Source organism: Pristis pectinata, chromosome 5, assembly GCF_009764475.1.
Source record: "Pristis pectinata isolate sPriPec2 chromosome 5, sPriPec2.1.pri, whole genome shotgun sequence".
Taxonomy (NCBI): Eukaryota; Metazoa; Chordata; class Chondrichthyes; order Rhinopristiformes; family Pristidae; genus Pristis; species Pristis pectinata.
In genome coordinates this window covers 113,058,331-113,130,419 of record NC_067409.1, presented here as the reverse complement: position 1 = coordinate 113,130,419, position 72,089 = coordinate 113,058,331, and the positions used below count along the sequence as shown (strand labels likewise).

At 41.9% G+C, this 72,089-nt stretch overlaps 1 protein-coding gene across 1 annotated transcript; it reads left to right on the top strand.

Annotated features, from left to right (window-relative positions):
- Positions 1-23,186: 23,186 nt before the first annotated feature.
- LOC127571009 (ubiquitin-conjugating enzyme E2 E1-like) lies at positions 23,187-48,441 on the top strand. The gene is made up of 5 exons (XM_052016979.1): positions 23,187-23,244; positions 24,275-24,470; positions 33,362-33,494; positions 39,618-39,765; positions 44,329-48,441. The coding sequence occupies exons 1-5, from the start codon at positions 23,187-23,189 to the stop codon at positions 44,424-44,426; spliced, it is 633 nt and encodes a 210-aa protein (XP_051872939.1). The 3' UTR covers positions 44,427-48,441.
- Positions 48,442-72,089: the final 23,648 nt, after the last annotated feature.

The following is a 72,089-nucleotide window of genomic DNA, read 5'->3' as shown; positions in this document are numbered from 1 at the left end:
GGACTAAGCACGCATCCTTGAGGTGCATCTGTGCTGATTGTCAGGAGGAGATGTTACTTCCAATCCGTACTGACTGCAGTCTCCCAATAAGGAAGATGAGGATCCAGTTGCAGAGGGAGGTACAGAGGCCCAGGTTTTGAAGCTTGGTTATTAGTAATGCTGCTTATCTGATGCTATGTGCCTGTGATGCTGCTGCAAGTAAGTTTTTCATTGCACCTGTGCACACACGTGCTTGTGCAGATGGCAATGAACTCAACTTTGACTTTGATCCTAGTCTCATAGCAGAGAGTCAAAAAATGAGCCCTACCTGAGCCCGGCTAAGACCCATTCAGAAAGGCTGCTGCTACATTATTCTAGCTGTAGAATGAACTGTGCCGTAAAAAATCTGTTTGGTTTGTTACACATATTGACACACGTGAATTAGGAGCAGGAGTTGGGCTCTTGAGTCACCTTCACCATTTAAGATTAGAGTTGCTCTGATTGCAACTTCAACCTTGCGTTTCCATTTACCGCAGTTATCCTTCAGCCCCCTCCCTTCTCGAGTATCTTTCCATCTCTGCCTTGAAAAATGTTCAGTGATTCTGTTTTGGGAAAAAAAATATTCAGTGATTCTCTTCCAAAAAGGTGGGCATTTTATTTGTACCACGTGTGGAACTACACCATCCTACAGCAACACCAGTGAACAAATTTTAGTGTGTTGAGTAAGCTGCAGTGCCACTAGAATTACTGCAATTGTCTTCATACCCTTAAGCTGGGGAGGGGAAACCTATTGCAAGGTTTTTAACTCCTGAGTGCTGACTAATGACTAAGATCAGGATTATGTCTGCACGCTTTTTTTTAAAACAAAACAACTTCTTCTGAAACCATTTTGTTCACAATGTGTTTGGATGACCTATTGTCAATAATGCATAAATATCACGAAGAATTGGTTGTTAGGAAGGTTAAACTGGTTATCCCCTCTAATCCTAAAACACCCAAAGTTACCCGATAATGGTGATTAAAGCTGAGCTCTTGTGGAGATTTCAAGCTGCAGAACTGAAGGTATTATTGCACACCAGAGATTGGTTCTGAAACCTTAGGGCAAAATTGTACTTTTGCTAAATGTATGCAATTATCAACCTAGCATGTAGTTATTTAACAGCTGAGGAACTTGTAACCAATCGTAGTATTGAGCTACAATAAACAATACTTGCTATCAATGCAGAAGCTGGAATCATTTTAAATTTGTGATAAACAGTTCACAAATGGTATGTGCTGTTTCTGATTTTCGGGCCCTATTTGGACTGATTGGCTCTACGCTTTGTTCACAAGCAAATAGACCATTGGAACAAAATGATCAGAATCAGATTTATTATCACTGACTTGTGTGACATGAAATTTGTTGTTTTGTGGCAGCAGTACAGTGCAAAGACATAAAATTACTATAAATTACAAAATTAAATAAATAGTGCAAGAAAAAAGGAATAATGAGCTAGTGTTCATGGACCGTTCAGGAATCTGATGGCGGAGGGGAAGAAGCAGTTCCTGAATTGCTGAGTGTGGGTCTTCAGGCTCCTGTACCTCCTCCCTGATGGTAGTAATGAGAAGAGGGCATGTCCCGGGTGGTGAGGGTCCTTAGTGATGGATGCTGCCTTCTTGAGGCACCGCCTCTTGAAGATGAATATAATTTGGACTTTTATGCTGACAGTTCTGGTACCGCACTTAGGATGTGTTCCTGGGAACAAGAGCGCCAATTGAATCATCTCTAAAATGGGTCATTACATATTGTACTGTCTTTGGCTGAGCACATTATGTGCACTCAGTGGTCAAGCAAATGTGAACGATGTGTTATGTGCAACATAGAACAGTACAGTACAAGAGCAGGCCCTTTGGCCCACTCTGTCTGTGCTGACCATGATGCCAATCTCATCTGTCAGCATGTGGTCTATATCCCTCCAACTCCTGTCTGTTCATGTGTCTTTCTAAATGCATGGTAAATGTTGCTGTCATATCTGCTTCTACCGTCTCAGTGCGTTAGGGTCTGCTCTGTTCTTTTCTTAAAATAAAACTTGCCTCGCAAACCTCCTTAAAACTTTCCCCTCTTGCCTTAAACCTATGCCCTCCAGTGTTTGACCTTTCCACCCTGGGAAGAAGACTCTTTACTATCTACCCCATCCATGCTACTCATAATTTTATATAGTTCTATCAAGTCACCCCCTCAGCCTCTGATACCCCAGTAGAAACTATCGAAGTTTGTCCAAACTCTCCTTCATGCTTATACTTTCTAATCCGGGCAGCATCCTGGTGAACCTCTTCTGCACCCCCTCCACAGTCTCCACATCCTTCCTGTAATGTGGTGACCAGAACTGCACACAGTACTCCAAATGTGGCCTGACCAAAGTTTCATACAGCTGCACCGTGACTTCCCGGCTTTTATACTCAATGCCCCAACCGACAAAGGCAGGCATGCTGTACGCCGCTGTCCGGGAGCTCTGGAGTTGCACCCCAGATCCCTCTGTGCTCCAGTACTTCCAAGGGTCCAGCCATGCGACCTTCCAAAAGACCTCACACTTGTCTGCATTACTCCATCTGCCATATTTTCCGCCCAAATTTCCAACTCCTCCGACGTGTGAGATTGAGACTGTGTTTAAAAGAGCAGTGCAAGGTAAAGTTGAGTGATTTACAGCAAGCTGTCTGAACGCATTTCGCAAACTGGTAAGTTTTGATGATGATATTCTTCTGATGTTATTTAGTAGAAATGTTTTTCCCCGAGCCCAGAGTGCTGTAACACCAGGTTACCAGGGAATTTGCATCATATTATATGTTTCCTTCATAAGTGGCTGTAAAGTCAATTCCGTTGTGAAACAGTACCACTTGTGAGACGTCATGGGTGTCGTGCTTATCTTTTGAATTATGAAGGGATAAGATAAAGTGATAGGAAGCAGGAAGGTGAATTGGAATAAAATACATAGACCTAGGAGAAAACGTGAGCCGTTTAAGAAAGGGACGTGGGAAGATGGTGAACGAACAAGCAAAAATAGGGTCACACAGTTTTATCTGTGAATTTGCTGCATTGGACGTTGAAGAGTTAATGGAGGAATGTTTTGCCCCCTCCTGGAATAAGACTGCCCCACTTCATTTGTACCTTTTTGTGGGCCTCAAAGGTGCATGGAGTATTTGGCCAGAACCATAAATCACAGGATCCTTACATCTGGGTCACTACACTGCAGCAGTGATGGAGCTGCTTCCTTGCAGGTAACCCCGTTTGCTATCTCGGGTGGATTGAAACAAAGCATTCCAATGCTGGGAGTTAACTTTGGTGCCGTTGCCAATATTTATTCCTCCAATAACATCGCATCTGTTTATTAATACATTGCTTTTGTGAGGCTGATTGTGTGCAAGTCGGCTGCCAGCCATCCAACATTGCAACACTTGCTGCAGACTGAGTCACCAGCTGTAAAGCAGTTTGGAATGCCAATAGGCTATGAAGGGACCTGGGTAATTGCTTTGTTTAAATCATAAATAGTTTTGAAAATAATTAGAGATAATGATACAAATCCAGCAATTTCACATTGCTATTAAATTCCGTGGAAAGCCACACAGTCAGAAATTTCACCAGTTTTGGTGAGGTTAATGACAGAAATCACCTGGGAAATTATATCTCCACAAATTGTGGGATTTTTTGCAAGTTACTAATAGTGATTACTATCTGTGTTAATGGCTTAATTTTTCAGCAATTTCTTGTTTGGAAACTCTGGATCATGATTTGGTTGTCATTTTGTTCTGACTCTTTGAATAATTTAGTTTTCCCATAATGCAGAACAAAACAGTGTCTTCAGTTGAGTTCTGCTGTTTTGTTTTTACCCTAGTAGTGTAATTTTAACTAGTTTAAGATTTAAAGCAATTACATAAGTTCCTTAATCGCCTATTGGTACTTCAACGTTATTATAAAATGTTGTCTTCTTTTGCCCTGGAAAACAAACAAAAGAGACTTCCAGGGATGTTGCCTGGACTGAGGAATTTTTGCAATGAGGAATGTTGGGATAGACTGATGCTGTTTTCTTTGAGGCAGAGAAGGCTGAGGGGAGGCTTGCTTGAGGAATCTGAAATTGCAAGGTGTCCAAATGAATCGGAAGGACCTATTTTCCTTTGCTTAGGTGTCATAAATTGGGGGAAGGAGGGGGTGCGTGAATTTAAGCTAATAGAAGGAGTAGAGCAGAATTGAGGGATCACTTTTAGACCCAAAAGGTGAGAAGGATCTGGAACGGATTTAAAAAAATGCCTAAGTGTGTACTTGAAGAACGATGACCTGCAGAGCCAGGGATCAAGTGCTGGAAAGTGGGATGAGATCAAAGAGCTCTTTTTGGTCTGACACAATGGGTTGAATGGCCTCCCTCTTTCTCACTGAATTTCTGTGACCGTAGAGGAAGCCTGCTTCTGTTGAATCGGTGTGCTGGTGTCAGGTGAAGGTGGGGCTTGTGTTGGGTTTATTGCTTTGTTGGTAAAGTAACAAACTGTTGAAAGTTCTCATGAAGAAAAGTGAGAAGGAGAGAGAACATTGTATTTCAATATAAACAACAGTGTATTTCCTTTGTTTTTGTTATTGGTACTTTCGTCATCAATGTCTAGAAGCACAAGACTAGGGACAGATTATTTAGTCCCTTGATTCTGTTTTTCCATCATAGTCTTTTTATTTTATTCAACTATATTTGCTTTTTCTCCATATTAGCTTATTGCAATAATCTGTCTATCTCAGAGTTAAAATTGGCAATTAATGTTGAATCAATTATTATTTGCAGAAGGGTTTCAGATTCCTACTGTTCTGCTTATGTACTCCATATGTCCTCAAGTCTCCACAGGCATTTCCCGGCTTTACTTGAGAAAGGCCTGGTTTTAATTCCTTATATTCAGCCCCCTTGTCTTAGACTCCCTAACCAGTAGAAATTGTTTCTGCCTGCCTATCAGTTCTCCATGATCATCGTTGTCTTTAAGTTATCAGCTTCATACGTTAACACTGCTTCTCTCTTGACAGATGTTATCTGACCTGCTGAAAATTTCCAGCATTTCCTGTTTTTATTTCAGATTTCAAGCATCTGTTGTTTTATTGCTTTTCATTGCATGTCTGGTGTTGGGCTTGTGAAAAATGTGCCCTGTTCATTGGAGCTGACTGTAATTTCGAGGCTTAATATTGGGGATACTGGTTTGGGAGAAAATGCTGCGATTGTTTTACCTTCCCTGCCAATGGATTTGGACGACTTTGTGGAGACACCAGTGGTAGTTCCCCTGCTATTCACGATCTATGTCAGTGATATCGATGGGGGGGATCAAATGTGATAAATCAAGTTTGCTAATGACACAAAGATAACTAGCATTGTGGCTGTGAAGTAGTTACAGAGAGGATTTTGGGGGAATCTAAACAGGCTGTGTAATTGGGCAAGGATGCGGAAGATGGAAATTACTGTAGAAAGTGATATAGAAAAAAATATATATGCAGAGAATGTTTATAAATGGTGAGAGTTTGAAATCTTTGGTTTTCAGAGGGATCTTGATATCCTACGTGAACCACAAAGTTACTATGCAGATTTAGCAAGCAGATAAGAAGGCAAATGGTGTGCTTCCTTTACGCAAGAAGAAAGTAGAGACATCTTGTTCCAATACATAGGGTCCTGGTGAGACCACATCTGGAATATTGTGTACAGGTCTGGTCTCCTGACTTGAGAAGGAAACACGAGTGATGGAGGGAGCATGGCAAGGGTTTGCCAAGTGTGACTCCAGGGGTGGAAGTTTTGTCTCATGAGAGATTAAGCAGATTCAGCCTTTTGCTCTAGAGTACAGAAAAATTGGTATTGGTTTATTATTGTCACTTGTACTGAGGTACAGTGAAAAACTTGTCTTGCATACCGTTCGTACAGGTCAATTCATTACACAGTGCAGTTACATTGAGTTAAATTTAAAAGTGTAGAACGATTATAGTAAGGGTAATGAGTAGGTCTGTAGAGAGCAGCTTGCAATGTGTCGCCACACTCCGGCTTAACTGGGTGGATCTGGACCTGATGATCCCTTTGGTTCAAGTGTCAAGAACCAAGGGTCATAGCCCCAAAATAATGGGTCAGCCATTCAGGACAGACAAAAGAAAATACTTCACCCAGAGGGTTGTGGACTTTGGGATTCTCTACCAAGGTGGCCTGTGAATGCTCAAGTGCTCAGTATATTCAAGACAGACATTGGTCACTTTTTTGATATTAAAGGAATTGAAGAATATGGAGCTAGTGCAGGAAAGTGGTGCTGAGGGAAGAGGTCAGTTGTGGCCTTATTAGCCGGAGGTCAGGCATGAGGGGCCATATTCCCTGCCTCTGCATTTAGTCCTCATGTCCCTGTGTTCCCTCTAGTGTTTTGAAGTGCCTGCTGTCTCAGGAGGATATGAATTAGTGCTGCCCACTGGATCTTTGTGCTGGGTTTGACATCTTGATCTTTTGTATAGCCTTTTGCTTTGAAGGGCAAAGGTGGCGTCTGTGCGCTGGAGGTGGTGATAAGTTACATCATTGACGTTTGCCTTCTCTAAGTCATTGGACTCGTAATGTGAAAAGTGATTCATGTTGTTCAGTGTCTTAACGTGGATCTTTATTGTCAAGGGTGGTGCTGTGCAACAGGGAAATTGTTGGGGGGGGTGGTAGTGGTGAAGAGGCAGGGGAGATTGGTTTTGCAGATATTCAATGTCAGGCTCTTCTGCTTCAAGTTAATGATGGCTTGGAAGTCTTCCTCTGAGTGTGCACATCTGCATTGCATGCTGCAGCTGGATGAGTGAATTTGGAGTGACCTAAGTTCTGGAGATGGCGGTTAAACAATTTTTCATATATCCTGTGGTGGTTTAACTCTGCTGGGAAGCTGGTTGGCAATGTGGTGCAATATGGCAGCAAGGAAATTTTAGAAGAGGTTTAGTGTTGACACTGTAGGCCGACGGGCCTGTTCCTGTGCTGTACTGTTCTATGTTCTGTCTTCAATGACTTGACCTCTGTCTGCGCTGGTGTGGCGTCCTTGGTAGATCCATTGGTTAAAATCATGGCTTCCATGTCGTCACGTCGCGTATTTAGAATGGAGACACATCTCTGAGGGAGCCAGATTTGTGAAGAATTTACCACAGTTTCTCTTGACTGACAGAGTCCAAGGCTTTTTATAAGGATAAAAAAGGCCGTGCGTATTAATCGGTGCTGCTCCCTGCAATTTGCTCAGAGTTTTGGATGATGAGGACCAAGTCCATTGCATCTTCTGATAGACGGAATCCACACTTTCACTCGGGGAATAGATTTTCGGCCACTGAGAGAGGGCAGTTGAGATGTTGTTCCCTGTGGCAAACAACGGGGAGACCTTTCTTGGTTACTGTGAACACATTTGTCGCCTTCCTGAATATGGTGATGATCACGGCATTTTTCTGGTCGCCTGGCATGGCCTCCTCATTCCAGATAAGGAAGCTGAGACTGTATTCATGTCGATGTTCTTGTTTACCAGGTTTTATCAGGGATGCCAGCTGTTCCAGAGGCATTGTTTTTCGGTTGGTATATGGTCTATTATAAACTGTTGTCGATCTGTGGTAGCAATGAGACTGGACCAGATAATGTGCTATGTAAGTCAGGAATGCTTCCATCAGCAATGAAGTCTTGATTGAGGAGTTCTTCAAAGTCAAAGTTGAGTTTATTGTCACATGCCCTCATGGCCTGCTCATCTATTCCCCACCTACTTCCCTTTATTCCATGATTAACTCCCCTCTCTGACCAGATTTCTCCTCCTTCATCCCTTTGCCTCTTGTACCTGTCACCTCTCAGTGTCTTACATCTCCCCCGCCCACCTACTCTCCCCCTCTCACCTGGACTCGCCTCTCACCTGCCTGTGTGCGCTCCTCCCCCTCCCCCTCCTCCTTATTCTGGCTTCTGCCCTCTTCCTTTCCAGGCCTGATGAAGGGTCTCAACCCAAAACATCAACTGTTTATTTCCCTCCATAGATGCTGCCTGACCTGCTGAGTTCCTCCAGCATTTTGTGTGTGTTGCAATGAAAAACTTGCAGCAACATCACAGGCACATAGCATCATATAAGCAGCATTCACAAGAAAAACATAAACATAAATTATACACAATTTAAGGGAAGTAGCTGTTCCTGAACCTGCTGGTGTGGGACTTAAGGCTTCTGCTCTTCTAATAAGCAGTGACTGTCTTGTTCTTGATGATCACTGCTCCATTGTTGGGTCTTAGCAGGGTAATATTTTGTATGTTTTAATAAAATCACCTCTTAAATTACAGGGAATAAATCTGTAGTTTGTAAACTATCCCTATAATTTAACTCTGAAAGTCTCGGTTTCAATATGATTTATTGAAATAGTGTGTCAAATCTCAGTTTATGATTAGAACAATGAAAATTCTATAAATGAAAACTGAGACTCATGAATAAGCAAGGTAGTTATGACATATAATAAACCAGGCTTCTGTTTGGGGTCATGTTTAAAAGGTTGAATTACCCATGCTTCTGTTCCACGATAATTCTACTACTTGTGGTTATGTATTAAACATTTAAACATTTGCAATGATGTATTGGTGTTTGGTTCCGAAAACAATGTCAATAGTTATCCTGGCCTGAAGATTGTCCACAACTGGTGCTGGGCAGTCTCCTGATAGCTCCCATTCCCATCAGGGGTTGGCCTTCGAACAAGGTGTCTGAACCAGGATTTTGACTTTCTTCTAAAAATAACATTAATGCAGTTCGCTCTTGGAAAGATTTTATCTTGTAGTGAATATAATTTACTCTGTTTATTTTGTAGAGAGTGTATTCAAGCAACTTTGAGTTTTGTTGGAAAAGATCAAGGTAAATCAAATAGGGTATATAAAATGTTAATTTAACATATTTCAAGATGCCCACAGTTATTGATGGTGGGGGAAGGCAGAGAAGTCCTGTTGAATAACTTGGAAGTGTGTAAAGAACAGTTCCCATGAGTTTGTCCAAATTTGGAAGCATTGTTAGTTATTAAAACCATGAACTTTCCATGATCTATATGGCAATGTATAGCGCATAGAGCAGAGAATGCTGGCAGTACTCAGCAGGTCAGGCAACATCTGTGGGAAGGGAAACTGCTAACGGTTCAGATCCAGGACCACCTTCAGACCTGGAACGTTAACTGTTTCTATTTCCACAGATGCTGCCTTTTTCCACCATTTTCTGTTTTAATTTCAGATTTCCAGCATCTGCATTTTTTAAAAAATCTTCATTTAATGTACGGAACATCATCTGAAGACCTCAAATCATGCTGTTAAGTTTGTAGACCTAATTGCAAAGACCCTCTCTGTTACAAATGTAAATAGAATTTTGTTCCATCTCAATATTCCATGAAGTAAGGATATATTTAAAAACTTCATTGCAATATGTTATCACATAACAGTTACAGCACAGAAAGGAACCATTTGGTCTGTTGTGTCCATACTAGCGCTCTTCCAGAGCAGTGTCTTGCTCCCCCAGGAATTCCTCAATTTCCTTGCAAATTTTTCCCCATCATATATTTATCCAGTTTTTTTCTGGAAGGCTGCAATAGAACCTCTCTCCACCATATCTGTAGACATTGCATTCCAGATTCAAACCATGAAGCATGTTTTAAAAAAGTTTTTCCTCTTGTCACTTCTTTCTCTTTAACTTTTATTCCTGTGATCTCTAGTCCTTGATCCATCCACCAAAGGAAACAACCTCTCGCTCTTGACTCTGTCCAGAACCCTCATCTTTTTATATACTTCCATCAAATCTCCCCTCAGCCTCAAAAGGGAACAGACCCAGCCTCTGAGTTCCATTCTCGTAACTGTCCTTACTCATCCCAGGAACCATCCTTGTAAGTCTTTTCTGGACCCTCTGTAATACCTTACAATGATGGAGTGTCCGGAATTGAACATGTCTGAAACAGAATGAGAAAATATGTGTGTCGGCTATTATCAGTTTAACCTGCAGGTCCATATGAAATGTGCATCAAGTCGCTGAGATTCCCTCTAAATCTAATGCCATATTTCACTAGTATGATGAGAAGTTTAGATTTAAACCAATTGGACTTGGTTTATTATTGTCACATGTACTGAGGTACAGTGCAAAAAATTGTCTTGCATACCGTTCGTACAGGTCAATTCATTGTAACAGTGCATTGAGGCAGTACAGGCTAAAACAATAACAGAATGCAGAATGAAGTGTTACAGTTACAGAGAAAGTGCAGTGCAGGTAGACGGTTAGGTGCAAGGTCATAACGAGGTAGATTGTGAGGTCAAGAGTCCATCTTATTGTACTAGGGGATTGTTCAATAGTCTTATAACAGTGGGATAGAAGCTGTCCTTGAGTCTGGTGGTACATGCTTTCAGGCTTTGGGAGAAGAGAGAATGTCTGGGGTGGGTGGGGTCTTTGATTATGTTGGCTGCTTTACCGAGGCAGCGAGAAGTGTAGACAAAGTCCATGAATGGGAGGCTGGTTTCTGTGATGTGCTGAGCTGTGTCCCCAACTCTCTGCAGTTTCTTCTTGTCACGTTTCAAGTTCATTGCTTATTTGTACATAACTAACCTTGCAATGATTAAAGTAAGCTCATATGACTAAGATGGCACGTAAACTTCAATGAATCCTGAGTTTTTTTTTAATTTGGTGATTAGATTATAATTACAATTGAATTAAGGGTCTTTAATTTGTGTCTTCTGTTTAAATATTACAATAGCTATAACTTCACACAACTGATTTTATATCTCTTCTTTCTCTCGAGTGTCTGTTCCAGAGAGCCAAGGGTTATGAAACCATTTCCTGATTGTTTTGGCTTGTCTTAAGGATCAGACCTTGAAGTTGGATTGTAGAGAGAAAAAATGATCTATCCCCTGGGACTGTACTGGATAAATTGAATATCCTGCAGGCACCTTTGCAGTAGTATGTTTCCAATTTACTTTGAATACCTCTAACATAAAATCACATTTTTTTTCAAGGTATTGCATCTTTTTGGAAAAAGTAGTTTTTGGTTTGACTTATTCAGAAGGCAGTAGTCCATCTCTGTCCTGATGAGCACAATTAATGAGTAACATTTGCCTTATAAATATTATTTTCACTGAAGTAGATAGGATCAGCTAATAATTTGATAAATACAGGTGAAAATGATAATCCATTTGTACTTAAATTTGTAAAACAAATGCCTTTCCACAAATCTTTACAGAAACCAGATCAGTAGCAATATATTTCTCAAAAGATTAATATGTTATTATGTTTGTCAAGCAATCAAGCAGATGTTCGTGTAACTGCAATTGGTAATTAGATTTTACATAGTTGTATTGTGAGCATGCACTTCTTGAAGAAAGTTTCAGTTCAATATTATTTACGAGTAATGACAGTGGCTTTATGGTGTGGTGCATTGAACTTGTGCTGGCGAGATTGCAGAAAGCTGACCTTGGCTGATCTTTGTCAAAGGAGGAACAACATGGGAGATTGGTTGCTTGCAAGTTCTTAAAGGGGATGCAGATATTTCATTGTGATGTGTTTAGAGTTGCAGGCTGTTTCCAAATTATTGAGTGGCTGACAAACATTAGTGAGACGTACTGTTGTACATACTGTTGTGGGAAAACCGGAGGGTCTGTATGAGCCATCCTAAAAAAAAACCCCACCCGAGCGTCTCATTGAACAGAAAACTGGTTCAAGCACAAGCTTATGAGTTGCTCCTCTCGCGCATCACCACGTGCATTGATACCCGAACTTCAATAAATGGGAATTTAGAAGTAATGGTAGAAGAGAGAAAAGAGAAGGAAAATATTTTTCAGCCAGGAGAAGAATTTTTCAAATCATTGATGCTTTAAGATGGTTGGGTTAAAATATCCCAGATTTGGCTTCTGGCACTGAGGAGGAAAGTTGCCAGAGTTCCAGTTTCTCTCACTGTTCAACAACTCCTGCTGGAAAGTGTTGGAACCGGGGTCGAGAACAGAATGTGCCTTATTGTCTGCTTTTGATTGAATTAATTGCCATTGCTCATCCTTAGCCATCCTCTTTACTCCTTGACCTTACACTTGTCTCAGGTTGAACCAGCTTGTTCATGATCTTGGCATCATATTTGACCCCAGGTTTCGGTTCGGGCCAGTCAGCAAGCCATCAGCTGAACTGTTGAAACCCTGGTCAGAGATTTCGTTATACTCGGCAAACCTGAGGTCTTCCAAAAATCTGCTTTTGCTGCCTAACTCTCACCAAATCATTTTCACCCCTCTTGCCCATGCACGTTGATCTGTGCTGGGTCTTGCTTAAGTCGTGCATCAACTTTAAAATCCACGTTTGTGTTTTCAAATTGCGTTGTGATCTTGCTCCCTTGCATATTCCTCTGAAAGATGTTAAGTCTTCCAAATTCTTGCCCCTTGAGTATCCCAAGTTTTTGAATTTACTCACTCCACCAATGGTGGTCTTGCCTTTAGTTGCCTAGGTTCTAAACCAATGAATTCCTTCCCTAAACCTTCTCCACCCCCCCCCCCCCCCCATGTCTCACTTGGTTCCTTTCAAGTCACTTTGTAAAATCCACCCGCCAGGCTTTTCCTGATGACGATTTTCTGTTTGATGGCACCTCTGGGAAACATCTCTGGATGTTATTACTGTGTTGAGGATGGTACATAAACAGAAATTATAGCTGTTTTAATTTTGCTACTTTCTCTCCCACTTCTGCTCGTGCTGATCTAATGATAAAGAGGTTGTTATATTGAGGTTTTCACAATGATGTGTTTCCAACCTTGTTGATTTTATTTTTGTTTATTTGTAGAAGTGAAACAAACTCAACAGCAAGCAAACAGACATTAGTTTTAACTGCTGAAGATGTGCTTTACAGCTCAGAATCTGCAAGGTTACTTGCACCTAACATGTGATCTTTAAATGTGAGGGGAGGCTAGACAAAGGAATGTTTAGCATTCCCTTTGTGATCTATCTTGGGTTTCTGTACTTGAAAATATGGTTGAAGTTATGTAAAATTGTGTTCTAGAAAAATAGAAGATGTGACTGTTTTGCTACAAAGTATTATGATTTCAAGCCACTGCAATAACAAAACATCACACAAGTTGTTCATATCCTGTGTTGTGGTTACTTCATCGGTGTATATATTGACATAAATATAGCATGACATTCAGTGTAACTGTTCTGTTACATGCTCCAGACATGTTCTTGAGCCTGAGAGATGCACTATGCTTGCTTTTCTCTTCAAGGTGTCTAAGCAACCAGTTTATTGTGAATTGCTTTAACTTGGCCCATATTTTGACGATCCACTTTTCATTTGCATTTATTTGATTTGGTGGTGGATCAGGATGAACATCTGGGTAGAGCAATGGGGTAACACCCTGGAAATGAGGGCGGTGCTGAGGTTCTTCAGTTGACGCCTTTATCTTGCACCACAATTGTTCGACTGGACCCTTGTTGAACGTCACAATAAAAGGCCCTCTGGCAATGCACCATTTCCTCAAGAGGACGTTGAAGGTCAGCTTAATATAAAGGTCCTTGAGTGAAGCTTCTGGAATGCTAGTGTGTTTGTTCTTGCAGTTTCTGTGGTTTGAATGGTGTGCAGCCAGGACTTGTAACCATTGGTGGTTTATAATAATCAGCCAGAATAGCACATCCTCTAATTTTTTTTTTGTCTCCCCTGTTAGAAAATATTTCACACCAACCCAGTGGATCCTGTTTCTGCTTCCCTCCAAACTGGAAAAATTCTAAACCTTAGCAAATAATTCTTCATTGCACATTCCAAGTGAGCAGGAATATTTAATGTGTTTCACATAAATTAGTCCACCGCACTAGCTGAAAGCCTTTCTCTTCAATGCCATTGATGTCGATACATTGGTAATTAGAGATCTCAGTGTCTACAAATGGCTAACTTGTTAAAAACAGTATCTGACCTTAATCCAGTTAAGAATCAGAGTCAGGTTTATTATCACTGACGTATGTTGTGAAATTTGTTGTTTTGCGGCAGCAGTACAGTGCAAGGCATAAAGACATAAAAGTTACAAAAGTGGATAGTGCAACTTGTAGTAATTTGAGGTTTGATAATCATTTGAGGATGGAAACTGCAATTCCAGTGTCTTTAAAACAAAAAATGAATGTCTTCATTAAATGATAATCGCCAGTTTGCAAATGCAGATGGTAAATTATATTGGTTTATTATTGTCACATGTACCGAGGCACAGTGAAAAACTTGTCTTGCATACCGTTCATACAGATCAATTCATTACAACAGTGCATTGAGGTAGTACAAGGTAAAACAGAACAGAATGCAGAATAAAGTGTTACAGTTACAGAGAAAGTGCAGTGCAGGGTCATAACGAGGTAGATTGTGAGGTCAAGAGTCCATCTTATCATACTGGGGAACCGTTCAATAGTCTTATAATAGCAGGATAGAAGCTGTCCTTGAGCCTGGTGGTACGTGCTTTCAGGCTTTTGTATCTTCTGCCTGAAGGGAGAGGGGGAGAAGAGAGAATGTCCAGGGTGGGTGGGGTCTTTGATTATGTCAGTTGCTTTACAGAGGCAGCAAGAAATGCAGACAGCAAGAAATGCAAGAATCTAATTTTTGTTAAAAAATATTTTTATTTTGTAAACAAATACAGTATGTGTTCTGTAAGTGTAAATTTAACAAGTAGAAAGACAAACTCATTTAGCAAAATGGAGGGGAGGTTGGTTTCCATGATGCGCTGGTCTGTGTCCACAACCCTCTGCAGTTTCTTGCGGTCCTGGGCAGAGCAGTTGGCGTACCAAGTCGTGAAGCATCCAGATAGGATGCTTTCTGTGGTGCATCAATGAAAATTGGTGAGGGTCAGAGGGGACATGCCAAATTTCTTTAGCCTTCTGAGGAAGTAGAGGCCCTGGTGAGCTTTCTTGGCTGTGAAGTCTACATGGTTGGACCAGGACAGGCTATTGGTGATGTTCATTCCAAGGAACTAGATGGCCTGTGCCAATGAACTTTCAGTGGGTTAGGGTGTTGTTTGATGGGAGAACGAGACAAGCTGCAAAGGAGAGGACTAACTTTTTTTAATTTATGTTGAGAAGGCCAGCATACGTGGTGTGATGGGTCATTGCTTTAAATCAGTCCTATCTGGTGATGGAATACACACGATGCTGTTCAGTGGAAATCACATGATTTAGACCCTGTAAACAGAGAGGACCGGCAATGTTTTCATGTCAGAACAGTGGGTGACTTCAGGAACTGCAGGTGGTGTTCCCATGTACCTGATGTCCTTGTCATTTTTGCTATTGGTATGGCAAATGAAAGTTGATGTAGCCTAAATGGGTAACTTCACTTTGTCGATGGTGCCTATGGTGTGCAGTTGAGTAGAGCAAGTGAGTGCTTAAGGTACTGGATGGAATTCCAATTCCGTGGGCTATTTTGTCCTGGATGGCGTTGAGCTCCCTGAGTTTGTTGGAACTGCATGCATGTGGTTGAGCAGAGTATTTCACCACACTGCTGACTTGTGCCTTGTAGCTTGTGGAAAGGCTCTGGGGGTGAGTCACTTACCACAGGATACCCGGTCTCTCATCTGCTCTTGTATCTACCATATTTACTTGGCTGGTCATTGGCAACCCCGAGGATGTGTTGATGGCGGGGAACTCAGCAATAGCAATGCAGTTGAACATCAGGGATAGTTCTCTGTTACAATTGGTCATTGCCTGGCATTTCTGTGCTGCAAATGTCACTTGCCTAAATGTTGTCTTGGTTTGGCTGCATACAGGCGTGGACTGCTTCGTCCGCTAAGCAACTGCAAATGGAATTAAACATTAAAAGGCTATTTGCTAGCAATCGCTAGCAAGCATCCCCACTTCTGACCTTGGGATGGAGGCAGGTCATTGATGAGGCAGTTGAAAATGTTTGGACCTCAGACACTGTCTCGGTCTCCTACAGGGATGTCCTGGGACTATGTGCATTACCTCCAACAACTGCAACCATCCTGCTTTGTGGAAGGTGCAGCCTCGGCCACTGGAGTGCTTTGCTTCCTCTCGATGAACTCTGCTGTTGTACCTGGATTCCTTGATGTTACACTTGGTCAAATGCCAACTCCATGTCAAGGGCAGTCACTTATCTTATCTCTGGAATTTGGCTCTTTGGCCACGTTTGGGCCAAGTTTACAGTGAGATCTGCAATCTGTTTGATCCTGGCTACACACGTGTAATCTATCTTTAACTTTGTGCTGGATTGTGCTTCTATTCTTGAAAGACTTTACTTTTTTATTACTTATTCTGTAATCTAATTATTTAAGCCATAAACATAATTTTAGTGATTATTTAGAAATTTTATTTCTAACGTGGCATTTAAAAGGCACTTACACCGACACATGAACAGGCGGGGAACAGAGGGAAGTGGATCGTGTGCAGGCGGACGGGATTAGTTTCATTTGGCATCATTGTTGGCACAGACATCGTGGGCCGAAGGGCCTTTTCCTGTTTACACTCTTCTATGTTCTATAAATAAACTTTCACAGGTTAAATATTATAATATTTATGTATGTATGTACCTTGCTTGCCTCTATATTTACACAGTGCTTGAGCATGAATATTAGAGGTTGAAAATGATGAATGCAAGTAAAATCCTCGGCATTAACTGGAATTCCGTGTTCAGGAATACGTACAACCTGGCTGAACCACTATCTTTGCTGGAAGTCCGCTTCATAGCATGATACCAGTGACACTTGCTGGCTCTTCGATTAGCGGCACGGTAGTGTAGCGGTTAGCGTAACACTATTACAGCGCCAGCGACCTGGGTTCAATTCCTGCTGCTGTCTGTAAGGAGTTTGTACGTCCTCCCCGTGTCTGTGTGGGTTTCCTCCGGGTGCTCCGGTTTCCTCCCACATTCCAAAGTCGTACGGGTTAGGAAGCTGTGGGCACGCTATGTTGGCGCTGGAAGCGTGGCGACACTTGTGGGCTGGCCCCCAGAACATTCTCAGTAACACAAAAGAAAGTATTTCACTGTGTATTTTGATGTACATGTGACTAATAAATAAATATCTTAAAGTCAACAGGGGAGTACAAGCAAGTGGTGATAACTGCTGCTTTCATCTCTTCCCTAGGTACCTTGCCTGCTTTTCATAGGCTAGCATTATTATTTAATATTTGGAGAAGAACTTGCAGATTAATGAATTAATAGATGCAGGATGATATATACATTCTAGTGCACCATTTCCACCAAAACAAAACTTATTAAAATGATATGTACATTTTCATTTTGTCCTTTGCAGAACCAGGTCAAAACAGCCAGAAGAGCTTTCTGTAATCCATAATTAAAAAGTGTGCTGACAGAAACATTTTAGGTGGTGATACCTGCACAAAGTATTCAGATGAATTGTAATCAAAGCTAATTAAACTGTGCTGTGACCTCACAGGGACTGCTAATCAATTGGCTTAATAATGTAGTTATCTTGTTAATTGTCATACAAACAATGTTAGACATATTTCACTTCCAGCTACCATTGTTAATATGTTTCCTGTATCAACATAATGCACATTTACATGCAGAAAATATATAGATTAATTTAGTTTTGGCAGTTACTATTTATAAAGTGATTTGTTCGGTGGTAATAGCAATCTGCCATTTGTAGTCCTGCTGACGTTTGTCTGTAGTCAGTGTGGTTTATTTGCACTAAACATTTAATATGTTTATTAATATCTCTCAGATATTAAATGTTCTCCCTGTATTGAACTAATGTATTTGTCTTTAAATCGGCTGTCAATTCCATCAGATCAGTTGAGCCTGAAACGCTGTCTTTATATACAGGTTGTCAGAAACATTTTTGTGTTACGGCAGGCATAGCTGACCTGAGCTGATGAGAGCTTCTGAGCTTGTTCCATGCAATGCTGGGCCAGACCAGAGGGTTTCAGGATTGTAGGGTTGTACCAGTTGGGTTAGCACTGAATCAAAATGAAACTGGTCCTTTTCTGTAGCACTAGCACAGAATTTTCATAATCTTATCTGACAACAATGGATTATGATTTTGAAGGCACAATTTGACCAATTTGCTGTAAGAAGAAAGATCTGTTAAGCAAAAATCCAAACCTTTCATCCTAGACTATTATACACACATATAGTAATAACTTAGCTCTCAGACCAAACAGAGGTATGTTTTGAACAACGTCTTCATGGAAGAGAGGAGATGGAAGTTCCAGATTTTGGGGTGTTAGTACAGAAGCCACAGCGATTAAATCCGTAGCCAGAATCGGAGTGGAACAATATGAGGTTTGTAAGGATGGAGAGAATTGAACAGCAAGGGGGCAGAATTTGACTGAGTTGTAGAGGTGGAAGTTAAACGATCTTAGTGTTGGTTAGTGATCCAAAGATCATCTTGGTTCAGTTATGGCTCCAACGTTGCAAAATGTTTGGTTTGGTGTTGTACTGAGTGGCTAGGGAAGCAGACTTTCTAATGGAGACCAAAAATGGTGGTGTTAGCTTTCCTCTGTCTAGTTTTCTGTTCATCCAGTGTGGATGTTGGTCAGCAGTGCAGTGGACAATGGAGGGTTTGAGTGAGCTGGTGTGACGGAGCTGGATATCTTCGCCGTACACGTGAAAATTGATGTACGTTTGTTACAAAAATTATAAAGCCAAAGAATAGGAGGGGTCAAGGGTAGATCGTTATTGGGAGCATGAGAAGAGAAGCTATTACTGGTAATCTCCTGGAAAGAATGGTTTGAATGTGGAGAGCAACAAGCTTTTAAAACTGTGCAAATGTTTGTGGGTTCCAGATCTTTAGCTAATGTGATGCTAAGAAGACTAGTTGCTTGGTCACTATTTAGTGGGAACAGCATTGAGAGTGGGCAGGAGATGGGACTCATGGGCAGGATTAGTAGGAATAGCCTTGAGAGAGGGCTAGACGTGCGTCTCGTGCACAAGCTGGGCTTGGGGAAGAGAGAAACTCCTTTGAAGAGAGAAGTCAGTCATAGAGAACCACAGCACAGAAGAAGGCCCTTCAGCCCAGTGAGTCTGCGTCAGCCATCAAGCACACTTTTATACTCATCCTACCCTAAACCATGTTCCTATTAGCTCACCGATCTGCATGTTGTTGGGATGTGAGGGGAAGCTGGAATACCTAGGGGAAACCCACGCAGTCACAGGGAGAAGATAAGATAAGATTTCTTTATTAGTCACATGTACATCGAATCACAGTGAAATGCATCTTTTGCGTAGAGTGTTCTGGGGGCAGCCCGCAAGTGTCGCCACACTTCCGGCGCCATCATAGCATGCCCACAACTTCCTAACCCGTACGTCTTTGGAATGTGGGAGGAAACCGGAACACCCGGAGGAAACCCACGTAGACATAGGGAGAACGTACAAACTTCTCACTGACAGCGGCGGGAATTGAACCCGGGTCGCTGGCGCTGTAATAGTGTTGTGCTAACCACTACACTACCGTGCCTCCACACAGACAGCACTGGACATCAGGACTGAACCTGGATTGGAGCAGTGAGGCAGCATTTCCACTAACCTTGCCACCCTAAATCCATGATCTCAGGCAGAGATGAGGCCACTTCTAATTGTGTCCTGTTTTGGTCTCCATTCAGTCAGCCTTCCTCCAACTCCATCACTGTGTGTGTTCATTCCCCAGGTAAAATACACTTCTCAGTTGACGTGTTTTCAGAATCCTGAGCATCTGCCTTCCTGAGCCTTCAGACACCACAACATCCCTGAACACCTGATTTGTATAACCACACCATCGCTTTCACTTCTGTGCCCGAGTCCCCTTTAATACCAAATTCCTCTGTGGTATGTTGCTGGCAATCATTAGAATGGGCTCTGAAACTTAGAACATCAAGCAGTGTCATTTGAAATGCAAAATGCATTAAAATCTGCAGCTAAGAAGATATGATTTTTTTTACACAATGGAGCTAAAAATGCACACCGTCCTGAAATTACACAAAAACTGGTGGGGGTGGGGGGGGAAGTAACCAAACTACTGGAAGAACTCAGTGGGTCAGGCAGCATCTGTGGAGGTAAAGCAATGTCTTGGGTCAAGACCCTGCATCAAGACTGAGAGAGTAGAGGGGAGGTGGCCAGTACACTGAAGTGAGAGGGAGGGGCGAGACAGGGGTTGGAGGTGATGGATGGAACCAGGAGAAGGGGGTGGAGATGGGGATGATAGGCAGATGGAGCCTGGTTTGGAGGGGCGGGGGGGTAAGAGATGGAGAAGGGAATTGGAGGGAGGAAGTCTAGTGGGAGTGGGAAAGGAACATGGGTGAAGGTTACCTCAAAGACTTGTACTTTTATAACACTGCATTGACATTTGAGCCGTGCACTATTATAGCTCTGACTGAAGTTTCAAAAATTGGTAAATTGGTTTATTATTGTCATTTGTACCGAGGTACAATGAAACACTTGTCTTGCGTACCGTCCGTACAGATCAATTCATTACAATAGTGCATTGAGGTAGTACAGGGTAAAACAATAACAGAATGCAGAATAAATTATCACAGTTACGGAGAGAGTGCAGTGCAGGCAGACAACGAGGTGCAAGGTCATAAGGTAGATTGTGAGGTCAAGAGTCCATCTTATCGTACTAGGGGACCATTCAATGGTCTTATAACAGCGTAATAGAACCTGTCCTTGAGCCTGGTGGTACATGCTTTCAGGCATTTTTATCTTCTGCCTGATGGGAGGGGGGGGAGAAGAGAGAATGTCCAGGGTGGGTGGGGTCTTTGATTATGTTGGCTGCTTTATCAAAGCAGTGAGAAGTGTTGACGGAGTAGTCTCTCAAACTTTTAACACTACCAATCTGCACGTACTAGTTTGTGGTCATTTTAAAAATTCTTCACTGTACTTGAAATTGAATGAATTTCTCATTTACTTCACAAAACAACTAATTTTTACTCAAACAAAATGCTGGAGGAACTCAGCGGGTCAGGCAGCAACTGTGGAGGGAGATGGACAGTCGACATTTTGCGTCGAGACCCTTCAAATCGTCAAGACCCAAAACATCGACTGCCCATTTCTCTCCACAGCAGCTGACTGACCTGCTGAGTTCCTCTAGCATTTTGTATGTTGCTCCAGATTCCAGCATCGGCCATCTCTGGTGTCTCCAACTAAGTTTTACTTCACTGCCTGGGCTGTAATCTGATAGAACAGATCACTCCTGGGAGAATCTGCCTCTATTTTCTCAGTACAATCTCAATCATGTTAGGTCTGCACAGAGAAGGGGTGTAGAAGGTTCAGTGATGTAGGCCATCAGCACCTAAGGTAGCAATGTTGAAAATTATCTTGAGTTTCTTTCCCAGCCATGTGTGCCAATAAACATAGAACATGGAACAGTACAGCACAATACAGGCCCTTCGGCCCATAATGTTGTGCCGACCTTTAAACCTCGCCTAAGACTATCTAACCCCTTCCTCCCACATATCCCTCCATTTTAAATTCCTCCATATGCTTATCTAGTAATCTCTTGAATTTGACCAATGTACCTGCCTCCACCACCACACCAGGCAGCGCATTCCATGCCCCAACCACTCTCTGGGTAAAAAAACCTCCCTCTGATATCTCCCTTGAACTTCCCACCCATTACTTTAAAGCCATGCCCTCTGGTATTGAGCATTGGTGCCCTGGGAAAGAGGCGCTGGCTTCCTCTTAATATTTTGTATACCTCTATCGTGTCTCCTCTCATCCTCCTCTCCAAAGAGTAAAGCCCTAGCTCCCTTAGTCTCTCCTCATAATGCATACTCTCTAAACCAGGCAGCATCCTGGTAAATCTCCTCTGCACCCTTTCCAATGCTGCCACATCCTTCCTATAATGAGGCGACCAGAACTGGACACAGTACTCGGTGCCCTAAACAGTGTAGGGTGTCCTAACCATAAAGGTTGCATATTCATTGTAACTTTTTTTTTGCGACTTGAAATTGAAAATCTTCAAGTAAAGAACTGAGTTGATCTGGAAAAACAAGTTTGCTTAGCACCATAGCAATTATTAGACTCTTAGCTCCTACCTGTTGAAGGACCTGTAAATATTAATTCATAACTGTTCATAATGCTTCATTAAAGAAAATGGAAACTTGAATGTTGCTTCATTGCAATGGAAGCTGATTCACTTTTATTTCACTTTAGCATAGAGAAAGCTGCAGTGAAAGCTCTGAACGTGATGCTTAGACAAAATTCTCAACTTTTTTTTAAATGAAAGATCTTAAACAGTTGGAGGCCATTTTAGGCTCCTTCTCTCAGGCACGGTAGTGTAGCGGTTAGCATAACACTTTACAGCACCAGCGACCTGGGTTCATTTCCCGGCGCTGTCTGTAAGGAGTTTGTATGTTCTCCCTGTGTCTGCGTGGGTTTCCTCCGGGTGCTCTGGTTTCTTCCCACCTTCCAAGGACATGCAGATTAGGAAGTTGTGGTCATGCTGTGTTGGCGCTGGAAGTGTGGCGACACTTGCAGACTGCCCCCCAGAACACTCTACGCAAAAGATGCATTTCACTGTGTGTTTCAATGTACATGTGACTAATAAAGGTATCTAATCTTATCACTTGTTGGTGCTGGGAAGCTGGTTTGGAGAGCCAGAGCACGCAGCAAGAATTGGCTGAAGATAAGATTTCTTTATTAGTCACATTTACGTCGAAACACACAGTGAAATGCATCTTTTGCGTAGAGTGTTCTGGGGGCAGCCTGCAAGTGTTGCCACGCTTCCGGCGCCAACATACCATGCCCACAACTTCCTAACCCGTACGTCTTTGGAATGTGGCAGGAAACCGGAGCACCCAGAGTAAACCCACGCGGACACGGAGAACGTACAAACTCCTTACAGACAGCGGCTGGAATTGAACCCGGGTCGCTGGCACTGTAAAGAGTTATGCTAACCGCTACACTACCGTGAGTAACAGACATTGGGAACGTAAGAGCGCTGCTCCCTCCTGAACTAGGCCATCAGGTGTGAGATGTTCTCATTGTTGCTGCATGAGGTGTAGGTGTTGCACGCCACCTGCTCCTGCACCACAGCAGAGAGCCACACCATCTACCATTTCATCTGGAGATCCAAGTCTGCTGGGATGTGATGTACAAGTCCCCAACCAAAGGGGTATAAACATACCCAACGTAGCTCTCGTTGTAACGGCCACCTTCTGTGTGTCGGCAGCATCAGTGTGGGTATACAAACATCAAACGTCACAATATGCTGACGTGGCCTCGTTGCTGTGGAATAGTCTGTTCCTTTCAGACTATTCCAGGGCATCTGTCCCTCACAGGAATGTTACTGCAGTAAAAGATGTTTGACCGCAAGCCAATCAGGCAGGGGAACACGGAATGTTCTGGAGTCCTTGCAGGTAAGGAAGACCGTGGATTGCACTGGTGGTGGCAGACGGTCAAAATCATTTGGCAGAGTGCCCATTACCAAAACTCTCAAATGAGCACCAAGAGCTTAGCTGGTGATGAGATGGGCCCTTCTCATCAGACCCTTCGAGGAGATGGCCATCCACATCCTTGTGGGCTGTGTGATTGCCACGGGAGTCTGGAAATAGATGCCTTGATCTTTGTCAAAGTTCATCCAGGGAGCTGTGTTGATGCTGGACTGTGTAGTACACAGACTGCTAGAATGCAATGTGAGATGAATGTTGATCACTGCTGGAAGGTCATCAGCTCGGGCAAAGGCACACTTTGGTCTGCCCAAAACTTGATTGCCATCTAGTTAGTGCAAGGAGATGTCTGCAATCAAATGCTGCCAATGAGCCCATTCTAAGGTGCTGAGGGAAGCACTGAAGTTTGGTGCAGCCACGGCAGAGGCTCTGTGGGGAGATACCGCTGCCTAGGGTCCTGCACCACTGGACACTGAGGAGCAGAGTGCTGTGTAATAACCTCAGACATTTCACTGATGGGAAGTTTGCAAATGCAACATTAGTGACCTGTTGATGTTCACTTCCACTTTTTGACAAGATGTCGGCACGTGCTTGGTATAGTGAGGATAACGTCACATCCTGTTAGTATAACACTATATTTTATAAATTATATTTCTGGAAAACTTGCAGTGAAGAGGCTAATGCACTGAATGTGGTCATCAGGTATCAGGTGCAAGGTGCTCTCGCTGTTGTGGTACCTGGCACAGGTGTGGCTCACACTCGACGACTGTGCTGTAACAATCACCCAACACCTTTTCCACTTAGTCTGGAGCTCAAAAATATCCAGAGAACTCGACGTATAAGCCTCAAAATTAGGGGGAGACTGCTTATCGGCTGCATCGAGTTGTGTGTAGACTCTTGTATATAAACATCAAGTGTCACTGTGTAGAGAATTTATTTGTCCCTGGTGCTGTGAAGGAGAATTTCAGTTGGACTGCTCTACAATATCTGTCCCTTGTAGCACACACCACCCAAAAGAACATCTTCGATCACAAACCAATCAGACAGACGTTTAACCAAATGTCTTCTGAGCCCTGCAGAAAAATAACAGTGGATCAGGTGGAGCGGTTCCCCCGAGCACACTCTCAGAATGATTTGACAGAATCACCAACCTTTTCACTCAACACCAACGTCTTCGAACCGGCACCAAGACCTGAGTTGGTGGTGCGAAGGACCAAGCCCCACTGGATCCTTCACATCTGACCGGCAGGTGAGCCACACGCATGCTGCCATTTGTAACAGCTGTATTGGAAGTAAGGCAGTTATCCATCTCCTTAAAGAACACGCCTTCACCAGGAAGGTCTGGGAAGAGATTCAGAGGTACTTGTCAAGGTTCGTGCCAGACACAAGACTCTGTGCTGTGCAGGCTGTTCCTGGGGGAACACAGAAACAAATATCAATTCTGCTGGGAAACCATCAGTGGAGTGAATGACTCCCTCTGGTACTCATAAGAAAGTAGGAGCAAGAGTAAGTGATGGTATTAACGTGTTATGAAAATGTCGACTTGAATGTTCTGTATTGTATCATTTAGAATGTTTAATAAATATTGTATATTTTCAAATAAAAATCCATTGAAGTTTTGACATTTAAATCCACAGACTGTATGTGGGAAGATGCTTGTTAATTTCAAACTCCAGGTCGATTTAATTGTTTTTCTTAAAATCCTGTTTATGTGTGTGACCCTGCAATAGACCCACACTCATTTCGGATTCATGTGGATGATATGGACCTGCAGTACGTGCAGCTAAGCTCTGTCTGTCCGCCTCCCACCGCCTTTAAAATTCAGAGTGTGTGTGTGTAGTTACACCTATAGAAAATGTAAACACTGCTGTTAGATACTCCAGCCCCCCTCAGCTCCTGTATCCTGAGAATACTTTTTTTATCTCTATCATGTTAAGTATTACAGGTAACCAATTTGTAACTAGCAGTAGGAGAAATTTAATTAGTCTTACTGGCATAATATTAAATCTATTGACTTTTAGTATAGTTTGTTAACCCTGTAGAGTAATTAAAAAGCCTTGGTTCCTAACACTGTGTCCCTGGTGTATTGCACAGTGAGGGCTTGTTGGGGAACATTACTCTATAGAACATTATTTTCGATGTATTTATCAGAATCAGGTTTATTATCACTGACTTGTATGACATGAAATTTGTTGTTTTGCAGCAACAGTGCAGTGCAAAGACATAAAATCACTATAGATTACAAAATAAATAAATAGTGCAAAAAAAAAAGGAAGTGTTCAAGGACTGTTCAGAAATCTGATGGCGGAGGGGAAGAAGCTGTTCCTAAATCATTGAGTGTGGGTCTTCAGGCTCCTGTACCTCCTCCCCAATGGTAGTAACGAGAAGAGGGCATGTCCTGGATGGTGAGGGTCCTGAGTGATGGATACCACCGCCTTGAGGCACTGCCTCTTGAAGATGTCGTCGATGGCGGGGAGGGTTGTGCCTGTGATGGGGCTGGAAACTTGAATCTCAAGGTACTTTTAAACTCTGAGGAGGCTATTGGAAATACAAAGTATGCTTGTGACAAATAGTACTAAAGTATTACTCGCCTTGTATTGCAATGATATATTTGTACTTTTCACTCTGAATTCCATGAGAATTGCCTGTTAGTAACACTGCCCTTTTATTTTGTTTGCTCTTCTGGGATATCGGTAACTTGTTGAGGCCGAATCTTCAGAATCCGCATCCGAACCCATTTCACCATTATTTTCCCCTCTGCTTTTTTTTTAGAAATCTGCTTATTCAGCTTGTATGTTTGTCATTTTTTCCTTGCATTAAAGTCTCAATATAAATATTGCTGCTGAATATTTGAAAATGGTCAGAACTTGTCATGAATAGTGTATGCTGGCTTTTTCCCAATTTTTTAAATTTGTGGCCGGCCCATCCTCTATTGGCCATCCATAAGTGCTCCTGAACTGAATGGCTGACAGGGTCACTTCAGAGGGCAGTTAAGGGTTAGCTGCGTTTTTGAGGGTATGGAGTCCAGATTGCCAGAAATGGCACATTTCCTTAAAAGTCGTTGGTGAAACAAAAGGGTTTTCTGCACCGATTTATTTCAGTGCTGCTTGTGGAAGACTTGCTGTGTGTGGTTTTGCTGTCAATCACTTTGGGATCCTGAGGCTGTAAAAGATGTTGTGTAAGCACATGTTTTTGTATATTTCTCTGGCCTTATTAATGAATGTCAGCAGAGTGTTTGCCTTGTAGTAGGCAGGCAGTCTAGTCTATATCTAACACTTACATATCCAGCAGGGGTCACTGGATAACGCTGAACAGTTAAAACTCTGGAGAGCTTTTATTTTTTTCCCCTCTTTTACTCTGGGCTGTTGTGGCCAATGTTATTACCCAGCAAATAACTGCAAAAAGTTCCTGAGGTGCAAGTTTTATTTGAAAGCAGAGAATGTTAAAGTCCTTTTTTTTATTTCTTTTCAGTTGCCTTGCGGTTCCTGCTTTGCAGCATTTAACTATTCCAGTAGAGGGACAATTCTAACCAAAGGCAGCTAGCTGCACAGCAAATCCATTGCACTATGTTTGTCGACTTTCTAAGTGTTTGGGCGTTGATTAATAGTTAGAAAATGTGTTGAGCTTGGTGTGTCAATCCTCTTGTCTTATTGAGGCTTTAATGTAATTAAGATTTTTCTAAAAGCTATTTACATATCAGGGTATTAAATACAATTTCTACCAAAACACTGAGAACAAACACTCATCAAAATTGGAGGTCAAATATTAACAAAGGAGTTTGGGATCTAATTCCCCATAAATGGATTAAATCATTTTATAGCTGATGTAGGATTTCCTTTGCCCACCTTCATCATCAAACTTGTGATGACAGTCGTGGTTGAACAATGACGCTATTTGAAACCAATATATTAATGGTGTAGCATGTGTGCATGTGCTTTTCTTTAGTATGTATGACTCTTTTGGTCACTTCATATCTCAAGATATGGTTCTCATCATATCAGACTTGAACGGTTCTCTTCTATGATGAGATGGACTCTGACTTCACGATCTACCTTGTTGTGACCTTGCACTTTATTGCACTGCACTTTCTCTGTAGCTGTGACACTTTACTCTGTACTGTTATTGTTTTTACTTGTACTACCTCAATGCACTCTGTACTGACTCAATGTAACTGCACTGTGTAATGAATTGACCTGTACAATCGGTACGCAAGACAAGTTTTTCACTGTACCTCGGTACAAGTGACAATAATAAACCAATAAACCAAGGTTATTATTTGGGACATTCTATTTTTAACTGCCTGAAATCTTTCATAATTCTACTCGATCATTCACTTTCAAACAATTGATGTGTCTGTGAAGTTGATTTGAGAAGATGCCTTTATACTTGAATATTGCAGAAAGACTTTGTCCTTTCAAAGCTCTGAGCTGTTCTTACTCCCTGATTCGTTCCGGCATGCCAGTTGACAGCCTAAGCATTTCCCATGGCAAAATTTGGCTTTTCATGTTGCATTTGGAAACTTGCTTGAGCTGTTATACTTAAATATCACAAATGGGCATTTTTTCGTAACAACATGTATAACCAAAGCAGTTTGTACCCTAAAGCCAGAAGTTGAATTAATAGAAGAAAAAGCACAAGTGGGATATAAAAAAAGTAAAAGAGTCTTGTTTGCTTTTATTCTGTGTTTCAGTGGTTAGTGTCACACAGTAATTTATCACAGAAATTTTGGCGTTCTGTTTGACACTCTTAGTACTTGCCTGAGTTGAGGAGCATGTGGAATGAGTTGCTGTCATGGTGTCATCCTAGTAATGGATTGCATTACCCAGCGTGCTTCTCCTACCATAGAAACCCTAGCATTTTGATTGCCTTCTCATCTTCCTTCTTGCACCACTTGGTTAATATTCCAATTGTTATTTGTTGTATGAAGTGTGTTTTACCATTATGTTGCCGATTGAAGTTGGCTTGAAATTGGTGTTAGGAGGCACAGAATCATCATGGAAAGATGCTTTGCTGATTGGAAGTCTTTGAACAGTGGTGTTCCACAGGGATCGCTGCTGGGACCTTTGTTGTTTGTGATGTATGTCAGTGACTTGGATGTGAATGTGGGGGGTGTGATGAGTGTGTTTGCAGGTGAGACAAAAGTTGGTGGATAGTGAGGAAGGTTGTCTAGGCGACAGCAGGATATAGATCAAATGGAAAGTTAGGCAGAGTGTTGGCAGATGGAATTTAGTCAAGACAAGTGCAAGGTGATGCATTTCAGAAAGTCACCTAGTGGTAGAACATATACAGTTAAATGATAGGGCACAAAAGAATGTTGATGAACAGAGGGACCTTCGGGTTCAAGTCCATGCTTCCCTGAAGAGGCAGCACAGGTAGATAGAGTGGAGAAGGCACGTGACATGCTTGTCTGAATAGGCCGGGGACATAGAATAAACAAGTTAGGATGTTATGTTGCACCTTTACAAAACACTGGTTAGACCACACTTGGAGTATTGTGTGCATTTGTGTTGCTACACCGGGGGAAGGATGTGGTTGTACTGCAGAGAGTGCAGAGGATGTTGCCTGGATTGTGGGACTTTAGTTGTTTTCCCTGGAGCGAAGGAGGCTGAGAGGTGCCCTGATGTCCTGATAGAGGTATATAACCACGAGCGCCAGCGATCGGGGTTCAATTCCTGTCGCTGTGTGTAAGGAGTTTGTACGTTCTCCCGTGTCTGCGTGGGTTTCCTCTGGGTGCTCCGGTTTCCTCCCACATTTCAAAGTCGTACGGGTAGGTCAAGTTCGTGGTTTAAAATGGGCGATGCGGACTCGTTGGGCCGGAAGGGCCTGTTACCAGGCTGTAAATAACGTTTTTAAAAATACATAAAATAATAAAATGCATAGGTAGTCAGAATCTTTTTCCCATGGCAGGGGTGTCAAAAACAAGGGCACAGATTTAAGATGAGAGGTAGGGGGTTTAAGGGGGATCCGTGGAGTACCTTTTTATTACAGTGGTTGATATCTGGAACTTGCTGTGGTGGAATCAGATACAATCACTATAGTTATGAGACTTGTTGATAGGTAGTTAACTAGGCAAGGCACAGAGGGATACAGACCTAGTGCAGGCAAATGGGGTTAGTGAGATGGGAAGGTTTGCAGAAGGCCTCATTCTGTGCCTTACGACTCTATTTGACTCTGGAGGTTTTGAACCATTCACGGTTGTCAGTGTCAGTGGTATTGTTGGGTGAAATCCCAGGAAGATATGCATTTATTTATTAGTCACACGTACATCGAACCACACAGTGAAGTGAGTCTTTTTGCATAACTGAGAATGTGCTGGGGGCAGTCCGCAAGTGTTGCCACTCTTCCGGCGCCGACATAGCATGCCCACAGTGTACGTCTTTGGAATGCGGGAGGAAACCGGAGCACCCGGAGGAAACCCACGCAAACACACAGAGAGAACATACAAACTCCTTACAGACAGCGGCGGGAATCGAACCTGGGTAGCTGGCGCTGTAATAGTGTTACGCTAACCACTACACTGCCGTGCCTCCCTCTACACTACCGAACCTGAACCGCTATTGGCCCTCTCAAACGCTCCCTTTCCTCAAGTGTACATTAACTACCATCACTCTTCATGATCAGCTGACACTTAGGTAAATATTCTGCTTTTTACAATTACTGGACAAAAATCATAGGCTGTGACTGCATGATTTCCTCTTGGTGCTTGGCGGGAGTCCACACTGAATGAGGTTAACGGTTTCTGCAGCCTTTTGATCATGATGAATTTCCACAGCAACAAATGATGCCAAAGCAGGCCATAAATGTATTGTTTCTACAATTTCCAAGTTTTTATCTCAATTTTAAGAAAGTTAAACCAAGTTTTTAAAAAAAATTTTGTACACAATCAAAAGCATTGATAATCAATCTATTTCCTTTCCAAACATGAATTAAAACCCCACAAAACAGCTGATGTTATTCTAACATGTTTTTGTTGGAGGACTTTTTATTCTCGTAGTGCTTTTCTGTTACATTCACACATTTTCTTGTGTGAAATGAAACCTCCATTTTGTTTCACACTCCTGTGACAAAGGTGATTTAAACTCACACCTTCAGGACTTAAGTGAACGTGTGCTGCTTTGTCCCAAAAGCTGTGAGCAAGGAGATTGAAAGCTGGGCCATACTGAGCTGCAAATGTTTAGAATTTTGTGATGTGATGAAAAGCTTGAAGTCCAGAACTTTTGTGGCTATTCAAAACATTAAAAGGCATGCATTGCAATTCGTTGAGTAAATTCACTGGGTTGTGATAGCATTGATGTTTTTAAAATTTGACTTCAAGAATTTGGAAAATAAATATAGTGAGAGCAGAGTGATAGATTGGGGAAGGGGTGGGGTGGGGTTGTGAAATTGGTAGAAGATGAATCGTAACAAAACCCAGCACCCAAAAGCTTGTCAGGTTGTGCTACAGTCCTGTTAAATGTGTGCAGTGGGTGAGTCAAAGTGGAGTTTATTGTCATATGCACAGGTCCATGTGTGCACAGGTGCAGTGAAAAACTTACTTGCAGCAGCATCACAGGCACATCACATCAGATAAGCAGCATTCACAAGTCCATTTTTTGCAAGCGTGTATATTTTATCACAGCCCAGCACATTACGGAAACAAGCCTCTCCTCCACGGACTCTGTCTACACCTCTCACTGTCTCTGTAAAACAGCCAGCATAATCAAAGACCCCACCCACCCCGGGTGTTCTCTCTTCTCCCCTCTCCCATCAGGCAGAAGATACAAAAGCCTGAAAGCATGTACCACCAGGCTCAAGGACAGCTTCTATCCCACTATTATAAGACTGTTGAACAGTCCCCTAGTACGATAAGATGGATTCTTGACCTCACAATCTACCTCATTAAGACCTTGCACCTTATTCTCTGCCTGCACTGCACTTTCTCTGTAACTGTAACACTTTATTCTGCATTCTGTTATTGTTTTACCTTGTACTACCTCAATGCACTGTTGTAATGAATTGATCTGTATGAAAGGTATGCAAGACACATTTTTCACTGTACCTCCGTACACGTGACAATTATAAACTAATTTTAGTGCAATGGTGGAAAGGTTAATCACCAGTAACAGGTTTTGGAATGTGGTGGTGTGCCTGTGATTTCTTCTGCAGTGCTGATTTTTTTTTTCAGCCTGACACATCAGGAAGTGCATGAGTGAAGTCAACTACTAATTAACTATAATTTATTCCATGATCACTGCAGCTAATTTGCTTAAGTGCTTTATCAAGAAATATGATCTTGGGTATGGCTATAATTGTGCACACCCTCAGGGATACACTGAATTAAGGTTGTTGGAAACATTAACGTTGGATGTGTGATGCAGTATGAGAAAAGATGTGAGACAGCAAGGGAGGATGATAAGAACATTTGATTTTTGTTTTGAAGGATCTTTCAATTGAACACGTATCTCACATGATTCAAAGTCCCCGAGCATGTTGAATTATAATCTTATTTTAATTTGCTTCTATTAGTAATTCTTGCTCTGTGTCCAGAACATTTGATTTCCTTGTTCACAATTGATTCAAGTGATTGAGGAAATAATTGGCCTTGTAAAACAAAATGTAATAATGGATTCAGTCCAAACTGAGTGACAAGTTCACGAGCAGGTTTACAGGACGAAAGGAAATTGTGTGTCCATTAAATAGCTGTAATGTACCATGTATTTTATAAATTTGAGGTCTGAAAGGATCTATCAAGTTGCCATGGATCAACTCAGACCATGCATACTGCATTGTTAAATCTGTAACATATTACAAGTAGTCAGTGTTCTTGAATATATGAAGGGATTGCATCAGGGAGTGACAGTGGAAGCCTAACTGGTAAATTACAGCTGGTTTGACTCTATCGGACTGCGACAGTCCATAAAGGGGCTTTGGAAAGATTCCATTCCACTCTCAAAAATATGCTAAAGATTATTTGTTTTGAAAACACAAAGGATTGGGATGAAGGATTTCATTTGCTTTTGTTTGCAGTAAGGGAGTCAGTGCAAGAATCCTTAGGGTTCAGTTCCTTTGAACTTGTGTTTGGACATCAGATTAGAGGACCTTTAGTATTACTAAAGGAACGGTGGGTTAATGAAGACATGCATTTGAATTTGTTGGATTATGTTATGAAATTTAAAAACTGATTGCAGAAGGCTTGTCAATTAGCAAAAGAGAACCTAAAAGCTACTCAGACTAAGATGAAAACATGGTATGATAAACACACCCACTCAAGGACTTTCAAACCAGGAGACAAGGTCTTGGTGTTTTTCCCATTCAGACAAATCCCCTCCAAGCTGCAGCTTTGGTTAAAAAAAAGACAGGAAAAATTCTCCAACATTGCATTTCTTTCTCCATTCTCCCTAGCCTGCACCCTCTCGTTGTCACCTGATGAAGATCATAGCCTTGAAATTCCCAATGGAAAAATGCAGAAGGCAAAAAGTAAGAGAGATCCTCCCCACTGAACATAAATATGGCCCTTCCCAGCCCAGCTGCAATTCCCATTTCAGCCTACTGGCATTTCCCTTGCCCTCTCCTGCCAATTCAGCAGCAGTTAGACCTCCAGTCTCACTCCCCTATTACTAAGACTGTCACCTCAGCTACACTTACTCCTCTCCCACCACCCCACTCTTCTACTTCACTTCCCAGCATTCACTCCCAATCATGATTCACTGTTACAAGTCTCTATTTTCCGACTGCTGTGACAACTAAATGAAAATTAAATCTCGTGGCTCCCTAACTTCGCTTAATGCTAATTGTCATTAGTACTTAGTACTTAGGAAGTGGTTTTGGGCAGGTACAATAACAACCTTTAAAAGACAGTTGGACAGGTACATGGATGGGAAAGGTTTAGAAGGTTATGGGCCAAACACTGGCAAATGTGACTGGCTTAGATGGGGCCTCTTGGTCGGCATGGACCAGTTGGGCTGAAGGGCCTGTTTCCGTGCTGTGTGACTCTAATCCAACAATTTCATAACCTGTTTTTGTTCTGAAATGTTTGGAATGCTTTTTGTAGCAGTTTTTTTCCTGAAATTTATTACACCTTGCCTTTTTGAAATAATTTTTTTTTCAGTGCTGGTCCCAAAGGTGACAATGTCTATGAATGGAGGTCAACGATCCTGGGGCCCCCTGGGTCAGTGTATGAAGGTGGCGTGTTCTTCCTCGACATCATGTTTTCAGCAGAGTATCCTTTTAAACCACCCAAGGTAAGAATTCATAACAGTTCTTCATATGTTTGGCTGCTGTTTATAATTTGACGGTACAGTTGGTGTATTTATATCTGGTTGTCATAATAGGTTAAAATTGATCACTGTACATTTGTGAAAGCTGTGTTATAGAGAGCCACTTTTCTTTGATGGATATTTGAGATGCGATTCATAAGTGGTGAGATTTTCCTATTGCAAACCTGGCACAGTATTATTCACTGCTGAGAAGAATATATTAGAGACCAGCAACGATGCTGTATGTCAGTTCCCTTGTCAAGGATTCTAGTTCCCTCCAAGAAGCCACGTAGGGAAGTAATGAAGTATGCAATTGGTATTCCTGGATTTCTTGTTGTTTTTCTTTGGAGAACTTCGTGGTGTTAGAAATTGATGTTGCATTCACATTTGTCATTTGAGAGCTGTGTCTGATACCTTTCTCTTTCCTTGCCCTATTCCAATAATCATCCCACACCTCACATTTATTTAATGTCCTTGTAACAGACTTCACTCACAAAAATTTAATCAGCCCTGCAGGAAGAATAAAAGTTGCTTTTGTCAGGATTGTAAGGAAAGGGATAATAATACTGTCAAGTTTATTGTCATCTGCACAAGTCCATGTGTGCCCAGGTGCAATGAAAAACTTCCTTGCAGCAGCATCACAGGCACGTAGCATCAGATAAGCAGCATTCACAAGAAAAACATAAATTATACACGATTTTTACAAGAAAGAACACAATTAGAACAAAAAAAATCACTTAAATATCATTATTTTGGGTGGGGGGCGGCGGGGGGAATAAACCTTTTAAGATTTGCCCATTTAATGTTCAGCTTCATTTCAGATTCGGGTCAGTTAGACGCCTTCGTTTATAAGTACAAGGTGCCGCTAGTCCTGTGCTAAACTATAACAACGACTGGCTGGAAAAGCAACTGTCGGAGCACAACTTTTTCTTTTAGTTTGGTGGTTTCTTCCTCCTGTGAAAGGTGCCGACCTAAACTCGGGTAGAGTGCAGTGAACACTGGGTGCTCTTGGTAGCAGAGCCAAATATTAATTTCTTATTTATGAGCCTAAAACAACAAGATGTTTGCTTCTGCCCACCCCCCCCCTTCAGTTTTCCCTTTTACCCCATCTCTTTCCCCTCCCCACTCTCACAACCTGTCCTCACCCACATGTTCCTCCCTCTGGTTCCCCACCTTCCCTTTACTCCATGGTCCACTGACCTCTCCTATCAGATTCCATCTTCCTCAGCCCTTTGTCACTTCCACCCATCACCTCCCAGCTTCTTGCATCATTTCCACTCTCTCCTCTCCCCCCCCCCACCTGTCTACCTTATTCCCTCACCTGGACTCACCTATCACGTCAGCTGGTGCTCCCCCCCCCTTTATACCAGCCATCTCCCCTCTTTCCAGTCCAGATGAAGGGTCTCAACCTGAAGTGTCAACTGTCCATTTCTCTCTCTCTCTCTCTCTCTCTCTCTCTCTCTCATTCTCTCTCTCTCATTCTCTCTCTCTCATTCTCTCTCTCTCATTCTCTCTCTCTCATTCTCTCTCTCTCATTCTCTCTCTCTCATTCTCTCTCTCTCATTCTCTCTCTCTCATTCTCTCTCTCATTCTCTCTCTCATTCTCTCTCTCATTCTCTCTCTCATTCTCTCTCTCATTCTCTCTCTCATTCTCTCTCTCATTCTCTCTCTCATTCTCTCTCTCATTCTCTCTCTCTCATTCTCTCTCATTCTCTCTCATTCTCTCTCATTCTCTCTCATTCTCTCTCATTCTCTCTCTCTCATTCTCTCTCTCTCATTCTCTCTCTCTCATTCTCTCTCTCTCATTCTCTCTCTCTCATTCTCTCTCTCTCATTCTCTCTCTCTCATTCTCTCTCTCTCATTCTCTCTCTCTCATTCTCTCTCTCTCATTCTCTCTCTCTCATTCTCTCTCTCTCATTCTCTCTCTCTCATTCTCTCTCTCTCATTCTCTCTCTCTCATTCTCTCTCTCTCATTCTCTCTCCCTCATTCTCTCTCTCTCATTCTCTCTCTCTCATTCTCTCTCTCTCATTCTCTCTCTCTCATTCTCTCTCCCTCATTCTCTCTCTCTCATTCTCTCTCTCTCATTCTCTCTCTCTCATTCTCTCTCTCTCATTCTCTCTCTCTCATTCTCTCTCTCTCATTCTCTCTCTCTCATTCTCTCTCTCTCATTCTCTCTCTCTCATTCTCTCTCTCTCATTCTCTCTCTCTCATTCTCTCTCTCTCATTCTCTCTCTCTCATTCTCTCTCTCTCATTCTCTCTCTCTCATTCATTCTCTCTCTCATCCTCTCTCTCATTCTCTCTCTCTCCCTCTCATTCTCTCTCTCTCCCTCTCATTCTCTCTCTCTCCCTCTCATTCTCTCTCTCTCCCTCTCTCTCTCATTTCCCCACTTACCCATGGCCCCCAAACCCCTGCCCCATGAAAAGCACAAGATGTTGATATTTGCACCACAATGCATCCTGAGATCATTTGGTACAGCAGAGATGATCATAGACTGAGCATGCGACATCCTTAATGTGTACGAAACAACGCTGTGCCACCCGAACCAATCGGGCTTAATTTCAGTAAATTTCAATTCTTAAGGGTATTTTGAACAGAAACTGTGAACATAAACTTAAGATTTACTTCCTTTTCCTTTGCACCCTCTCCAGAAATTATAGTTTTACTTTATTCCAGTGGCTTTTGTGCAAAAAGATCTATTAAATTAGAAAAAAAATTCTCGACTCCAGTAGTTGATATTGTGCTGCTGCTTCCAACCAGTGTAAGCATTGACTGGGATAGAACGGTGTTTTGATTGCATTTGGATTTTGTTGTATTTGACTTATAAATAAGTAGTTTCTAAATGGTTTTGAATTGCTGACATGAAGGATTGTACTGAAGTGTGATGGATAGTAACATGAATAAAATGTCTGACATTGCATTGTAGATAAATATCAGTAAAAACTGAAATACTTCAGAACGTAGAACAGTCCAGCACTGGACAGGCCATTCGGCCCACAATGTTGTGCCGATCTTGATGCCAATTTATACTAAATGTCCTCCTCCTGTGTATCATCCGTATCCCTCCATTCCCTTCACATTCATGTGTCTAAAAGCCTCTTAAACTCCCACCAAACTGCCTGCTTCCACTACCCCTGGGAACCCATTCCAGGCACCTACCACTCTCTGCATAAAAACTTGCCCCTTACGTCACCTTTAAACATCCCCCCTCGAACCTTAAAAGCATGTCCTCTGGTGTTTGACATTTCTACCCTGGGGAACAGACTCTGACTGTCTACGCTATCTATGCCTCTCATAATTTTAAAAGCCTCTATCAGGTCTCCCCTCAGCCTCCGACACTCTAGGGAGAATAACCCAAGTTTGTCCAACCTCTCCTTATAGCTCATACCCTCTAATCCAGGCAGCATCCTGGTGAACCTCTTCTGTGCCCTCTCCACACCCTTCCTATAACGGGGTGACCAGAACTGCACACAATACTCCAAGTGCAGTCTGACTAAGGATTTATATTTTTGAATTAACTTTTTTGGATAAAAATTGCATTTGTGTTGTGTGAAGAATTAAATCTCTCATTTGATTTTTGTTTCTGAAGTTAAGATCCACGTGAGAAAACAGCTCGGAGAAGTTTGTTAATGAAAATACTTTTAAAGTTCCTAATGCCTCATCACTGGTTCTAACTTCCTCCCATCCCTACTTCTGCTGCTGTAACTTAAGTCCCCTTTGACATGCAGTTCTGTTGTGTGACTAGAGATTGTGGACAACAAATTGTTCTAGCAGTTGGGATCGGGGTCTGCAGGTGTCTGAGCGTTGGGGACAGGTGGGCTGGAGAGGATTTGTGTTTACTGGCCGCCTTGTACCAGTACATTAAAACAGGTATTGTTATCTGCATTAAGGAAAAGACAGCAAGATTGACTTGAAATTAAAGGCATGAAAGGTTTGCTTTCCTCTGTTTACAGATTCTAAAAAACGAGAGTCTGTAATTATAATGCCTAATTATTCATTAAAATTAGCAATTTTAGGAGTTTAACTGACCCAGTGTTAGCTGTCGTTCACTCGGTAATGCTGCTATATCACACAAACCACAAAGGGTGATTCCAACAGGATGAAACGGATTGTATTGTTGAGGTTACAATTTTACCACTGCTGTTGAATCCACTTTCTACTTTAGTCATTCTGGTGGATGCAATATTGTCAAAAGGTTAAGAGTCACAGAGTCACAGCTACAGACCCTTTGGCCCAACCGATCCATGCCGACCAAGATGCCCATCTAAGCCAGTCCCATTTGCCTGTGTTTGGCCAGTATCCCTCTGAACCCTTCCTATCCATGTACCTGTCCAAGTGTCTTTTAAATGTTGTTAATGTAAGATAAGATTTCTTTATTAATCACATGTACATTGAAACACACGGTGAAATGCATCTTTTGCGTAGAGTGTTCTGGGGGCAGCCCGCAAGTGTTGCCATGCTTCTGGCGCCAACATAGCACGCCCACAACTTCCCAACCCGTACGTCTTTGGAATGTGGGAGGAAACCGGAGCACCCAGAGGAAACCCACGCAGACACGGGGAGAACATACACACTCCTTACAGACAGCGGCCGGAATTGAACCCGGGTCGCTGGCGCTGTAATAGCGTTACACTAACTGCCACACTACCGTGCCTGTCCTACTAATGTACCTGTCTCAACCACTTCCTCTGACAGCTCATTCCATATACTGACCACCCTCGGGGTGAAAAAGTTGCCCCTCAGGTTCCTATTAAAACTTTCTCCTCTCACCTTAAACCTATGCCCCCTAGTTCTTCCCTAACCCTGAGAAAAGGCTATGCCTTGACCCTCTCTCTGCCTCTCATAATGTTATATACCTCTATAAGATCACCCCTCATTCCCCTATGCTTAGCAATATATATTTAAATCCTCTTATGAAATTTGGTCTGGTATGGATTTTTTCCATGAGCAATGAGCTCCAGAACCCTATCACTCAGTGAGGGAAATAAAATCTCCTCGTCTCTCCTCTCATCCTTTTGCCAGTTACTTTAAATCTGTGCCCTGCATCCACTCTGATCTTTAATCCCATACTAAGGGAAACATGGCCTGCTTATTTACAATTCCAGGGGCCCCTCATAACTAGATAAGAGTACAACAGATAAAAATAAAAAAAGTACAGTCAAAATTATTAAAGGTTGCTGGCACTGAATTTGATATGCAACTTGGAACAAGGTGGTAAATTTAAGGACTGCTCTTGAGGGAGAATGTGTCAGGAAGTCAGTCTTGGTTAAAGAGACCTTCATTATAAAGCCATCTCATATTGATTCTCTCCTTGTAGCAGCATTGTTGTAGTTTAGAGTGTGGTCATGCTCGTTAAAACCACCTAGGTTCTTTTCTATGAGTCTATAATTTGTTTTTTGAAACCAAACCTTCCTGTACGTCTGCACAACTGAACGGTTGATCTACATTGCTCTTGCTCCATCAATGTTTGGATAGTGAAGAGGATGCCAAAGCATTATAGCAGTGCTTTCGGCATAATAAGCTGTCACTTATATATAAAAAAAATACTTTTTTCAACAAAATTGCTTAATACTATAGAAATGCAAAGATCCAGCAAGGGGACTGGAGAGGAAATAAGAGAAAAACTTAACGGGTGTTCTGATCATGAAAGTGAATCCAGATTGGTAATCCTGAAACAGAACACTGTAATTACATTATGATTTACAGAGTAAAATAATATTGAACTTTTATGTAAAGAAAAGTTAATTGGCTGTTTTATATAACTATATACATTGTAGTTTGATTAACTACATGCATTCATAGTCTGTGTGAATAGTCCTGTGCACAATGAAGTCGTAAATGACTATTAACTGTGGTTAATAGGGTTTTTTTGATTTATGACAGTGATCCTAACCATACCACAAAAATTCATGCAAATAGAAATATTTTCATTTGTGTGGATTCCTGTTCACTGTGTAACCACAGAAATTTATCATCAAAGGCTCTTACACTTTCTGTCTTATTGTCCTCTGCTTGAGCAGGTTTCTAGGGAGTATTATTAGCTATGTGTTCAATGGAACTTACTTCTTTTTCAAGAACCCATGTTAATTTTTAATAAAATTTTGACAGGTCACTTTCCGAACAAGAATCTATCATTGCAATATCAACAGCCAAGGAGTGATCTGTCTGGATATCCTGAAGGATAACTGGAGCCCAGCACTGACCATTTCGAAGGTTCTTCTGTCAATTTGTTCTCTTCTAACAGACTGCAACCCTGGTAAGAGGATTTATACTCTATAATCTCACTTGATTTGGTCTGTTGCAAGTGTCTAGTTGTTATTCCACTGGGGATGAACACAGGAGGAGGTATGGAAGATCCTGAGTAGATGCAGTCATTTAAAACGGATGTATGTAAGGACAACTTCCTGCAGAGGTTAGTGACACTCTGGAATTCTCAACCCCAAGGGTTGTGGAGGCCAGATCACTGGAGATATTTAAGGAGGAAGTAGATTTTTATTTTGGAAAAATCAGGGAATTGAAAGCTATTGAGAACTGACAGAGAAGAGGGGATGAGACCTGGAGCAGATCAGCCATGTTCATATTAAATGGCGGCTTGACTTGAGGGATCAGGTGGCCTACTCCTGTTTCTTTGTTCTGATGTTTAGAAAGTATGAATGGAGGGAAGCTGTGCACATTTTTGAATGGTTTAAGAACCATGGTTCTTCGATTTAAATCTTGGATAAAGGACCTTGGGGATGTGAGGAAAAACCTCTTTGTTCAGTATAATTAGAATCTGGAATTCACTATCAGAAGTTTGATGGTAGAAACCTCAATGAATTGAGGCCCTCAAAGGGGAATTGGAAAGGCACCTGTGACCAAATGATTTGCAGGGCTGTGGGGTAGTGCAGGAGATTGGGAGTGATGGGATTATTCTAATGAGGCAGCATGCACTCAACAGGCCAGGTGGCCTTCCAGAGTTGATTCTTCCACATATGTTACGAACCAGCAACAAAAGAAACACACTGAGTCATGTATAAGTATTAAAAACAATTTTATTAATAACTACTTATGATAATAAGTAAAGTACAAGTAAAAATGTTAGAATGTTAGAAGTAAAAATGTTAAAACTTAAACATTAACCCCAAAAACTAAACTCGTAGTGTGTGTGCGTCAAATTCCCCAAACTCCAAGTCCAGGAATAGTTCTCAAAGTTCAGTTCAGCAAGCCGTAAGGTGAAACGTGAGCAAAGGGTTCTTCAACAACCGCCGGTGACTGAAGACAAAACGTAGAGAGGAAATAGAGAGTAATTACAAAATCCAAATGTTCCATGGTGGAACCCATACGACACTTCAGTGTCTGCTCAGCAGTGACTATTCCACTGCATCTGCCTCACCCCGAAAGGCTCTCGAATCGTGGCCGTCCCCACGAATACCCTGTTTCCTTCCACAGGTCAACAACAAAGTGACCTCCACCGGATTATTCCAAAAATCCATACATGGATTGTAGTGACAGACACAGTTACTGTTTTTCATCCATCGATAGAAACTAGCAGGCTGGTCTCTCCCTTCTCCTCCATCCCTCCCCCCCCCCTCCTTCTGACTGACTCCAACTGTCTACTTCAAAAACATCATTACGTCCTTTATCTTCTGTTGTCGTAACCACGCCCCCCCCCCCACACACACACACACACTACTCTATCTTAAAGGGACATTCACCAATAGTAACCTAGTCCATATCACATAGCAAACAGTCTGCACCACATCTATGTGATCTCTCGAGGGAAAGGTTCTTAATTTGTTCTTAATCTTCAAACCCTATCAAGAAAAATACAGGCTTTAGTGGATACTAAATTACAGAGCACCAGAGAGCAACAGAATGGGCCAGAATGTTACAGAGAGTGAGATCTATTTGAATGCAGGCTCATATCTGATCTTTTGCACTGTGAGCATTTGTCCTTTGCCAAAAGGAGGATTACTCTGTGGACAGAAACGTTCAGAGTTCCTTCTGTAATTCAACCCACGGCAGTGGCCAATGCTTCAGCAGATCTTAGGTCTCGAAGCAGGAGTATATACTAGAAGGAGACTTGGATCAAAAAAAAGAACAAGATAAGGTTTGCAGTTGATGGATGTAAATGTCTAATGAGCAAGATCATAAGTTATGAAATTGATTATAATGACATCAATGCATTCGATAATGTTGGGCTCCAAAGAAAACTGGGGACAGTCATTGAGTGTTGTGGGAGGGACTGATTTAGAATTAAATCATGTCATTATTGAGATGAGTTATAACTATAGGTAAGCAGGCACTGGGGACTTCACGAGTCGATTTAAGAAATGGAGAAGGGTTTAATATACCAGTGGGAGTTGCATATAATCACCCCAGTAGCAGCTGTCAAGTGACCAAATGTCTAAACGAAGAAATTAGCCTAAGGTGAAGTGAAGGCTTCTTTGTTATGATGGATGATTTTAACTTTCGAATATTACTCCCAATTTCTGGCGCATGCACAGAACATTTTTCTGCCACGTTATGTCCAAGAACCAAACAGGAAGCAGCAATATTTGAATAGGTTCTTGGTAATGAGCCAGATTTAGTTAAAACTTAACAGTGTGTGAGCTTCACTTTTCAATGATCACAATGGTGAGTCTGTGCTCAGAAGAGGGGAATGCAGAACAGTTACTAAGAATCAAGACCTGGGTATGTTGCCTTCCATATGATGATACAAGACATTTATTCTGTGGTTAAACAGCAAAACTGCTGAAATGTCAATGGAGAAGGATGAAAGTGTTCCAAAAAGAAATCCAGTGCAGGACCATTTTGGGTTAGAAATTACACAGTGCCTCTATTGCACTAGTACGTAGTCCATTGGGTTGCAAAATTGATCAAATTGCTCTCCTCTTTAACAGTGGTGCTGCTAGCAGAGCCACTGCCTCGCCTCACCTCCCCAGAGACGGTTCAGTCTTGACCTTGGGTGCTGTCTGTGTGGAGTTTGCACATTCTCCCACCTGAGCTCGTAGATTTCCGTACCGTGCTCCAGTTTCCTCCCACATCCCAAAGGTGTGCAGGTTGGTAGGTTAATTGGTCACTGTAAATTGCCCCAAGTAAATAGGTGAGTGGTAGAGACGGGTTGCCAAGAATGTGAAGAAATGGGATTAGTGTAAGATTGGTATAGATGGCTGGTTGATGCTTGGTCTGGACTCGATGAGCAAAAGGGCCAGTTTTCCCAGAGGGCATGCACTTAAGGTGAGAAGGACTGAGTTCAAAGGAGATGTGCGGGGCAAGTTTTTTTTTTACACAGAGAGTAGTGGGTGCCTGGAGTGTGCTGCCGGGGGTGATGGTGGAGGCAGATACGGTAGAGGTGTTCAAGAGGCTCTTAGGCACATGGACGTGCAGAGAAAAGAGGGATATGGACGTTGTGCAGGGAGAAGGGATTAGTTTTGTTACCAATTTAATTAATTCAGCACAACGTGGTGGGCTGAAGCGCCTGTTCCTGTGCTGTACTGTTCTACGTTCTGTGTTCTTTTCATGCTGTGCCTCTTTATGACTGTTTCTAATAGGAATGAAAATGTGGGAATGATAGACCAGTCAGTGTAAACATTGTTCTTGGGAAATTGGTTTATTATTGTCACATGTACTGAGGTACAGTGAAAAACTTGTCTTGCACACCGTCCATACAGATCGATTCATTACACAATGCATTGAGGTAGTACAGGGTAAAACAATAACAGAATATAGAATATTGTGTCACAGCTACAGAGAAAGTGCAGTGCAGGCAGACAATAAGGTGCAAAGTCGTAATGAGGTAGATTGTGAGGTCAAGAGTCCATCTTATCGTACTAGGGGACCGTTCAATAGTCTTATAACAGTGGGATAGAAGCTGTCCTTGAGCCTGGTGGTACGTGCTTTCAGGCTTTTGTATCTTCTTCCTGATGGGAGGGGGGAGAAGAGAGAATGCCCAGGGTGGGTGGGGTCTTTGATTATGTTGGCTGCTTTACTGAGGCAGCAAGAAGTGTAGACAGAGTCCATGGAGGGGAGGCTGGTTTCCGTGATGTGCTGAGCTGTGTCCACGACTCTCTGCAGTTTCTTGCGATCCTGGGCAGGACAGTTGCTGTACCAAGCCGTGATGCATCCAGATAGGATGCTTTCTGTGGTGCATCGATAGAAATTGGTGAGGGTCAGAGGGAATTTACATGGGAAGTTACTGGAGCCTATACTTTGGGATTGAGTGCTTGAGCACTACACAAGTTTCAACTGATCAGAATAAGTCAGCCTGGATTTGTGGGGTAGATTATTCCTGGTAAACTGATTAAATTCGATGAAGGAGTAGCTGCTGTTTATGTCATTTTCAGCTGATATAAATGGATCATTTCTGCTTGGAAAGCTGCTGTGGGCATCACAATTCTCGCAAAAAGGAGAGAATGGTGAGAGTTCTGCCCCCGGTTAATACCCACTGACATCTATTGCCAACCTACCTTGTTATGGCCTTGCAGCTTATTGTCTGCCTGCACTGCACTTTCTCTGTAACTGTGCCACTTTACTCTGCATTCTGTTATTATTTTACCCTGTACTACCTCAATGCACTGTTGTAACGAATTGATTTGTATGAACGGTATGCAAGTCAAGCTTTTCACTGTACCTCGGTACAAGTGACAATAATAAACCAATTCCAACATTAAGTTGATTATGATAACTTAGTCACGTGCAGGATTATGTGACTGCATGTTGCTGCTTCATGGATAGAATGTGGGAGACGTTCTGCTGCCTGGAATGAGAAATCTGAACGTTGTAAGTCATGGCCTATCCCATGGCAAAGTACTAACCAACAATTCATTTTTCATTGCAGCCGATCCTTTGGTTGGAAGCATAGCCACACAGTATATGACGAACAGGGCTGAACATGACAGAATAGCAAGACAGTGGACCAAGAAATACGCCACATAAACTGGGTGGTCGTCAGTCCTACCAACATTTGTCTCTGATGGAAATGAGCTGCTCCTCATTGGATTGAAAAGGGGAAGGGGTTGGGTGTGAAGGGGTGGGGGAGGGAATGGGACAAGCATTCCTATTACAGATTTTAAATGCAACAGTCTTTTATTTGCATAAGTCTAGTCAGAACTCTTGATGAGCTTCATTATTGTAGCTTAAACAATAAACTATTGATATGAATAGATAGGAAATTCACATGGAAAAGTTTGAAGATTACAACATGACGGGTCATCCAAGACCCAGATTTGTTACCGAAATATTAAGTGATACCTCTTTACTGGTCTGAGTTTTACTTGTTTGTGTTCACTGTGTACGGTCAGAGTTTGAAAATGCTTGCCAATCAAAGAGCAGGGGTTAAAACTGAATGGAAATGTTAAGGAAAAGCTAGCAACATCTGGTATTAAGATCCAAATAGAATAATGGCCAGATAATATGGAATTGTCTTCATTCAGGAAATAAGAAATGAATTGGCAGAATATTTGCAGTTTGAGGGAACAGGTTTTAATTTGCAGGATGCAAGGGAGAATGGGAGAAAATTCCTAAATCCTTCCAAGTAACAGTTTTGCCTTATGTAAATTTAGCATCGCAACAGTTGTGATATAGGGCAGTTTGTTTTGATTTAATTTTATACAGCTTTGAGCATTGTTTAAAATTTAAGACTAATAGATTAAGGGCTCTAAGTCCACAATGGTTTCCAATTCTACAAATGTCTGTTTTGAAGCACAGTTATGTCTATGGTCCAATGCTGTAGTCCAATGGGAGTATTGTATTAAATAATGTATGGCTGCTTATTTGATGCAGAGAATTCACAGAAAAAAAAGAAAAGTCTGCATCTTAATTCTAATTTTTTAAAAGACTTTAAACAACGTTCGGACTTGAGAATGAGTTGTCAGTAATTGAAATCCTCTGAGTTCTGTCAGCTATTGCTATAACCCTATTGGTCCCATTCACATTACAAAATTAAAGAATGTTGAACTGTACTATAGTTGTACAGCCACTGTAACTGCTGACGTTTTCTTTGGGAGAATTTAGATTGCCAGATTGTTGGAAATCTCATGTAATTAAAAACACTGATCATGAAATGTTATTTAATGAGCAATGGTTGAAAATCACATAAACCCTGCATTTGTTCCATAGACTTGGTTGGTCCTGCTGTTTGTGAATGTTCAGAATTTATACAAGGCAGTTTGGAGGTACTGCTGTCACAGGACTCTTTAATAGTTATGTATCCTGTGTACGTCTAACCTGACACAGAACTAATCAACACTATTGGGCTTCTGCAACTTATGGATCTCCAAGTAAAAGATTGGTGCGTTTTCTGTAATGGTTCAAAATAACCTTTCACACTTAGTATTAATGTGCATTACCCAAAACTGATTAAAAGAGTTTATGATTCTGGTTTAGAAATGAGCTTTAAGATGTGTGCTGACACAATTAATGTATGTAAATAACAAGTGCTACTGACTGACCAATGAAACTGCAGTTTCACCTCTGCCCCCTCCCCACCTTGCTCTATGTTTTTATCATATGTTCACTGACAATAACTGTATAATTAGTTTGTCTCTGTTGAAATGCCATTCTTGAGTTCTGTGCTTGTTATGGATATTCCAATAACTGAGTCCAAATGTGTAAATGCAAGAGCTGGAGCCTCACTACACCATGTAAACCAGAAGGTAACGGACTCTACTTCAATTTTTGCAGTCAGTGAATCTCAGTGGCAGATTGACAGGAAGCCTCAGTATCTCATTAGATAGGGAGGGGCAAAATCAATCAGGTTCTTCAGCTGCTTGCTGTTTTGTAAACCCTGTGGTTAAGTGCATCTCTGCAGACATTCGATGCCATTCGCTGTGACAGGAAAGCTTGAGGCTTGCATGAGGTTCCACAGGCTGCTGGTGCACCTGAAACTATACCAAGCAGCATTGAAAAGTTTATAAAATTCTTCAAAGCTTGGTTCGCATTCAATCTCCCCAATGTAAGTAGGTCAGGATGATTAGTTTATCCTTTCCGTAGAGGAAAAACACAAATGTTGTCGTGAGATGCAAGTTATCTGGCTTTAAAGAAATGCAGAAAATTGTGATAAGAGAGGAACATTTATCCTTTTAAATTACAGGCACAAAACTGACACCTGAATAGTTGGTTTTATGATCAGAAAGGTTTCCACACATCCCTTTGGTACCTTAACTACAAATATGTATTTGTAATATATTTTCATTGTACTGTATTGAAATTGGAAACAAAATCAGCACTTATGTTTATCTCTTGCACATTAAGATTCAATCCAAGCTTTTTCACTCATCTGTAGGACAGTGTTTTGTTTTGCATACATCTGATAATGAAATTCCTCCTGAAGCCAAGACTACAGACTTAAACGGAGCTTTTCCGTAAACCCTTCTTGAACATGGTCATTGTTGGTGTCAACTGATTATCACTTGAGTTTTAAAATTTATCCCCAGTTGACACTCTGAGAGTTGTTGTCTGCCCAGAGGCATTTGGAATTGCATAAAGAAGATCCAAGGGAAAATCCAGCAAGAACAAAAAGCCACTCTTCAGTATGGTAGAGTGGATATGGTTAGAATCTCTGATGACAAAAAGCATCTGTTCTTCTTTAATTTAAATTTTAAAAGCTGAAGTGGTGAATGCAAAATGAATATTTTCACTGACAGATATTTCCTTTCAGATCCTCTTTTAGAACACAGAACATTACAGTACAGTACAGGCCCTTTGGCCCACGATGTTGCGCTGACCTATATAAACCTACTCCACATTTTCTGTTTACTTTTCATCTTTCATGAGACTTCATTTATGATTTAGAATATTAATTTCTAAATTCTGTCGCAGCACAACTCTTAATTTGAGCCCTGAATTTCATTTCATTTTTGATTATGGTGTGAAATGTGTCAAATATTGACATTTGTATTTGGACCCAAAATAATATTTTTGGCAAAGCAAACCTGATATGGTCCATTGTTCTATATCTAAGCATCTTATTTAATAGAGGACCTGGATGGTAAAGATCTGGAAAGTTTTAATTATGTGCTGAATTTCTCAAGTAGATACAGTTTTAAAACTGCAACTACTGTTAATGTTTTGAAGCTGATAATATGAATCTTCCTGAATTCTGTTCCCTTTCTGCATTGCCTCAAAGTACATCTTGTTTAACTCCCACAGTTAATTAAAGAGAACAGTCAAAGCTACAATAAAAAATTCTGCTGGAAACACTCAAAGACCTGATGAAGGGTCGTTGACCTGAAATATTCACTCTGCTTCTTGTTCCACAGACGCTGCCTGACCAGCTGAGTGTTTTCACCATTTTCTGCTTTTATGTCAGATTTCCAGCATCTGCAGTTTTTTTAAAATTTCCATCTATGACACAACAGTCACATTTTGTTTTTTGTTCATGTTTCCTCTTGAGCTACCCATTACGTTTAGAAGATTATTTTCTTCTCTTTACGTATGATGATCTATCTTAGTCACATGCACATCGAAACACAGTGAACTGCATCTTTTGCGTAGAGTGTTCTGGGGGCAGCCCGCAAGTGTCGCCACGCTTCCAGCACCATCATAGCATGCCCGCAACTTTCTAACCTGTATGTCTTTGGAACGTGGGAGGAAACCGGAGCACCCGGAGGAAACCCACACAGACACGGGGAGAATGTACAAACTCCTTACAGACAGCAGCCGGAATTGAACTCTGGTCGCTGGCGCTGTAACAGCGTTACGCTAACTGCTACACTACCGTGCCTGCCCTGCATTTTGTAGAAACTGCAGTTACTCAGGTGGTCAGCAGCATCTCTGGGGAAAGGTTCTAATTAAAGATCAATAACCTGAAACATCAGGCTTGCTTTTCTCATTCTCCATAGATGTCGGTGGAGTTTATTGTCAGACGCACAAGTCCATGTGTGCACAGGTGCAATGAAAACCTTACCTGCAGCAGCGTCACAGGCTCATGTTCTTTGCTGTTTCTTCTTTTCATCCACCTACATCCCCATTCCCATAGCTACTCTATTCCTTTCCCCTTCACAACTAGCCAAGAATATAAGCTTAATGTGAGCAACCCTAACTATGTATCCCTACAGGAGATCATGGTGATAGAGGGCAAGACATGGACAGTAGGTCTTGAGGCCACTCTCAGAATGTGAAAGCAGCCATTTAGCATCAAGACAAGACCTTTCTTTGTTATGAATCTTATGAAAGTCCTATCCTGAGTGCTCAATTCAGGAATATATTCAGGAGTGAGGAAAGATTTTGGCATTTAAAGAAACTAAAAACCGGGTGGAAGTAGAACTGATAGACCATGATTTTGTGGAGTGGTATGAAGCAAGCTTGCAGAACGGTGTGGCTTACTCTTGTAATGAGTTCTAGAGCTGGCTGACCATCCTGTCTCACAATGTGTTCCGAAGAACCTTGAAACCAAAGGGCTATATTCTTCAAATCACAACATCCTGTGCCAGATGATCTGATTGAAAGTCCAACCTCCAACAGAATAAATTCTGATTTTCTTTTAACCTGGAAACTTAAGTGATTTATGGTCTTCCACTTTTAATACAAAAAGAACATGATGGAGTATTGGGTGAGGCTTGTGGCTTCTGATTCCAGCATGATATACAACCTCAGAGAGTGTGGGTTTACTAGAGATTCTAAGGAGTTGAAAGAAGGAAACACTGACTGGTCAGGTAAATCCACATCACCTTGAAGAAGGGTCATATCTGTGTTATAATTACACCACTTCATCTGAAATGCTGCCACAATTTGGACCATGTCATCCAAGCTAGGGTATCAACAAGATGGGGCAGGAGTATGTTTTTCTGCTGAAGGAGCAGGACTGTTGAACACTCTCCGGTTACTTCATTTGAATAGTAACAGCAAGAATGAGACTGATTTGCCTTTGCAGCTACTGGAAAGACTTCTGAACCACACGCTGTGCAGCCAGGAAACTGCTCCAGTCACCACTTCGTTGCAAAGAAACTCCTCGGGACATTGATGGTTTGGGACCTAGCAGTGCTAATGTTAAGTGTTTATGATCTTGTTGAAAATGATCATTAGTGTGGCTTGACATTATTTATCAAAATGTTAACATGTCTTGCTGCAAGGAGCCTAAACTGGTTTATTGGATGAACTGATCACTGCAGCATCAGTGAACAAGCATACTCCTGACCTGCTGGAGATGAAGTCCTGTGATGCTATGCTGGGCCTGAGATGATTGTCCTCCGACAAGCACAATCATTTTTTGTGTGAGATATTCCAGCCACTGGAGTGCTCCCTGTCCCGCACCGCCTGTTGCCTTTACGTTTACTATAAGGAATTCTGTTACATGAAAGGATGTTTTGTGGGCAAGTGGTAAACAGCTGTCCAGCATAATTCCATCTTCCAACATTTTGTTTGTAGCCCTGTAGTGCAACCTTGTGAAAAGGGTGAGGATGCATCTCCAGTGATGTGTGGAACAATAATGGCATGAAGTGGATGGGTGTGCTGAGCTGAATTGAGGCCACCATTACCTTTTTGGAAGGCTTGAACGGATCTTGTTCATCAGATCTTATAGTATTTTAAGATTTTCTATAAGGGTTGGATGTAAGTTGCTGAATTATCACTTCTGGCTGTTGCTCAAATGGTAGCGTATGCTTGGCTAAGTTCCACGGCAGTTGGTGTAATTATTCAACAGAAACTAGAATTGTTGCTGAAGTCTTTTTGCCATTATAACCTTTGAAAGTATGTCTGCATGCAGATATGGGAGAGTGGTCACATTGTCTCTTGGAAAAAATCTTAAGGTACCAGAAAGATCTTGACGATACCAGAAAGAAGGACGAGCTGCCAGAGGAGTTGGCCACTCTGGAAAGTCCTGTGAGAGGGGGTCTTCATGGAGCCCCCACTGTTAGGGGAGCTGTATCCTGAAATCTTTCCCTTTCATGCATTGAGTCTGTCGCAAGAACCCTCTCCTCTTGTGTTGGCAACATTTCTGTAATGAAGTTTTTCCAGAACAAGGTAGTAAGCCTGATTAAGATCACATCAGTGTACATGAAATCACCTCTGTGAGCAAGTGTTACAAGAAGGGACTGAATTTTCATGAAACTGATAATGGGGTTTCCCCCACCAGGAGCAACTGACGAGGCAGGCTGGAGCACTCTGACGCACTGGCTGACATTATAACCAGGGCAAGGGACTGTGTAAGTGCAGAAAATCTGAAGAGTGGAGACAACCTTAAAATGGGAGTAGCAACATTACATTAGTTGAGGGGGAAAATCAGGCATTTAATCTGACTGATTTTGCATCTCATGATGTAGGAACACATTGCATCTTCTCACAGCTGAAGTCACCATAGGTAATTCCAACTGTTAAAATTAACTCCTTGGAATGTACTGCTTCAAGTTCTATGAAATATTAAAGCTTAAAAATCTTGGGGCTGCATGCATGAGGTAATTATATTTGTTAATGAAAATGTGAGTATGCACCCAATCATAACAGCTAACTGTTTTGGACACATACAAAGTCCTGTCCTCCAGTTTGTTAAACAAAGCAGCAGAGGTGGTAACCATACATTGACCAACTCCTGTTCTCTGTAACCCAGAAGGTAAGTTCAATGATATTTTGTGATTCTAATGGAACCAGAAAGCAGGACGAGCTGCCAGAGGAGTTGGCCACTCTGGAAAGTCCTGTGAGAGGGGGTCTTCATGGAGCCCCCACTGTTAGGGGAGCTGTATCCTGAAATCTTTCCCTTTCATGCATTGGCCCAAGAGGAGAGCCAATAATAACAGGAATGTGTTTGTATTGTTCTTAAACAAAACATTCAAAGACGATTCACAGGACTGTGATCAAATAGAACTTGTCAGCAGCCCCTTAACTATATGTAGACTGGATGACTGGAAGCCTCGGTCAAAATACAAAGTTGTAAGAAGTATCTGATGAGAGAGATGTTGAGGGTGGATTGCAGAGTTCTAGGGCCACAGAAAACGTAAGAGTGTTTATGTTGTGGTAAAGTACGCTACAACCAATGAAGTACTCAATAGACAATAGGAGCAGAAGTAGACCATTCGGCCCTTCGAGTCTGCACCGCCATTTTGAGGTCTTGGCTGATCCTCAACAATCAATATCCTGTTCCTGCCTTGTCCCCATATCCCTTGATTCCCCTATCTATAAGAAACCTATCTAGCTCCTTCTTGAAAGTGCCCAGAGAATTGGCCTCCACTGCCCTCTGAGGCAGTGCATTCCACAAATTCACAACCCTCTGGGAGAAGAAGTTTTTCCTCACCTCTGTCCTAAATGGCCCAGCCCTTATTCTTAAATCATGCCCCCTGGTCCTGGACTTCCCCAACATCTGGAACATATTTCCTATCTCTATCTTGTCCAATCCCTTAATAATCCTGTATGTTTCAATCAGATCCCTTCTCAATCTTCTCAATTTCAGCGTGTACAATCCCAGTCTCTCCAACCTCTCAGCATAAGACAGTCCTGACATCCCCGGAATTAACCTCGTAAACCTACGCGGCACGCCCTCTATAGCCAGGATATCCTTCCTTAACCCTGGAGACCAAAACTGTACACAATAATCCAGGAGTGGTCTCACCAGGGCCCTGTACAAATGCAAAAGAATCTCTTTGCTTTTGTACTCAATTCCCCTTGTAATACAGGCCAACATTCCATTAGCCTTCATCACTGCCGCTGCACTTGCTCATTCACCTTCAGTGACTGATGAACAAGGACTCCTAGATCCCTTTGTATTTCCCCCTTACCTAACCCCACACCATTCAGATAATAATCCGCCTTCCTGTTCCTGCTCCCAAAGTGGATAACCTCACACTTATCCACATTAAACTTCATCTGCCAAGTATCTGCCCACTTACCCAACCTATCCAAATCACCTTGAATTCTCCTAACTTCCTCTACACATGTCGCACTGCCACCCAACTTTGTATCATCAAACTTGCTAATGTTATTCACAATGCCTTCATCTAAATCACCAACATAGATCGTAAACAGCTGCAGTCCCAGCACCGAGCCCTGTGGCACCCCACTAGTCACGGCCTGCCATTCTGAGAAACATCCATGCAATCCTACCCTTTGTTTCCTATCCGCCAACCAGTTTTCTATCCATGTTAATATCCGCCCCCCAATTCCACGAGCCCTAATTTTACCCACCGATCTCCTGTGCGGCACTTTATCGAATGCCTTCTGAAAGTTGAGGTATACAACATCCACTGAATCTCCCTCGTCTATTTTCCTGGTTACATCCTCAAAAAACTCCAGTAGGTTAGTCAAGCATGATTTGCCCTTGGTAAATCCATGTTGACTCAACCCAATCCTATCATTGCTATCCAAATATGCCGCTATTTCATCCTTAATAATGGACTCTAGCATCTTCCCCACCACAGATGTTAGGCTAACTGGACGATAGTTCCCCGTTTTCTCCCTCCCTCCTTTCTTAAAAAGTGAGATAACATTAGCCATTCTCCAATCCTCAGGAACTGACCCCAAATCTGAGGAACATTGGAAAATGATCACAATGCATCCACAATTTCTAGAGCCACCTCCTTTAGTACCCTGGGATGCAGACCATCTGGACCTGGGGATTTGTCAGTCTTCAGCCCCATTAGTCTACCCATCACCATTTCTTTCCTAATGTCAATCCACTTCAGTTCCTCTGTCACCCTCTGCCTTTTGTCCATCCTTACCTCTGGGAGATTTCTTACGTCTTCCCCCGTGAAGACAGATCCAAAGTACCTATTAAATTCGACTGCCATCTCCCTGTTTCCCGTAATAATTTCACCCGATTCGGTCTTCAAGGGCCCAACATTGTTCCTAACTAACTTCTTTCCCTTCACATACCTAAAAAAGCTTTTGCTATCCTCCTTAATATTCCTGGCTAGCTTGCCTTCGTACCTCATTTTTTCTTCCCGAATTACCTTTTTAGTTAAATTCTGCTGCAGCTTAAAAATTTCCCAATCTTCTATCTTCCCACTCAGCTTGGCTCTGCCATACTTCTTCCTTCTTAACACAATGCTGTCTCTGCCTTCCTTTGTCAGCCACGGTGGCCCCTTTCCCCTCTTTGAGTCTTTCCTTCTCTGGGGAATAAACTGATCCTGCACCTTGTGCATTATTCCCAAGAATACCTGCCATTGCTGTTCCATTGACAATTCTGCTTTTTGAAGTTTTTTCACTAGAATTGTAGAAAATGCTGTAATCATCTGTGTGGTGGTGATCAGATAATCTTGTAGTGATGTTCATTCAGTGGTAAATGTTGGGCAGGTACCAGGGCTGAGTTTCAATCAGGAGGTCTGGCATGGATTTGGGAGGCTCCCGGTGCGTTTGGCAACTTCAGAGAGGGAAGCAAGATTGGAAACGAGACTGCATTTGAAGACTAAAGGATGGTGAGATTTATTTGAGAGAAGTGACGTCACATCAGAAGGAGAATGAAGTCAGGAAGGAAGGATGGACAGTGGACAGCATAGTCGGAATATGGATGAAAGGACCTGTGAGTTTCATGGATAAGGTGAGCATGAAGGGAATAGAGCTAAAGCCAGAAACTATGTACGTGTGGAGATGCTGTTGGGGAAACAAGACATAGGAGTAGAATTTGGCCATTTGGCCCATCGAGTCTGCTCCGCCATTCGATCACGGCTGATTTATTTTTCCCTCTCAACCCCATTCTCCTGCCTTCTCCCCGTAACGTTTGACACCCTTACTAATCAAGAACCTATCAACCTTAGCTTTAAATACAGCCAATGACTTGGCCTCCACAGCCGTCTGTGGCAATGAATTCCACAGATTCACCACCCTCTGGCTAAACAAATTCCTCCCAGACATGATTACGGTTGGGCTCTTTGGGTTAAGGTAAGGAACAGTAGCAGCAAACACAACTGATGAAATCGTGCAGAGTTCAGTGGCAGAGAAGCTCATGCAAACTCGGAACATCTCTTTTTAAAAAATGGGAGTAGGCTACAAGGTCACTCAACCCGACTCTGCCCCACAATGGATGTGATCCCAGCCTCCATTCCATCCTCCTCCATGTTCCCTGTGATAAAATGTGATTAAATACAGTCTTAAATAGAATTCATCCTACAGACCCAACTTCCTTAAAAACTCTTTCTTCCAATCCACAAAACAACAGTGTGACTTTTATGCACCTCCTCCATATTAATGTGCTTAATTTAGATCTTTGCTATTTATTCCAATCAAGATAAACCATATAGTTCAGCACCAGATAGTAATTGTACCAAACTGGTTGGAGGAGTCAAAATGCAAAAATCAAACTACAAATGCTGGAAATCTGAAATTAAAACAATATGCAGGGAAATACTCAGCAGGTCGGGCAGCATCTGTGGAGAGAGAAACAGTTAATGTTTCAAGCTGACCTCGGATCAGTATGTTGAAGAGATCTACTGGTACTTAGAATTTCAATGTATATGTCCTAGGAAAATGAAGTCTTGTTCTTTGGTAAGGGATAATTGGGAAATCAACTTATTGTAACAGCATTGCATATAAACATCTAATTTATTAATAAAAGTATAATGAAATCCTTTGTTGCAACAGAATGTAGCAGGGTTTATCTTTCAATCGTGACACAAGTGTCCCTGATATGATTGATTAAGTTTAATAGTTTAGGTTATTTCTGAATGCTTCATTGGAAAATCTCAGAACCGAGCTGAACCACTTCAGAGTCAACATCCGCAGAGACTGAATGGGCAATGATTCAGCATGAATAAGTGGCTTTAATTGATCATAATGATTGTGTAAACCTGGCTGCTTGCAAGCTGTGAAGTAGTCAGGGATGTCAATATTTATCAGTGATTATATGCAGCCAGATCAGCTCGACAGATGAAAGGTGTTAATTAAATTAGCTTTACTTGTTAACGAGATAGAAGCAATGGAAATCCAAAAGTCAATGTCAATTTTGTTTCAGAAGGAGCAGTGTGCAAGTGTTTTTTTAAGTGGTTTTTGATAATGAACAGGTCAATTGACTTTTTAAATTGCCGTGATGCACTTGGACTCTGCTATTTTCATGGCTGTGGTACATTTTATGCAAAAGTGAATTCCTGAAATTGTTTCCTATTGTCTACATGTTACAGAATCAGATACTGTGGCTTTGAAATTTCAGCACTATTTCCAGTGCAAATTGGCCAAACATCCAAAAGATTGGAATTTTAAGAGCAAATTGAGTGCATATCAGATTTCTGTGAGTTTGTGTGTGTGTGTGTGTGTGTGTGTGTGTGTGTGTGTGTGTGTGCGCGCGCGCCAGATTAAAAGAGTGTGCTAAAACTGATCCTGCCCACAACACAGTCTATGCACCAGGACAGATGAATCCCTTTTACAAGCTTCACCTGACTGCAGCTTCAATGTAGCTCTTGAAATTGAGCATTTCTTTTTTAAAAAGTTTCTTCATCTATAAAGAGCTTATCATGTATACCAATATCAGCAGTCAATGGGTTCTGTATAATAGTGATTTTCAATTATGTAAAATTTACTTGTGTATTTCCTTGTGACACAGAAGGAAGCTATGTAGCCCACCAAGACTCTACCTTCTGTTGGGGGAACCCCATCAATTCCATTCCCATATTTGTTCCCTGTAACCTATCCTAATCAAAGTCCCCACCCACCCAGGTCATTCTCTCTTCTCTCCTCTTCCATCAGGCAGAAGATACAGGAGCCTGAGGGCACGTACCACCAGGCTTAAGGACAGCTTCTACCCCACTGTGATAAGACTATTGAACAGTTGGTTCTCTTATACGATGAGATGGACTCTGACCTCATGATCTACCTTGTTGTGACCTTGCACCTTATTGCACTGCACTTTCTCTGTAGCTGGGACACTTTACTCTGTACTGTTATTGTTTTTACCTGTACTACCTCAATGGACTCTGTACTAACTCAATATAACTGCAGTGTGTAATGAATTGATTTACCCCACCCTTAATGAAGGATACACAGCCTGATATTCCTGGATTGCCAAGCTCCAGTGGGGAGACAAAAGACTGCAGATGCTGCAACTGGAAGGACTCAGCAGGTCAGGCAGCATCTGTGGAGGGAAATGAACAGTTGATGTTTCTGGTTGAGATCTTTCACCAGGACTGAAAGGGGGGGGGGGGAATAACCAGTATAAAGGGGTGAGGTGGGGGGGGGAAAGCTGGCAAGTAATAGGTGGATCCAGGTGAGGACAGGTTGATGGGTGACGCACACGCACCTGTCTACATCAATGGCGCTGAGGTCGAGAGGGTTGACAGCTTCAAGTTCCTGGGAGTGAACATCACCAATAGCCCTGTCCTGGTCCAATCATGTAGATGCCACGACCAAGAAAGCTCACCAGCACCTCTACTGCCCCAGGAAGCTAAAGAAATTTGGCATGTCCCCTTTGACACCAATTTTTATCGACGCACCACAGAAAGCATCCTGTCCAGATGCATCACGGCCTGGTACGGCAACTGCTCTGCCCGGGACCACAAGAAACTGCAGAGAGTTGTGGACACAGCCCAGCATATCACAGAAACCAGCCTCCCCTCCATGGACTCTGTCTACACTTCTCACTGCCTCGGTAAAGCAGCCAACATAATCAAAGACCCCACCTACCCCGGACATTCCCTCTTTTCTTCCCTCCCGTCAGGCAGAAGATACAAAATCCTGAAAACATGTACCACCAGGCTCAAGAACAGCTTCTATCCTGCTGTTATAAGATTATTGAATGGTCCCCTAGTACAAAAAACTGGACTCTTGACCTCACGATCTACCTCACACCTTATTGTCTGCCTGCAATGCACATTCTCTGTAACTGACACTTTATTCTGCATTCTATTATTGTTTTACCTTGTACTACCTCAATGCACTGATGTAATGAATTGATCTGTATGGACGGTATGCAAAACAAGTTTTTCACTGTACCTCGGTACCTGCGACAATAATGTTCCAATTCCAATGGAGTTGGGTTGGGGAGGGAAGGGTGGAGATAGCGACAGAGGCAGAGAGGTGATGTGGAGGTGACGAAGGTCTGCAGATTAGAGAATCTGGTGAAGGGAGGAACCAAATAAGGAAGGGATGGTAGGCAGATGGAGGAGTGGGGGAGTGTGTGGGTGATGGGCAGAGGGTGTAGGTGGGTGTGGGGAAAGATGTGGGTGGGAGGAGCCAGGGAGATCAGGAGGAGAAAGGAAGGGACAGAGGGGGGAGTAAGTTACCTGAAACTGGGGAACTCAACGTTCTTGCCATTGGGTTGTAGACTACCCAGGTGGAATATGAGGTGCTGTGCTTCTAGTTTTCATTTGGCTTCACCCTGGCAGTGGAGGAGGCTGAGGAAGGGGAAGGGGAACTGAAATGGCATGCTGCCGGGAGCTCCAGACGGCCACTGTGGACAGAGCACAGGTGCTCGGCAAAGCGGACGCCTTATCTGCGCTTGGTCTCATTGATGCAGGGTAGGCCACGTCGAGAGCACTGAATGCAGTAGATGAGGCTGGAGGAGGTCATGTGGAAGGGCTGTCAGGTCCCTGGATGGAGGTGAGGGAGGAAGGATGAGGACAGGTTATACACCTCCTACAGCTGCAGGGGAGAGGGAGGGATGAGTGAATCAGGGAGTCACAGAGAGAGCGGTCCCCGCGGACGGCAGAAGGGGGTGGGGAGGAGAAGATATGACTGGTTGTGGGAAAATGTTGTAGCTGGCGGAACCGTCAAAGACTGAAGTGCTGGATGTGGAGGCTGGTGGGGTGAAAGAGAAGGGAACTGTGTCTGGGGGGGGAGGTGGCTGAGAGCAGGAGTGTGGGAAATGGAGGAGACTCACACGAGGGCTTCAACAACCATAGTGGGGAGGAAGCCACGTTTCCCAAAAAAGGAGGACATCTCACACCGATGGGATGGTATTGACTGGAGAGTGGGAGTGGTACGGTTGGCAAATTTCTGTGCGTACTTAAGTGTATGGTTGGGACACAAACAGAAATCTCCGAAGTCCTGGGATGGAATGCCTCATCAGGGATGGTGCCCTAACAGGAGACAGGGTGGGGGGAGATGTAGTCCGGGTCGTCGTGGGAGTCAGTGGGTTTGTAGTAAACGTCAGTGGACAGTGGATTTGTCTCCTGAGATGGAGACAGGTCAAGAAAGGGGAGAGAGTTTGGAAATGGTCCAAGCCTAACCTAATTTTACATTTTTGCCCTATTGTTTAAGATTTCCAACAGCGGAAAGTATTTCCTCTACTCTATCAAATACCTTAATCATCTTAAGCAAATTAGATCATCCCTTAATCCTTTATACTTGAGGGAAAGCAAGTCAACACTCTGCAATCTGCTGCCGTAACTGAATCCTTTTAGCCTCAGTAATATTTTGGCGCATCTACACTGCATCCCCCTCCGAGATCCATATGTCCTTTGAGACACAGTAAGAACAGTATTATAGAACTCTGTCTGCAGGCTTCCTTCAGCCTTCATCCTGTCTTGCCCCCTCCCCACCTTGATTCTCTCTGTGCTTTTTGCCTCCGATGGTTGCTGGCTTTGTTTCTGCTAAGCAATGATTATTTTCCCTCAGGGCTTTCTAAATCAAATGCTAGCGTACCACAAATGCAAGAAACACTTAGCAACATAGAAAAATGAGCAGCAGGGTTTCTTTCTGAAGGGCTAGAATTGAAAAGTAGATAAGTTTTGCTGACCCTATTTTGAACCTTGGTTAGACTACACTGAGAACACTGCATGTGGTTCTGGTCACTGTATTGTGCAAAGGATATAGAGGCACGAGAAAGAGTGCAGGGAAATTTTATAAGCAGAATAGAAGATGGTAGAAATGCATGAAAAGATGAGGAGAAAGACAGGATAAGAAGTGATCTAATAAAGGTCTTCAAAATCATAGAAGGTTTGATAGAGCGGACACAGAGGGAATGCTTATTATTTCTTTCTCCTTAGTACTTAGTTTGGGACAAAGGAAGGTAAGATGGGATTGAATGGTAGAACAAGCTTAAAGGGTTGAAAGGCCTAGTCCTGTCCCCTTCTCCCCAGACCTGCCTAGTGTCTGCAGACCTCCTGGTGGTTAGTTCAGAGGCATTTATCATAAGGGGTTCTTTTCACTTTATCTCTTCCACCCTTCAGTGAGTGTGGAGCAGATAGATAAAGGGCTTTTCTTCACTTGCCAAGGCAGAATCATAATGGAGAGTAGAGAACCTGCAGAGGAACCATGCAGCTCTACAATTGGTCCAATTCCAGGATTACAGTGGTGTCAAGCCAGGAGGGGCAGTCCTCCCCCATCACCACAACCCCCTAATCCCCCAGAGAATTACTGCCCTATCTGACAGCTCCAGCTGAATAGCTAACATCGACGGCAGCTGGCTTCTCGTCCTAAAACTCCAAAAAGTCAGAAGTCGAGTTTATTGCCACATGCACAAGTCCATGTGTGCGTAGGTGCAATGAAAAACTTACTTACAGCAGCATCACAGGCACACAGCGTCAGATAAGCAGCATTCACAAGAAAAACATAAATTATACACAATTTTTACAAGAAAACACAATTAGAACAAAAAAAACAAAGTCCATTTTAGTGCACAGTGATCAAAGTGGTCAGAGTGTTGCTAAACTGTAGTGATTAGGGTTGTGTCAGTTGGTTCAAGAACCGAATGGTTGAAGGGAAGTAGCTGTTCTTGAACCTGGTGGGGTGGGACTTCGCTTCTGTACCTCCTGGTAGCTGCAAGAAGATGGCGTGGCCCAGATGGTGGGGATCTTTGATGATGGATGTTGCCTTCTTGAGGCAGCGCCTCCTGTAGATACTCCTGCTGGTGGGGAGGGATGTGCCCGTGGTGTATTGGGCAGAGTCCACTACTCTCTGCAGCTTCTACATTCCTGTGCATTTGACTTGCTGTACCAGACCATGATGCAACTTTCAAAAAATCCATCTGTGGAAGTTTGTCAGAGTGTTTGGTGACAAGCCGAACCTCCTTAACCTCCTAAGAAAGTAAAGACACTGGCAAGTAAAGACACTGGAAGACCGTGAGGTCATCCACTTAGCTGAAGATAACCAAATAGTAAAGTATTTATTAAATGGTGAAAGACTGGGTAATGTTGATGTCCAAAGAGGTCTGGATATTGCTGATATAGATGTCACAGAAATCCTCACCCAGGTGCTATACATGGAGATGCAGCAAGCAATAAAGTGAGCATGCCTTTATGATATTTGACAGGGGAAAGAAAGGCTTATCGTGTAGCATCTGGGTGAGACCACAGCCAGAGCATTGCATGCAAGTTTGTTCTCCTTATCCAAAGATGCACTTGCCATCTAGGGAGCACAGCGATTCCCTAGATTGGTTCCAGGGGTGGGGTGTTTCCCATATGGGAGGAATTATGTAGACTGGAATTGTATTCTTTAGAATTTAGAAGAATGAGAGATGTCATCAGAACCTTTTTTTTGTAGAACTTGAGAGGCTAGGTGCAGGGAAGGTGCTTCCCTGGACTGAGGAGTCTAGGGCCAGAGTTTCAGCCATTTCACGCTGAGATAAGAAGAAAGTTCTTCACCCAGAGGGCGGTGAATCTTTAAAATTTGTTCCCCATTGTGCTGTGGAGGTCAGTTGTAGCGTTCATTTAAAACAGAGATTGATGGGTTTCTGGATATTGGAAATTGAGGGGTGTGTGATTACTGCTGGAAACTGATGCTAGGGGAAAATCTTGTGATGAGTCATGGAGCAGGTTCAAATGGCCAGAAGGCCTCCTCCTGCTATCTCTGACATTAGGTGGATATTGCACATTATGTCCTTACCTACTCAGTGAAACCTTTTTCCTTTGTCTTGCTTTATATTTGTGGCTTACCTGGTATAGTCTGAATGGGTGCACGATTTAAACTACGGTGCTTGCACCTTGGGCAGCAGCCCATTGCAAAGAAGCCTTGTGGTCTGAATGTCAGATACTGCAGCTCAGTAACAAACTTTACACAGTAGGCTGTGAGTGTTGGCAAAATCTTGTTGGCATTTTGAATGCAGCAGTAAACTGAGAGAAGATTCACTCCTCTAATCCCTTGAGGTAGCTTGAAAGGACTTGAAGCATAAATAATGATGGCTGTGGTCTGTTTACGGCTGACTTCCTTCCAGCTGGGGAACCATGTGATGAGAGAACAGTGACTATTTGGGTATCTGCAGGTTCTACATGAAGTGTCTGAAGTGAAACCCAGCTGGTATTCCCTGATGCAGCAGACGCATGCCCACAGATGTTTGCTGCCCTGAGTTACAGCACTCTGTGCTCTCGAGACACTTTCAAATCTGTGGCTTCCATGCCAATGCACCAATCACAAATAAATACCTGCAATGATGTTAACTACAAGGCTCAGTTTACTCCAGTTGGATAAAAAATAAACACTAATTACATTTTAGGTGGAACATATTGCTAACTAAAGCAATTGGAACTGGTATTTTAACGAGTCTTAAAAAGGTAATGCACAAAGTACTTAAGCTACTAGTTAACCTCTTGATAGCCAAAACTATTGATCTGGAAATAAGAGTTAAAATCTCAACATGGCAGTTGAGAAATCTGAATTTTGTAATTAAATAATGATACATTCAAAAGCTAGAATCAGTAATAGTGACCAAGGAGCACCTGATGGTTTTAAACAAACTATCTAGCTCACATGGCCTTCAGGAAAGGAAATCCACCACTGTCCTTTTTGTGACTCCAGCCCCACCAGTGAGGTTGTCTCATACCAGCTGTCTGAAGTGTCCCAGCTACCTAGAGACAATTAGAGCTGGACAGTAAATATTGGACTTGCCAGTGACAAGCACACCTCCTAAGAGAGTTAAAAGACTCACGAAAAGTATGCTTTGCTTCCATTCTGCCATTCACCTCAACAACGTTGTCTACCTAGTTGGAGATTTCCATTAACCTGGATCTGTTTCTACAGGAATCTGTAGTGTCTGCAAAGAGAATAAATAGCAAGGCTCTTGAACCAGTCAGTTGAAACTACCTACACTGAGACACACAGAGACCAAACCAGGAACTATAAATAAGCTTTAAGTAATGTCTGGAAAGCAAAATAAATATTGGGAAATGTTGAATTGAAGGAGAGAAATAAAAGAGACAAACAGGAAATGTCTTAAAATTATTTTAATTTTTAGTTTAAAAATCTCCCATATCATTTTTTTTCCTCAGGGAAAAATCTTTACTTGTAAAATTAACTTTTCATGGCCTAGAGTTTGTTAAGCAGTAACGATTGCTTCTTACCGGGTTAATCCTGAACGTACCAAACCTAGTTTTTTCAGCCATCTTTAGTGAAGAAGTCTACTCACTTCACATGACTGTAACAAGAGATATGCTGTTGAAGTAAGCTGGGTGAGTTTTTCAAGCACGCCCCAATAGTTCACGGATACTGGGGTGATAACGTACGGGTAATGGAGAGGATGGATGCTGAATCCAAGAATGTGGACATCTGTCAAATATCAAGTTATTGTGATTGTACCTGTTCATAAGAATGCTGAGTTTTCCACCACATCCCTGAATTAAATCTTGTAAAGGGTTGAAGAGTGTTTAGGGATCATGAGGAGAAGGAACATTTGCCAGTTCCTGCCCTGCTTTTGTCGCTACAGTATTGATGGGGCTGGTGAGTGGTGCTCCACAAGGTGTGGCTGTAGGCATCTTGTAATGGTTATTGAAGATCAAATGGTGTGACTGTAACCCCCGCTTCGAAGCCTGAGCTTGGATGTTTTCCAAGTCCTTCTTTAGGCTTACTGAATGAGCTGTAAATGGGACTGAATATTATGGAATCTTTGGCGAAGAGCCCCGGTCCTGTGTTTATGACAGAGAAGAATTAAAAAATCCAGCACAGTGTCAAATAGCCTGTTGCTTTGACATAATTAACAACAGCCTTGTTACAGACTCAGAGTTTATTCAGAAATTATTTTTGTTAACAAAGTTACAATAAACAGCTAAAGACACTTCCCTGAGAGATTCCAGTGATATTGTGTGACAAGAATTATTGGCTTCCAGTAACCTCAGGCATTTTTATTTGGAAGTTTTCCATTTATCTGCAATTACTTCAGATTTTGTTCATCCATTTTGCTGCTCTGCATGGTCACGTACATCATTATATTGTGCCGTGGCTCTCCCCCTTCATTTGGCATTGTTTTTAGTTCCAGATCTAAGTCGAGATCATGATGACATCTGGGGTCAAATTTGTCAGGCTGAGCCTGAATTGAGGATCAGTGGATGTCACCTAATGACGCTTCACAGAAGTCCTTCATGATGATTTAAATGAGGCTGATAGGACTGTAATGCCACATTGCCGTATTGAAACAGCTGATGTTGGGGAGGAGTTACTCCTATTGCACAACCCATGAATTCCACAGGTGGGCTATTATCAGGGTCCAGAGTGTTGATTGTATTGCAGACCATGGACTAGCTGAAAGCAGCAGCAAACAACAAGATTGCAAGTGATGGTATGGCAAATTCCAGCAAATAAAGACGTCTGAAATACCTTAGCATCGAGAAAGCAGAAACTATTTTAACTAAAGTTAATGTAAACTGTTTCTCAATATCAACTCGGTGCTTCAATAAATGATCTTCAGGTTTACCTTGTCTACAATCTGTAAATGGTCCCAACCAAGTTCTACATCACTTCCTTAAAGCAACATGCATTTAATAAAATGTTTCCGATTCCCTGACCACTTTTTGAATGAATTAAGGCAGGAAACAGAGAAAGGCATTTCGAGATCTCTTACACTCCTGATACTTCCAGAATCAACAGTGCCTAGTACAGGAATAATTGAATGGATTACACTATTTGCATAAGCAGTAGCTATTAACCTAAACCCAAAGCACTTGCAAGTGTTGAGCCAAATTAAAAAAAAGTGTCATAGGCATATTGAGAGAGAGATCAGCTGCTAGTGCAGATGATAATAACAGTCTAATGACATTAAATTGTCCTTTGTGACAACTCCGTGGGATCTGTAATTCTACTAATTCCCACGTGATAAAATTAGTAGCATTCAGCACAGTTGACTGGTCTCAGCTGTGCTTACTCTAAAAATCTACACAATGTGCAAATCACACGCCTTTAGTGTTATACAAACACACTTTGTATTGACAGCCCGAGCTGATTAGTAACAATCTGTTTTTTCAGATTTTGCTAATATTAAGGAACAGCTTTAACGTTACGTTTTCCCACATCATTGTGCCTTTTCTTCTCATGACTGGCACACAGAAGTCATTGCAATTTGATGAGAGTCGAAAGATTTAAATGTGATTTTAAAGTTAAAATACAGAGAAAATTGACAATTCAAAATTTCATAGGCTGTCAATATAAATAAATACAATCAAAATTTTAAATTAAAATATTTAAATTATAACTGTTAAACATATAATCACTTTGGAGGTAAACTACATTATGGCCACATTTTAAAAATATGCAATTAGCTGCACTCTAGTGGCCTGTCAACAAAATTACCAAATGCTTTTTCAAACATTCATATTTACATAAAATGAGTTTTAATTCTGCTAGAAAGAGCCTTTAAAATTGATTTGAACTAATATGCGTCTATGGATTTTCTGTTTATTTAAACAGAATCAGAATCAGAATTATTATCACTGACTTATTTGTCCCAGAATTTGTTGTTTTGTGGCAGCAGTACAGTGCAAAGACATAAAAATTACTATAAATTAAAAAAAGTAAATGAATAGTGCAAAAACGAAAGGAATAACGAGGTAGTGTTCATGGGTTCATGGGCCATTCAGAAATCAGATGGTGGAGGGGAAGAAGCTGTTCCTGAATCGTTGAGTGTGGGTCTTCAGGCTCCTGTACCTCCTCCCCAATGGTAGTAATGAGAAGAGGGCATGTCCCAGGTGGTGAGGGTCCTTAGTGATGGATTCTATCTTCTTGAGACACCACCTCTTGAAGATTTCCTCGATGGTGTGGAGGGTTGTGCCCGTGATGGAGCTGGCTGAGTCTACAACCCTCTGCAGCCTCTTGCGATCCTGTGCATTGGAGCCTCCGTACCAGGCAGTGATGCAACCAGTCAGAATGCTCTCCACTGTACATCTATAGAAATTTGCAAGAGTCTTTGGTGAAATACCTCAAGCTCCTAGCGAAGTAGAGCCACTGGCGTATCTTCTTCATGATTGCATCAATGTGTTGGGCCCAGGACAGATCCTCTGAGATGTTGCCACCCAGGAACTTAAAGCTGCTCACCCTTTCCACCGCTGACCCCTCAGTGAGGACTGGTGTGTGTTCTCCTGACTTCCCCTTCCTGAAGTCCACAATCAATTCCTTGGTCTTGCTGACGTTGAGTGTGAGGTTGTTGTTGCAACACCGCTCAACCAGCTGATCAAAGCATACTCCTGTACGCCTCCTCATCGCCCTCTGAGATTCTACCAACAACAGTGATGTCATCAGTGAATTTATAAATGGCATACCATACCGATATACCTTGTTTTACATTCAAATATACATTTGGACTGTCAGTTTGGTCCAGCTTTTAACATTAATGCCTCTGTGTCAAAACTATTTCCGGTTCAATCTTTCTGGTTCTGGAGCACATAATGCAGGCTGGAATTGCTGTGTAATGCTGAAGGTGTGCAGCGTTAAGGAAGTTTCATCTTATGTTGAATTTTAAACTGAGACTCCATCTGCTGGATCAGATGAATATTAATTATTTCACAGTTATATTTGAAGTGGGGCTGAAAGCTCTGATGTTCAAGTCAACACTCATTACTTAACTAACAATACCAAAAACTCATTAACTGCTATTCATAACCATGTTGACTGTGGTTTCTATTCAAGATGGCTGTTGTGTTGACCTGAATAAAATTGTGACTTTAATTTATTGCATATGGAATAGTTTGAGATGGTTTTGTGGGAAGTGACAGAGAACTATAAGAACGCAGGCTTGTTTTTCTACTTGCTTTGAAATTGTTCAGCGAGAAAACTTGTTGAGTACCTATAATCACATCAAAACTAGCAGCCGCAAGGTCCCTTAAACAAGAGAAGTAAATGACCTTTTACTTGTTGTGACGGCTGTAATTTAAAGGAAGAACATTGTCCCGGATTCCAAGATTACTTCCTGTTTTTCTTTCAATAATGCTATGAGATTATTTACTCCTACCTGAGCTAGCAGATAGGGCTTCGGTTTATTTGAGCATTATCCTGGATTCCAAAATTACTTTCTATTTTTCTTTGAGTAATGCTATGAGGTTATTTACTCCTATCTGAACTGGCAGATAGGGCTTCAGTCTATTTGAAGAAACTATTTATCCTATCCTATCAGTTTCCAGTTGTCCAAACTTAGATTCTGCCAGTAGTTACTGTGAATGGTTTAAAGTGACTAACCAAAGAGAAATCCACACTAAATTCCACTGATAACGTTTTTATAAGTGTAAATTTAGAAACATATTTCTATTATAGCTATAAATCTATTGTTCCAATTCAGTTACCATGGAAGCGAATTCATGATGTATAAGAACTAACATTTAATTAATTTTAACTTTCTAGTCTATGGGGAGCAATGGATTGTGTCTCACTGAATGAAAACCAATGCACACAGTTGTGAGATATCTTCTCTAATCACATAATTATTCCCTTAATTGAAAACGTTAAAATGCATTCATATGTTCACTGTTAGAATCTGCTAGTTTTAAGAGCTGTCTGCACAATATGAAGGATGTCTCATGTCAGGCCATGTAATTAAAAGGTATGCTTATATTAGAAATTGAATTGCATTCCATCGGCTGAAGAAGGATTCCATTAATTCAGCTGTATCATTTGAAAAATTTAGCTTTAAGTGTGACATATGACTGGAAGGAAGGTCTATTTAAGAGTACATAAATTCACAGTTTATTAGTCATTATATAGTTTATAATAATTAACATTTATGAAATGGTTCAATATTTGACTTAAATTCAAAGCCTCTTGCTACATTAAAATGTGCTCTGTAAATGCAGGTTGTGGTTGTTGTAAATTAAATGCATTTTGAAAAACTTCCAAATTGTTTGACTAAAGCAACATGTTAACCGTACCTTTAAGTCTATCGCCTTCAAAGCTGCCTATTAAGTGGCACCGACAAAGGCTTGGTAGAGACCTCTTCCCATTTACTAATCCGTAAATGCAGAAGGGTTGCTGTTCTGAGAGTAGAAATTATCGCAACTGCTTCTTTGATGGAAATTAGATGTGTCTTAGGGTAATAGAAAAGTATATTTTTGCCACATAAGAATAATACTGTTTTAATTCTTGCAAGGAAGTTCAGTGCTAATTTAAGACAGTGATATATTAAATGATGTTATACTCAACCACTGATTCAAAGTAAGGTTTTAAGGGAGCCCTTATCTTCATATATCACTGGGAGAGATGCCAAAGATGACAATTTAAATTATGCTGTTGAATGTCAATTTTGATCATGGAACTAAGCTACATACAAACTGTTTGAACTTTGCATTTGTGTTATTAGAATAAGTTAAATCTTACAGGTTGTACTGTGAACTAACGATTGGGCAATGAATACTTAATCCACACTTCAACATGACCTCACCGTTTGATTGATGAGCCAATGTCCATTACATTGCTGAAAACTCTGCTGTTTTATGGTGACAAAAACTGGAGCACCATCAAAGTCACTCTTCTGTTTGATCTTTTAAAAGACAGTGAAGAAGCAGAGAGTTGTTACTGACAGATTATTTGTTATTTAAATTATGGTCTTATTGTTAATTACAATCAGTGCAGGGAAGCATGACATCATCCATGCTATGACCTGTGACAGAAATGTTATATTCTACATAAAATGCTTTCAGCAAATGTAAGCAGTATCTTCAAAACAAGAAGAGGGAAAAGTGAAGAGGCCAAATTACCATTACCTTTGATCTACAAAACCAATGTTTACGGTTTTTGATGAAACCTTTCAGGCAGGGTATATATAACCAAAATCTCTTGGAAGGGCTTATTTACTGCATTTGTCCTTGGGTAGATTCCAGCCATGTTTGAACTGGTATGTCCATGTAAACCAACAGGTGAAAGTGTTGGAAATGGTTCACTGGCTGGGCAGCACAGCAGTGGCTCAGCAGGTAGAGTTGCTGCTTCACAGGATCAGTCCTGGGTTCAATCCTGACCTCGGGTTCTGTCCGTGTGGACTTAGCATATTCTCCCTTTGACCACCTGGGATGCCTTCAGTTGCTCCGGTTCCTTCCCACATCCCAAAGACTTGCAGGTCGGTAGGTTAATTTGCTGCTTTAAATTACCACGAGTGATAGAACTGGGGGTTTGTTTCCAAGCTGTATCTCTCTATGACTATCTAAAATTTTACAAAAATATGTTTCTAGTAACTTTTTGGGAACTTATTTTGTGCATTCATTACTTATTTTGTACCTTTTGTATGAATAAAACAACTAAAATTTACTGAATGCATTTTCAGGGTCAATGATGACATTTGATAAGTTTAAGTTAAGAAAAGTGAAGGTAGCTCATCAAAGTGGGTATTTTAAAATATCATTCTAAATCATTCAAACCAAAAATGGTCAATGGTTTGTTGTGTCATTGACAACCTCTGCAGAAAATTTTAAATTGAAATGAAACTTTGTAGTAAAGAAATGCCGTAACCCGACTGATGTGACATATGCAGAATCCTATCAAGCTGGCAGCCAGACTTCTTCTTTGCCACCACCTAACCAGCTAACTTCGGCTTAATGTCCTGCAGCTGATCTTCTCGCTGCCTCGGTAAAGCAGCCAACATAATCAAAGACCCCACCCACCCCGGACATTCTCTCTTCTCCCCTTTCCCATCGGGCAGAAGATACAAAAGCCTGAAAGCACGTACCACCAGACTCAAGGACAGCTTCTATCCCGCTGTTATAAGACTATAGTACAGTAAGATGGTGTTACGAACCAGCAATGAAAGAAACACACTGAGTCATGGTTCAGTGTTTAAAAACTACTTTATTAATAACTACTTATGATAATAAGAAAAGTAAAAGTAAAAATGTTAGTATATTAGAAGTAAAAATGTTAAACCTTGAACATTAACCCCAAAAACTAAACTCGTCGTGTGTGTGTGGCAAAGTCCCAAACTCCAAGTCCAGGAATGGTTATTAAAGTTCAGTTCCGCAAGCCATAAGGTGAAACATGAGCAAAGGCTTCTTCAACAACCACCGTTGTATGAAGATAAGACGTAGATGTAGAGAGAACATAGAGAGAGTAATTACGAAATCCAAATGTTCCACGATGGAACCCAAACGACACCTCAGTATTTACTCGGTAGTGACTTCCTCACCCCGAAAAGCATCCGACTCGTGGCCGTCCACACAAATACCTGTATACCTGTTTCCCTCTACTGGTCAGCAACAAAGTGAACTCCACTGGATTACTCCCAATTTCCATACGTGGATTGCAGTGACAGACACAGTTATTGTTTCTCATCCATCGATAGAGAAACTAGCAGGCTGGTGTCTCTCTCCCTTTTCCCTCTCTCTCTCTTTCTCTCTCTCTGACTGACTTCGACTGACTTCTTCAACAATGTCATTACGTCCTTTATCTTTGGTTGACGTAAGCACGCCCCACACACACACACACACACACACACACACACACACACACACACACACACACACACACACACACACACACACACACACACACACACACTACTAACTCTATCTTAAAGGGACATTCACCGAGTCTGTAACAATGGACTCTTGACCTCACAATCTACCTCCTTATGACCTTACACCTTGTTGTCTACCTGCACTGCACTTTCGCTGTAACTGTAACTTTATTCTGCATTCTGTTACTGTTTTACCTTGTACTACCTCAATGCACTGTTGTAATGAATTGTAATGAACTGAATGGTATGCAAGACAAGTTTTTCACTGTCCCTAGATACATGTGACAATAATAAACCAATTTACCAATTTGTGTAGCATTGCAAACTATTTTTGATGTTCCCTGACTTCTGCTAACTAGGGTAGAGCATTTTCAAGAGATTTTCCACCAATATTATACAGGCACGAGCAAAGACATGGACACAAGAGACTACAGACGCTGGAATCTGGAGCAACAAACAATCTGTTGGAGGGACTCAACAGGTTGAGCAGCATCTGTGGGGGTAAAAGAATTGTCGATGTTTCGGGTCGAAACCCTGCATAGGGATAAGCAAAGATGGTCTCACTCTTCAGAAAACAAAAATCTCTGTTGAGAATCCTAAACCAAAGACCACATTCCTGATTCTCCTCCTTCCTCCCTGATTTTTCTAGCACTCTTTTTACCTGCCTCTGCCTTCTTCCAAATGTTTACGCATGTATTTATCTGTTTATTTGTTTACTTCTTTTTCTATCCATTCTCAATGTCATATCAATACTAAGCAGCTCTGGCTTTGTTAAGAATCTGCAGTCTGGAATGTAAACGAATAATTTGTGTGGATTCAGAAAAATGTTTTATGAATATGCATCAACAGAAAAGGTTTTCCTTCTTTTAAAACTAGCTGTAAGAGACTCCAGGAGTACTGAGACAAGCAGAAGCAGTCCAAGCCCTTACCTCCCTCCCTCAGGTATCCTGCCAAATCGTGCGTGTTACAATGAGCCAGTTGATTAATGAGCAATAAATAAGGCAAATTGATGTCATGCACGGCATAAATTTTTGTAAATTGTGTATGGTATAGCTGGTAAAATACTATTTTGAAAGAATTGCTATTTGGAATAGACTGCTTAATATGTGTTCAGATTTTTAACTTGTTATTTTCATTTCTGATCAGAGTGGTGGTGAACTGCAACATGGAGAGATAAACTGTGATGAATAGCCAATCACTTTTAAAGAGACTATTAAGACATCTAGCCATGGCAGCATGAGTCTGCCTGTTGCAATACTTCAGTCCAGTTGATCTACTTTTAAAGCACTGAAAACAAATGATTCGTAGAAGTTGTGTTTGTAGTAACTCAAAAGCTCACATTCTGGTTCATTGTGATTTTGACAATTGGTAAATTGGTTTATTATTGTCACATGTACCGAGGTACAGTGAAAAACTTGCTTGCATACCGTTCATACAGATCAATTCATTACACAGTGCATTGAGGTAGTACAGGGTAAAACAATAACAGAATGCAGAATAAAGTGTTATAGTTACAGAGAAAGTGCAGTGCAGGCAGACAATAAGGTGCAAGGTCATAACGAGGTAGATTGTGAGGTCAAGAGTCCACCTTATCATACTAGGGAACCGTTCAATCATCTTGTAACAGCGGGATAGAAGCTGTCCTTGAGTCTGGTGGTACATGCTTCCAGGCTTTTGTATCTTCTGCCCGACAGGAGGGAAGAAAAGAGAGAATGTCCCAGGTGGGAGGGGTCTTTGATTATGTGGGCTGCTTTACTGAGGTAGCACGAAATGTAGACAGAGGGGAGGCTGGTTTCTGTGATATTCTAAGCTGTGTCCACAACTCTCTGCAGTTTTTTGCAGTGCCGGGCAGAGCAGTTGTCATACCAAGCTGTGATGCATCCGGATAGGATGCATTCCATAGTGCATTGATAAAAATTGGTGATGGTCAAAGGGGACATGCCAAATTTCTTTAGCCTCCTGAGGAAGTAGAGGTGCTGGTGAGCTTTCTTGGGCATGGCGTTTATGTGGTTGGACCAGGACAGGCTATTGGTTATTGGTGATGTTCACTCCCAGGGACTTAAAGCTCTGAACCCTCCCAACCTCAGCACCGTTAATGTAAATCGGAGCATTGCGCCCCCCCA

What these genes read in the sequence shown, in the direction of transcription:
- LOC127571009 (XM_052016979.1), top strand. Translation starts at nt 23,187, where the DNA reads ATGTTTGACCGCAAGCCAATCAGGCAGGGGAACACGGAATGTTCTGGA. An exon ending in ATGTTCTGGAGTCCTTGCAG is followed by an intron (nt 23,245 to 24,274) that starts GTAAGGAAGACC and finishes TGTCCCTTGTAG; the next exon opens with CACACACCACCCAAAAGAAC. An exon ending in ATCCTTTTAAACCACCCAAG is followed by an intron (nt 33,495 to 39,617) that starts GTAAGAATTCAT and finishes AAATTTTGACAG; the next exon opens with GTCACTTTCCGAACAAGAAT.